This window comes from Adiantum capillus-veneris, unplaced genomic scaffold (assembly GCF_014529385.1).
Source record: "Adiantum capillus-veneris isolate H3 unplaced genomic scaffold, ASM1452938v2 Hic_scaffold_325, whole genome shotgun sequence".
In the NCBI taxonomy this organism is placed as follows: Eukaryota; Viridiplantae; Streptophyta; class Polypodiopsida; order Polypodiales; family Pteridaceae; genus Adiantum; species Adiantum capillus-veneris.
The window spans coordinates 4580040-4652128 of NW_028221436.1; positions in this window are offsets into that span (position 1 = coordinate 4580040).

Genomic DNA, 72089 nt, shown 5'->3' on the forward strand with positions numbered 1-72089 from the left:
TTATGTATTGTGGAACCTTTGGCTTCCATATGTTCTCCATTACATGCTCCCACCTTTCCTCCGGCCATTGCTTTTTCCATAGCTTATTAAGGGGGCTAGACTAATTCTTCTTTTGCATCATTATCTCATAAACGATTTTAGTATGGGGTTTCCACAAGAGACTGCTTCCGGGCCATTTCCAGGCTTTCCAGTCCAACTCCAAGTCACACATTGGCATCACTAGATTGTCAAGTTCTTTCATCACTTTGTGGACAAGCAAGACCTCCAAGCTATTGAGTTGGTATTGGGCCATCATATGGTCAATGGTTTTCCAACTCTTGTTGACATTGTCCCAAAAGTGCTCAAGTCGGATCAGACCCTTATTATTCAGCTTCCTTGCTGTCTCAATCCAATAGGGAGTTTGTGGCGGGTCTACAACTTTGGAGAGCCAGGGGGCCAATGTAGGATGGAGTTCTTGAAGTATCTGGCTTCTTCCCCCCACTTTAAGACTCTTGCTACTCTATTGCATTTTCTTACCAATTCTCCTGAGCTGCCCCCCAGTCTTAAGGTAGACCACGCCGGGGCAAGCAGCTTGTCATGAACCTCCACCCCTCTCCACTTTCCTCCCTACGAGCCAAGTTTAGCAGCTTCTATCATATCTCTGATCATAGCTGCCCAAACTTAATCCTGTCTAGCCAAGGAAACAACAAATTTGGCGCAACAAGCTTCTGCATGGGTCACAGGGTTAAGAATCCCGAGGCCTCCTTGATTCCCCGTTCGAGCAACCGATTCCCAACTGGCCCATTGCCATAGCCTGGAAGATTTCGTGTTATTTTTCCATAAAAATGTTTTTACTAGTTTTAAGAACTCTTTCCAGTGACACTTTGCCATCTTGAGAAGCGGGCTAGTGAAGGCAATATAAGGAATCATGAAGGCCTTCATCACTTTTATCCGACTTGGGAATGGGAGAAGAGCATACTCCCACCTACTCATTTTTGTTTTGATTTTCTCAAGCACCCACTCGAATCTTTGCTTGTGAGTTACATCCACCCCCAAGGGGGTTCCCAGATGTCTAAAGATCTTTCCTTTTGTGACAATCTCCCCTGACCATACAGAAGGATCAAATGAGTCATTTTCACATAGGGAAATCATCCTTGACTTCTCTATATTACACTGGGACCCTGAAGCTACCGAGAACATTTGTACAATCTCCATATCTTTCATGATGACCTAGGCGCACGCCTTCAGGAAGAGGAGAGAATCATCAGCAAAAAATTTTGCCAGGAGTTGTCTATTTCGTGGTAAAACAAGGCCTTGCACCTCCCCACGTTCAGCACTATCTTCGAGCGTCGTGATTAGAGGATGTGATCCTATGGCGAAAAGTAGGGGGGCAAGAGGGCATCCCTGTTTAATAGACCTTTTAACCTCAAAAGAGCCCACAATTCTACCGTTAAATAGGATCTCTGACTGGCTTCCAGCCTCCATCACATGAACCATCTGACAGAGGCGCGGCCCAAAGCCTAGAGCTTCCATGATGTCTTCTAGATATGTCCATGTTATTATGTCATAGGCCTTGTCCAGGTCCACAACTACAGCAAAATGCACTCCTGCTTTGTGACAATTGGGTATTCTATGACCACCATTGCTGCCAAGATGTTATCGTATATGGACCTTCCTTTAATGAAACCATGTTGATGGGGGGAGATGATCTTGGTTAGTAAGGGAGCTAGTATGAGGGCCACTGCTTTAGCTATAATTTTGTAGGCCACCGGCATCATCGTTATAGGGTGCCAATGTTGTAGTTTAGAGCAGTAGATCTGTTTTGGAATGGGCTTGATAAGCCCTCTCTTCACACTTGTCTCCAACGCCCCTTCGACCATGGATTTATTGGCCAAACTTTGTGATTGGGGCCTTGAGGTCTTCCCAAAATTCTGCATAGAATTCCACCGTCATCCCATCCCAACCAGGGGACTTTTCCTTGCCAAGGGCTTGCAATGCTAGTTAACACTCGTCTTCGGAAAATGCCCGTTCCAAGTTATTAGCTTCTGAGTGGGGAATTTCCTTTTTAACACTCTGTAGCAAGGTCCCTCTGGCTTCCTCCACCTCTTGGGACTGGGTCTCCGGTCGTCCAATGATTTGACTGAGATAGCTCAACATCATACAAGCCATTTCATCCTGGTTATGAACTGATGTCCCTTTCTCATCATCAAGCGAGCGGACGTGGCCTCGGCTCTTCTTGATTTTTAGAGCCCTAAAAAATTGAGCTTGATTGGAGGCCTCCGGTTGCAAATAAATCTCCCTAGAGAGAAGTCTAACCTTTTTTATATCTTCTACCTGCTCATTAACGAGGTTCGATTTGGCTTCAAGCCATCGTTTGTGTTCGCCCTCAATAGCATGCCCATTGGCTTTTATAGCGGTAAGCAATTGTACCTCCGCTGAAAGATGCAACAGGTGATCCTCCCTAGCTTTCTTGATTCGGGGGCCCGAGGTTTTGATTGCTTTCTAGATGGTCCGAGCAAAGAGGTCCCACGCATTGTGCTTGTTGAGGTCGGCATCTTTTTTTATCTTACCCAGTGCTTTCTTGGCTAGATTCCTGAAAAGGGGGTCTTTGAATAGGTGTGCCCCTGTTACCAACAGTTTTTTTTTAAATTTCTTGGGGTCTGCTCCTCCTCTTTATTCTTCTTAAATTGAATGTGCAGAGGAATGTGATCCAAGGCGATTTTTGTTGGGACTACCTTCATTTCCATGAGCGTCGATATCCAGTCATCTTAGCGCGAGCAATAGCATCTGTCCAGTCTGGAGGCAGTGCGGGCGTACTGAAGGCTTGTGTAGGTGAACCCAAGCGTGCTATTCCATGGGCCAATATACTCTTACCCCAATGTGGTTGGTGTAAAGTATAAATTGTATGCCACCACCATTGGTCTAGCCTCAAAATCCAGCTCATGGATTTTATGACGAAGAGAACTTACAGTGCTAGAAAAAAAACGTAGGTTTAGTGTAATTCCACCTTCAAAATTTGAAACTTACCTTTGAAAATAAAATTTGAAGGTGCAAAACCTTACAAATTTTAGAAACTTTTAGTGTATTTTTATAAAAATACATACAAATTTCACCAAAAAACCATTAATCTTTTCTAGTTGAAAGTTTTCAAAGCTTTTGAAAATAATCGAGCCCCGAAGAGAGGGCAAAGCAATGGAGGAATGAAAAATGTGACGAGGATAGGAGGTAAGTCAACATCAATCATGTAGGTAGCAGCCATCTAGGATGACCCACGGCACTAAGTGACACAGGAATGCATGTGGGGGCAGATAAGGGGATCGGCGAGAGAGGACTGACGGGCATCTCGAGGTGCATGCGCCCACCCAAAAAATGGGGGCGTCGTTGAAGAGCACGGATTGAAACCCATGACCTCATGCCCCAATGCCTTTTGAGGCTTGAGCTAACTGCGTCGCCCATCCGCATGCATGTGAAAGTAATGCCATTTTACATGGTGTTATAAACGATAAACTTAGACTGACTTAGAACTAAACCCGAACAGACCCCATGTCTGGGTTCAGTTCTTGGCCGGGTTTGATTTTAACAAGCAATCTACGATACAAATCACCTCGATGATTGCGCGTGGAGTTCTCATCCATTGATCCCTTCAACACACACACACCCCCCCTCCCCCCAAAATCCTCTCATGTCACTTAGTTGTGAGGTAAGACGAAGCTCCCTCGCTTCTTCTAGGTTTTCATTACTTTTAAAAATGTAAGGTAGGTGGCCAAAACGTTCCTTTTAGGCACCATGCTCTTCTAGGTGTGTTTGTGGGCAGAAAAAACTAAGATGGGAGAAAGCTCTAAATAGTTGGACACCGACATATATATGGAGTCATGCATATACTACATAGCTTAGAACGGAGAATACAAGGGTGCTCCAAATACTGTAAAATCAAAAGTCAAAGACCTCGATCATTGAAATCTGGTGCATATGGAGGACCCATATAATTATATGTGCTCAAAGTTTCCTATTGTTGGTTGTTGGTAAAGAATTTTGTATCACCTTACCCTTTAATATAGCTCGCATGGAATTGCAACATGCGCCTTCCACAATATGAGGAAGAGCTCCCATCCAGGGCTAGAAAAATACATTTTTCCTAACCGAACAAAATAAGGGAAAACTTGAAATTCTCCCAGTTTTTAGGCCAAAATTTCAAGATTCTCCGGTAATTACACTAAAACTTGTGTAAATTTGCCAGTTTTCTTAAAGGCAAGCTCAAAATCTAACCGGGATTTTAAAATTTCAGCCGGCTACAATACACTAGACCCCGGTTGTTTTCTAACACTGCTCCCATCCACGTATCAAAGGCGCCTAGGATATGCACTGGAACTACAAGTGAGCTAGCATAAGCAAAAAGGGTCATGAAATGACAGGGGGTCTCACGACAGGACTTTTGATGGCTTGTGGGGAGAAAGGGAGTGGTCAGTGGTGGGGGATGAATGGCAAAAAGGGCAAGTATGGGCTCTTTTCTTTCTCATTTTTTTGAGTTTGCACAAGGTACCTAACCTCAAAAAAGAAAAAAAACGGGGTCCGTTTAGGTGCAAGTCAAAACATAAGGCTAGAAAGTCACATGTGTGAAAGGGGGGGGGGGGGGGGGGGGGGGTGGTTTGGGGTTTTACATACAATATGGAATGCAAACGGGAAGGTTGTTTTGTACTTACCTTTCCGGAAAGGCAATTGATCAAGGGTACCTAAAAGCACAAGAGCGCGCCACTTGATCTTGGTCATCGCATGTAGAGCTCTACGCTCGCCTTTTTTCCTCATCTTTGAAGACTCTCCCATCACCTTACCACAACACCGCTAGATTTGACATCATCAACGCTACCTCACCCTTTCCATTCGACGTCATCGATTGGCTCAATTTTCATAATCCATTCCAAGCTCTCTCTCTCTCTCTCTCTCTCTCTCTCTCTCTCTCTCAGTCGACTGCCTTGCATGTCTTTTCCTAAGAATTGTAGCAACGTGGATAGTCATACACACGATCGTTCCCTCTGCCTCTCTCTGTCTCTCTCTCTCTCTCTCTCTCTCTCTCTCAGTCGATTGCCTTGCATGTCTTTTCCTAAGAATTGTAGCAACGTGGATGGTCATACACACGATCGTTCCCTCTGCCTCTCTCTGTCTCTGTCTCTCTCTCTCTCTCTCTCTCTCTCTCTCTCTCTCTCTCTCTCTCTCTCTCATAGTCGACTGCCTTGCATGTATTTTTCTAAGAATTGTAGCAACGTGGATGGTCATACAACACCCCTACCTTACCAGATTCCACAAGAAGGTAGGCCAGAAGGGGGAAGAGAGAGCAAGAGGTAGAGAGGTCTCGCAGGCATTGGGCAAGACTCCATTCTGTCGAGAAAGAAACACAAAAATTTAAACATTGACTTTCCTTCTCATGCCATAAATTTTAAAAATTAAAATACACTAAATAAAGTGTAGAGCTTTCTTTCTTAAGAGTAAATATCCAAGTCGCCTGACTTGCTCAAACCGAGCCAAGCCACCAACCGGTACAGACCATACCGTTTATTAATCTAATCTTTCCACCCACCTATTGTGGGTTTTGCTATTAAAAAAAAAAAGAGTAAATATCCAATTCACCGACAAATCCCCCAACACATCCTTAATACTATGAATTCGCCACACCTTACCCTAGACCCACATCTCCATTCGTTTTTTGTTAAAAGAAAGTCCAAGGGATTAGACGCCCCCATTTCTCTTTCATGTGCAAAAAAAGGTGTAAGAGATTAGAGTCCGTTCTCTATCAAATGAAGGATAACGAGTAGCCTAATAGCCTAATTAACCCACACACCCTAGATCTTTACATCTATATCTATACTATATATTATGCAGCTTAAAATTTTCAAGGAAGGAGAGAACCTCCAGGTGTAACTCACTGCTTCAATTCAAATGAAACCTCACAAAATGTCCCATTTCTTTAAAGCATGGAATCTAGGAACTTGTGAAACTTCTAAGAGGCCTTTAATTTTTAACATTTCAAAGTATAACAAAAAGGTTTGACTCTACTTTTCCAACTTTACTTTTCCTTAATTGAAGGTTGGCTAAATGGCCATAAAATTTTAGTATTTAAGAAATTGTTCGTATGTACATTAGCAAAATTTTACCGATTTATTTCAAGGTGAACTTAGAATCTAACTTTGATTTTTTGATTAATACACTAAATCTCAATTAATAGACTAACTATGATCTCAAATAGCCTCAAAATGGAAGGGTGTATGTAAGTGTGTGCGTGTGTGTGTGTGAGCGAGAGAGAGAGAGAGAGAGAGAGAGAGAGAGAGAGAGAGAGAGAGGTCTCAAAGAGTGTTAATTTTTTTTCTTGATCGAAATAATTTTAAAATAGATCTATACATATATAATAAAGCTTAAATTTTTCAAGCAAGGAGAGGCCTTCCACATGTCATCCATTGCAGCTTGCACAAATATCCATGTTTTGAACTCTACGGTATAACGTGTAGCCTGACGATCTCAATGCTTGAAGGTCTCGAATAGCCCCAAAATGGAAGGGTGTGTGTGTGTGTGTGTGTGTGTGAGAGAGAGAGAGAGAGAGAGAGAGAGAGTTCTCAAAGAGAGTGCCAAAAGAATTTTCTTGATCAAAATAATATTAAAGTAAATCTATACATACATAATGGAGCTTAAATTTTCCAAGCAAGGAGAGGCCTTCCACGTGTCATCCATTGGAGCTTGCACAAATGTCCACGTTGGAAACTCCATGAAATAACTTGCAGCCTGACGACCTCAGTGCTTGAAGTTATTAATCCAATCTCCACCTGCAAACAGCCGCATTCGTGTCCATGATGTGTGTATGTGGTGTTCATGTGTTACTGTGTGTGTGTGTGTGTGTGAGAGAGAGAGAGAGAGAGAGAGAGAGAGAGAGAGAGAGAGAGAGAGAGAAGGAGGAGAAGAAGAAGAAGCAGAACAAGAAGAAGAAACGCAATTAGCCGTTGGCTATGTGTGCGTATAAGACTGGAATCTCAACCTACAGTGGGATTGGGCATTCTTGGTGGTGTGTGTGAGAGAGAGTCCAATCTAGCTGAGCGAGCCTATGCGCACACCCAAGTTTGTTTGTGCGTGTGTGTGTGTGTATGTGTGTGTGTGTGTGTGTGTGTGTGTGTGAGAGAGAGAGAGAGAGAGAGAGAGAGAGAGAGAGAGAGAGAGAGTAGCTAGAGTGCTCACTCTTTGTGTGTGTGTGTGTGTGTGTGTGTGAATGTGTGTCTGAGAGAGAACACGATATCACAGTTGCCCGTTGTCTACGCACGTGTGTGTGTGTGTGTGTGTGTGTGTGTGTGAGAGAGAGAGAGAGAGAGAGAGAGAGAGAGAGAGAGAGAGAGAGAGAGAGAATGTGAGATCACAATTGTCCGTAGACTCTATGTGTGTGTGTGTGTGTGGGGGGGGGGGGACATAGAGAGAGAGAGAGAGAGAGAGAGAGAGAGAGAGAGAGAGAGAGAGAGAATGTGAGATCACAATTGTCTGCATCCTCTATGTGTGTGTGTGTGTGTGTGTGTGTGTGAGAGAGAGAGAGAGAGAGAGAGAGAGAGAGAGAGAGAGAGAGAGAGAGAGAGAGTCTTACTCAGTGGTGAGAGAGAATGACAGAATATGTGGGGATTTAATGGCAAGAGAGAAAATAGTGAGTACTTTGGAAGAGAGAGAGAGAGAGAGAGAGAGAGAGAGAGAGAGAGAGAGAGAGAGAGGGGATGCAATTGGTCCCATAGCCAATGACGAACAAAATCGAGTAAGCCCAAGATAACAAATCTAGGACATGAAAAAAATGTAGGATGGGTGGCGAGCAATTGCAAGTTGACGACACAAGGCACAGTAAACTGTTGACTATGTTAAAAAGAAAATTTGTGCTAAATTTTTCTGAACTTTGTAGGTGTTCTCAATTTCAAATTAGAATTTTAAGGTAAATCTCAAAATTTGTGGGTGGGATTACACTAAACCTTTGTTAAGCATTCTAACCTTGAAATTAGAATTTAGAGATAAATCCAGATCTATAGGTGGAATTACACCAAACCTAAGTTTTTTTAGCACTTCAATACATAGTGCTTTTTCCCAAAAGCTTAGAAAATCTATAGATGAGTCTTGAGATTTTGTCTATTTGAGTGTTTTTACACTAAGCTTCAATAAACTTCATGGGTTTCCTCACCTTCAAATCTATAATTTAAAAGTTGTAGGTGGGATTACACTAGACCTAGCCTTTTTTCGAGTACTCATATACATATTGCTCTGTTTCAGAAACTTGAAAAACTTACATGTGAGAAAATTATATTTGAAGGTCTTTACATGATTTTCCTAAAATTTGTCTATGAAATCTGGGGATTTGCCTTTAAATTTAAAGGTTCTTACTAAATTTGGAGGTTGCGATCGAGGGCTCTTAGAGAATTCCACAAAAAATTGAAATTTAAAACACCTACATATGATAGAATTGTAAAGACAAATTTACTATATTTGAAAGTTTTTATATTTGAATTTCTCAAATTGCATGTATGATGATTGTATGCCTCTCCTTTGATATGTAATTCATCCCTACTAGTTTCTTTAAGCTTTGTGTGTTTTTTCAACTACAAATCTTGAATTTAGAAGTAAACCTCAAAATTTGTAGGTGGGATTACACTTAATCTAGGTTTTTTTTTTAGCAGTTGGATATAGAGTGCTTTTCTCCATGTATCAATATTTGTAGTATGTTTGTAGTTTAGGATGCCACATATGTATGGAAGGAGAATAGTGAGGGCAAGGAAGCTCTAAGTAGTTTTCACATGAGGCAAGGTGAGGGCTTGTGTATGGATACAATGGTGTATCCTTATAATGGCATCATGTAAGTATTTGACATGAGAAAACTAAAATGGTTATTCAAGGGCTCTTTAAAAAAAACCTTTTTGTTTGAAAAATGTTTTGGTTAACATGTACACCATATTTAAATGTAGCCTCTTGGAATGCACTTATGTGGCCCTTGGCACCCCCATTCTTAGGGGTTCTTGCTCTTGGGGTCACTTTCCAAGGAGGCAAATTTACTATATTTACATTAAACTTAGATTTTCTTCGAGCACTCAATTACACAATGCTTTTTTCAAAATTCTGGAAAAACTACCATGAGAATTTTTAGAGGCAAATTTATTGTATTTGATGGTTTTAACACTAAATTTTTCTAAACTTTGTAGGAGTTCTTACCTTCAAATCTATTATTTAGAGGTAAATCTCAAAATTTGTAGGTTAGATTAGACTGAATGTAGGTTTTTTTTAGCATTGAGATACACAATACTTTCTCCCAAAAACTTGGAAAACCTATATATGAGAATTTTTAGAGGCAAATTTACTATATTTGTAGGTTAGATTACACTGAATGTAGGCTTTTTTTCAGCACTGAGATACACAATACTTTCTCCCAAAAACTTGGAAAACCTACGTATAAGAAATTTTAGAGTCAAATTTACTATATTTAAAGGCTTTTTTTTGTAGGTTGGATCACATTAAGTAGGTTTCTTTTTAGCACTTAAATACACAATATTTTTTCCAAAAAACTTGGAAAACCTACATATGATTACAGTAAGCGTACACTCAAATACATTTCTAGGTGGGATTGCACTAAACCTAGCCCTTTTTAGATTTTTAGTAGGGAGAGGAAGGTGTTTTAGTGTCTTATGCATTATTTGTTGAAGGTGTCATTGATCCAACATCTAATGATGATGGTGAAGAGGGAGAGGGAGATTATCCCTCATCTAGACCTTGCAAAATGTCTAACACATTAATGCTTTCTTGAAGTGTTGGTTTGCGTGAATGTGGGATGTGTATGGAGATGATCCATTGAAGGCTAGCGGCCCAGCAACATGCTTTGATGTCCATAAACCATTCTTCATCTCTTTCTACATCAAGTTAGGGGCCAATCCCATGGACTCGAGAATGTCGAGTCTAATGTATAAGTCGTCCAATGAGCAAACATGAGCTATGCTTCTTTTCACCTCTTCTAAAGGCTTGGAAGTATCCATCTTTAGCATACCAGCTCGATGTGAGTGCAACCAAGTGGTGATGGTACTCCTCACAAGATGGGCTCATTGGGTGGTAATGACACTACATATCTTCTTCACTTCCATGGCCAGCTGCATCTCTCAGACGTGGTACACATAGGTATGATCATCTTCCATCTTGACCAAAAATGTGCAGCAGCTCCTTTGAGATAATTAAGGTTAAATTCTCCGTCATCATGGAGATAGCAGGCACTATGTAGCTCTCTTTTTTCTTAGATAATTATACTCTCTCTCTCTCTCTCTCTCTCTGTTTCTCTCTCTCTCTCTCTCTTTGTGTGTGTGTGTGTGTGTGTAGCATGTTGCTTAACCAGAAGCGACTTCTATTGTATGACGAACACCAAAAGTTGGAGACGTCATGAATTGGGAGAAAAGCTCAAGAAAAAAGTGTAATGGCACCTACAAATTTTGAAACATTACCTCTAAATTTTAAATTAGAAAGTAAGAAAACCTTCAAAATATGAAGGAATTTAGTATTTAAAGTTTTTTTGGGCACTGGGGAGGGAGAGAAAATTAAGCAACTACCACCAACCCAGAGAACTATCCAATTAAACAAAGAGAAGGGAGGAAGAGGAGGAGAATAGAAATATTAATATTTGTGTATGTGTGTGTGTGTGTGTATGTGTGTGTGTGTGTGTGTGTGTGTGTGTGTGTGTGTGTTTTCTCTTCAATAGCAACAAAGAACTTAAATCCATTGAATAAGGGCTAGAAAATCCTATGTAATGTGTGAGAACCTACCAAGCTTGGTATTAAAGGAATATTTGTTGCCTCTTGCATGTATATTTTTATTTGAGAATCCATAGAGAGATGTTGTGAATCATTTTTTTTAAAATTAAAGAGAGTGTATACATGTAGAATAATGGAATTTATATAATTTTTCACCTTTGTAGTTGTAAGAATAGAAGATATGCATTTTCTAGCCGCAGCAACGCGCAGGTCACATACTACACTGGGTCTACACTCCCTATTAAGGCGAATCTAGACAGATGCTGCTACGTCCACGTAGGCTTCTGCTTGCAAAAAAAAAAACAAAGCAACACAGTCTCGATCTGTTCCTGCACTGTAGATTTCCATCGCAGGGCCATGGCCTCCTCTGCATTCGCGATGGCAAAGGGTACACCCCCACCCTCGTCCTCGCTTCCTCCTGCGACCAAGTCATCGCACTTTGGCCTTGCGTCCTCAATGCAATCAGGCCCCTCGTGAGTTAAAAGAACATACAATGAGCTCTCCTTTAAGCTCCATCTCGGATTTTTACTCCATGCTCACACCTCACCTCCCTTCCTTACTGCCCTCTGTGTTGGGATTAAAGCCCAAGTGGCCTCTTATGCAGATATGGCTGGCCGCCCGCCTAACTCACTTCCCTCTAACTCTTTGTATATACTAACTTATACTTTGTGAATACTAAGGTATTGGGAGATAACCCTTCTAACACTTCTCTGCGTACTGTACTGTGTAAGCTCACTGTGTGTGTGTGTGAGAGAGTCGACCCACGCTCCGCTCCGCGACTTCAATTGGTATCAGAGCCTTAGTTCAGTGCGGTTTTGCGCAATCGCGCGCGCGCGCACTTTTTCGGAAGATTCTGGATCCGGAGTTCAAAAATTCACACTCGGCGTTCCGGGAGCGTTTCCAACAGGTGACCTGCGGTTTTACCCCCCTTTCGAAGCCGTTTATGCCCTCAAAATTTCGTTCTAAGCACTACAACAGAAGATAGATTTCAGCCGCAAAGAAATCCGTCTTGTGTAGATTGGCAAGCAGGAGGTGGCCGACATCAATATCGGCATCGACATACATCACTCATTAGTCTTCAGAGCAACATCTATAGACCAGGTACACATATATATCATCAGATATATATATTGCAGTCTGCATTGTTACTTCTTGTGCTTGCCAGGTTCCAAGGGAGGTGTGGCCATACGACGGCTTGATGTACTGTGATTGTGGGTCTGCTAGTTGTGAGTCACGCTAGCAGACAGACCGCCGCAGCGGTCATAGGACAGTGATTGGTCTATTATAGGATGTATGCTAGTTCTGGGCAGTTTGCTGAGCCATCTGAGAGGGTCGTGTGTGAGGTTTTTTGAAGCCAAGCACTGGGGGCTGGGTTACCCAGTGTGAGTTGGATTAGGTTGCTGGAGTTCCCCTCTACACGCATCCTCTTCGGCGACTTTTATCCCTTAGGATGTATGACTTTGTGTAGACATTGGATTGCATCTTGTGCGTCAGGCCGTTGAGGCATTGTTCAGGGTTCAGTCTTGAGACAGATACAGGTTCTGTCATCGCCCAGAGAGGAGACAGTGTATGCTTACAGGACAACATATTACAGAGATTTTTTAGATTTGTCACTAGTCAGCTAATTATGATTGTTTTTTGAGCTATCTTTTGGTTCCCAGAGCTCAGTTTACAGGGGAGACTCTGTCAAAAATTTTCAAAATACTGACAGTTCCTGAGGAGAGGTGTTCAGCTTGTTGATTACAGCTTGTTTACTGTGTACAGAGGCCAATTTACAGGGGAAACTCTGCCAGATTTTTCTCAGGAGTAAACAGTTTGGCAGATATGGCATCTTCTCAAAGTGAGACTCTTTACAACATAAAGAAGCTGGATGGCACAAACTTTCCATTCTGGAAGAAGCAGATTTGGCAGGTTTTGGTGCAGGAAAAACAAGTGAAGCCACTGAAGCTCAAAGGGGAGAGACCAGAAGGTATGGCTGAAGATGAGTGGGAAGAGCTTGAAGAGTTAGCTTGTTCCACAATCATGCTGACACTGGCAGAAAATGTTTACTTCAACGTAGCAGAAGAGACTACAGCGTATGGCGTATGGCAAAAGCTATGTGGTATGTACGAGAAACAAAGTGCTGCTTCTCAGATTTACTGGCTCAAGAAATTGGTGGATTTGAAGATGAAGGAAGGGACAGCCATGTCAAATCATCTGAATGAATTTCACACAATTTTCAGCTAGTTAACAGCACAGGAGATAGTCTTTCCAGATTCAGTGAAGGCTATGTTTCTCTTAATCACTTTGCCAGACAGTTGGGATACTTTTCGTACAACGTTAAGTAATTCTGTCGCGCCAGAAGGTCTTACAAGTGCCAATGTAGAAGGCAGCTTGCTCACAGAGGAAGTGAACAGGAAGAACATTGACAAAGGCAAAGGCAATAGTGCTTTGGTCGTTCGAGGGAGACAACAGTTTAAAGAGAAGAAGGGTAAGAAGGCACAAAACCAAAGTAAGTCTCGTGATTTGAAGTCAAAGGATGACATAGAATGCTACCATTGTGGCAAGAAGGGTCACATGAAGCGAGACTGTACGAAGTGGAAACAAGAAAAAGGAAAAACAAAGAGTTCTGAGCAAGATCAAAAGAAGAGTTCAGTGAAGATTGAAGAGGTGAATGTCACAGGATCTGGTTCAGACAGTGATTCTGGTATAGCAGCTGGTGACATCCTCCTTAAAAGCAATCTTGATTCTGTTTTCTTGACTGCAGAGGATGGACATGCTATGAGTGATTGGATTATCGACTCAGGGGCATCTTTACATGTTTCTCCGCACAAAGAGTGGTTTACATCATATGTGGCTACTAAAGATTATGTCAGACTTGGCAATGAGCAGGTTTGTGACATACTTGGAGTGGGAGATGTGCAGTTGAAGTTTCAGAATGGATCTTCTTTATGGCTCAAGAATGTCAGACATGTTCTAGCAATCCGAAAGAGCTTGATTAGTACAGGGAAGTTGGATGATGCGGGTTATGTGACAGTTTTTGGGAACATCGCTTGGAAGATCTCCAAAGGTTCGATGACTGTAGCACATGGCAGCAAGTCAGGAACTCTGTACACTTTACATGTTTCAGAGGTTAAAAACCATGTAATTAATGTGATTGAGCAGCCAAGTGTGTCACTGTGGCATCGTAGGTTGGGACATATGTCAAACAGAGGAATGGAAATACTTTCTCATTATGGTTATTTGCCTGGCTTTTCATTTCAAGATTTCAAGTTTTGTGAGCATTGTGTTTATGGTAAGCAAACACAGGAACCGCACAGATCAAAGAGGAATCGTAGGGACGAACGGTTAGCTCTTGTACACAGTGATCTATGCGGACCAATGCCTAGTTTGTCACTAGGGGGAGCAGCGTACTTTTGTACATTCATAGATGACTATTCTCGCAAAGTATGGGTTTACTTCTTGAAGCACAAGGATGAGGTGCTCAAGGTCTTTAAGACATTCTTGCAGCTGGTGGAGAATCAGAGTGGTCAGAAGCTGAAGTGCTTGAGAACTGACAATGGTGGAGAGTACGTTTTCAAAGCTTTTCAAGACTTTTGTGAAACAAAAGGGATTAAGTGGGAACTTACTGCACCATATAATCCTTCACAGAATGGGGTTGCAGAACGTATGAATAGGACCATACAAGAGAAGGTCAGAAGCATGTTGTCAAATGCTGAGTTGCCTGATGGATTTTGGGCGGAAGCAGTGGCTACAACAGTCCATTTGATCAACAGGTCTCCTAGTAGGGTTCTGGATAAGAGTGCAGTGGCCGAGATGCTATGGACAGGCAAGGCACCTTCGTATAAGCATCTCAGAGTCTTTGGTTGTGAAGCTTATAGCCATATTCCTAAGGAGTTCAGAAATAAGTTAGAACCAAAGAGCAAGAAGTGTATATTTCTTGGCTACGGAGAATCGGGCGAGATGGGTTACCGGCTTTGGGATCCTGAGTCCAGAAAGCTTATTCGTAGCAATGATGTGCATTTCAATGAAGCCAAGTTTCACGCTAAGCCAGAGAAGACAGAGGAGATCAGAAGAGTTGTCTTCAGGGAAGATGGACCTAGTGCTAGCACATCAAGACAGCATGGTCAGGCTCAGGAACAACCTATAGTGGCTAGAGAGGAAGAATCAGTTGTGGTGAGACGTTCTGAGCGTGTCTCCAAACCACCTGATTATTATGTGCCATCTCTAAATTATGTCATGCTCACAGATTGCGGAGAACCATCTTGTTACAAGGAAGCATTACAAGTGGTTGACTCGAAAAAATGGCAGTTGGCCATGCAGTCAGAGATGACAGATCTGCATAAAAACCAGACATGGAAGTTGGCTAAATTACCACAGGGCAAAAAGGCTCTACCTTGTAAATGGGTTTACAGGTATAAGATCACCGCTCATGATAGTCAGCCAAAGTACAAAGCAAGGCTTGTTGCCAAGGGCTTTAAGCAAGAACAAGGCATTGACTTTGATGAAGTCTTCTCTCCAGTGGTCAAGATGACTACATTGAGATGCTTTCTTGCATTGGTTGCTATATTGGATTTGGTGTTGCACCAAATGGATGTCAAGACAGCGTTCTTGCATGGTGATTTAGATGTGGAAATTTACATGCAGCAGCCAGAAGGGTTTGTTGAGAAGGGCATGGAACATTTGGTATGCCAGTTGTTAAAGAGTCTTTATGGCTTAAAACAATCACCGAGGGCATGGTACCATAAGTTCCACCAGTTTATGCTTTCTCAAGGCTACAAACGTAGTGAGTTCGATCACTGTCTATATACAAAGAAGGCTAAGGATGGCAGTTGGCTGATCCTTATTTTGTATGTGGATGACATGTTGATTGCTGGCAAACACTTGGAAGAAATTTCAGCTTTGAAGTCAAAGATGGCAAAATCGTTTGACATGAAAGACATGGGTGAGGCAAGTCATATACTTGGTATGCGCATTGAGAGAGACAGATCAAAGAAGTTGATTTGGTTATCTCAAACAGAGTATATTGACAAGGTTTTGCAACGTTTCAATATGGAGAAGGGAAAGGCATTGAGTGTTCCATTGCCACCATATGTGAAACTTAGCAAACAAGATTGTCCTGTGTCTGAGGAAGAAAAGGCTGAAATGGATAAGATTCCATATGCATCTGTAGTGGGTAGTTTGATGTATGCAATGATTGCTACACGTCCGGATATTGCATTTGCAGTGGGAGTGGTTAGCAGATATATGTCAAATCCTGGCAAGAAACATTGGGAGGCAGTGAAAGGTATCATGAAATACTTAAAACATACAAAGAGTATGCGCATATGCTATGGTAGTCAGGATTTGAGTGTCAGAGGATACACTGACTCAGATTATGCAGGAGACTTGGATAAGAGGAGATCTACATCAGGCTATGTCTTTACATTGGCTGGAGGTGCCATATCATGGCGATCTCGATTACAAGATTGTGTTACGCAGTCTACTACAGAAGCTGAGTATGTTGCAGCAAATGAGGCATGCAAAGAAGCTATTTGGCTTGGTAGATTGGTTGCAGACTTGGGAATCAAAGTAGATATGACAGAGTTATATAGTCAAAGTGCTATACAATTGGCAAAGAATCCAGTGTTCCATTCGAAGACTAAGCATATTGATGTCAAATATCACTTCATTAGGGAAGTACTTGAAGACAAGCAGATACAACTACTGAAGATCCACACCAAGGACAATCCTACTGATCTACTCACAAAGGGACTTCCAGGAGAGGGCTTTGTGCATTGTCGTGAGTTATTGGGCATTGGATAGATGGCAGCCATGTAAATCTTTGTACATTTATGTTCATAGATTTACAGTTACTTAAAGTGCCACATTGGACTTTAAGTGGGAGGTTGTTGGGATTAAAGCCCAAGTGGCCTCTTATGCAGATATGGCTGGCCACCCGCCTAACTCACTTCCCTCTAACTCTTTGTATATACTAACTTATACTTTGTGAATACTAAGGTATTGGGAGATAACCCTTCTAACACTTCTCTGCGTACTGTACTGTGTAAGCTCACTGTGTGTGTGTGTGTGTGTGTGAGAGAGTCGACCCACGCTCCGCTCCGCGACTTCACTCTGTACCTTTGCTCTACACCTCATACCCCCCTGCAACCCATCCGCTCACTGCATCTCTCTCTGTTTGCTTGTTTCTCTATCGCCCCCTTCGCCCTGGTACTTGGATATTGTGTAACCAAGCCCATTCATTATGTCTCATGATGATTTTTTCACTTCTCTTGAGACTGTCTCTAATGAAAATATTGTCATGTGTGTGGGACGGGTGTCTAACCTCACTCCTATCTCATTGCAGATTTAGCGGGAACCATGATTAGATTGTCAATCCATGGGATGAAGCTGACTCGACTAGTGCACAGAGGCTACAAGAGGTTGTCAATCTCTCAAAAAAAAACAAACAACTCGCATCTAACTCAAGCTACACTCAAGTGACTTAAATCACCAAAAGCCAATCGCTCATCGACAAACAAATCACATCCATTACAGCATCAAATGACATCCAAATGTAATGAAACTTCTATGACAAGTTTATAAGACCTAAGCACACATGCTTATGGTCTCAAATCCCACTTTAGGTCAAATGCAAAAATCACGATTATTAACATCAGTGGATTTTTGACCTAGTCGTTTTCAATCTAGAATGTACCTAAATGCTTAGCAATGATGCCCCAATACCCTGCCTATGCTTAGTTTTTTAGTTTGAAGTGTAAATTACTACTTATGATGAAATTAGGCCGTGGGTTGGCGACACCAAAAGCTACGAAATACCGTGAAATGCTTACATCAATGAGTAGAGCTCTTACCTGCGGTTGCAACGCAACAGACGCGATTGCAATGTGACAACCACGGAGAGAGTAGGAAGCGCGAGAAGGAGAGAAGTGAGAGTCGTTAGCTCACACTGTGTATTTCATTATCTAAAACTCCCAAAATAACTTACAAAAATTGGATTTTATACCTTAGCCAAGGTTTTTGGTGGTCAAACTAATAATTTGGGAGCTCTAACTAAAGATGGGTAAAGACAGGTTGATACAATCTAGAAACTTATATCCCCGGCTCATCAATTACAAAGTTTATCCGAAAAATAGGAGTTACAATATTCCCGATTTATCAAAATAATAGGTGTTTTTACAATGATAGCTCCAAAAAATGGTATCCGACTTAGCTTGCTGCTAACATTCCCCCCCTCCTCGCCTATGTCATCCCTTGACACAGCTTTATGGGTTGAAATGATCTTCAGGTTGACGGCTGGCAAGGTGGTCTTTAAGTGCATGTAGAGCCTTTTCGTATCTGATCTTTCTCTCTTTGTCTGGCACCTGCAAAAATTGCATAGTGGCTCTCTTTTTTAGCTCAATTGCGGAGTAGCCTACGAATCTGGAAGTCAGGTTGTTGATCATTGGCCCAAAAATCTTCGTTCGACAATTGAAAAATCTTGTGTAGAACGCTTCCTCAAACGCCAACATATTATGAGATGGCAAGAACATGCAGCGGGCGTAGAAGCCATAAAGGACTTCTTCGAAAGGTTGGCCATTAAGATCGTAGCATAAACCCTTATTGCCCTCTAGGAAGGACATCCACGGGGCTCCTGCTTGCTCAGGCTCATGAAAGACTTCAATCCATGTGAGCAGCATTCGGCAAATTTTGTAGAGCATAGCACATGAGAGATCAGGGACGCTTTTGAAGAATGACATGGCGTTCGTTAGGGTTTTCACCATGTATTCCTCTGTCGGCATTCCCTTTTCTGGAGCTGGCAATCTCAGATAATTCAGCCATGTCGGCCGCTTCTTTGTCATTGCCTCATGTGCTTGCCACGTTCTTACTCTTGGTACATGACAAAAAGTTGGATCCTTTTGAAGTGTCGCAGGTGCTCTTGTGAACAGAATCAAGTATCTTGGATTCTTGTTCAGCCAGCTCTTTCTCCACTTGGGGTGGACTTCATCTGTGCCTTCTACTTGCATGTCTTTATAAAGTCTTTCCTTGACCTGTAGCAACTCTACCTTGATCAAGGGATATGGTAGTGATTGTTGATGCCAGTGTGCATTGATTTGGTTGGAAGTGAGTTGAGTAACATTGACAGAGTGAAGAACTCTCAACTCCCAATCCATCGTTGTTTTCCATTGTTCATCTGCTTCCTGGGTAACCTTTTCTTTAAGTGCATCTTCCTCAGCTTTTGACAATTGGACCATTGGCACCTCATCAGCTTCTGTGAATGGTACTTGAAATTCTTCTTCGCCACCTAGCCCTTATTTTGGTTGTGTTTCCATCTCAGTGAAAGAGACTGGGGGAATATCAATGTGTGGCTGCTCTAACGTACCTGATTTTTCCTACGTCTCTTGTTGTCCATCTCGCGGTAGCTGGTTGACTCTCTTTAGCTTGGCTATTTCCTTGAGAAATTCTTCTTCTCTTTGTACCCGCATTAATGCAAGGTCTCTAATTTGTGACTGCTCCAACTTTAGTTCTAGCTCAAGATCTTTATTCTTTTTCTCCAATGCTTTGTACACTTCGTCTGTACCTTTGATTGAGGTGACTGCGGATTCTCTCTTATCTGTCGCAAAAGGTTGCCTGATCGTTGATCCTCTGCTCTGAATATTGCAATGAGCGTTTGCTATGTCTAGTTGTACTTGGATCTTTTGAACTGACAGAGTTGTAGTTAAGAGTTCGTTGGTAACCTCTGTCAGTTGTTCGTCCTTGGTCTTGCAGGCATTTGTCAACTTCATGAGAAGTTCGCCTAGGTCTTCCATTTCCTTTTGCTATTTTTTCTCTAGCTAGCTAGTATTGTTCAGCTTCAGCTTTCAATTCTTGGACTTGTTTCTGCAGATCGGTGATGACATTTAAGATGTCCTCTAGCTCTCCTTGAAGAGCGTCTATCACCATTTCCAATTCTTTAGCCTTAGCACTGTGGCTAAGTGCTGCTGATCGTAATTTTTATGTCATCTCTTGCATCTACTTTGCATATTCATTAACTTTGAGAATTACCTCATCATTTGTCTGCCATTCTTCAGTTTCTATGGGCTACCTAGATGTTTTGCCAATATCTTGTGATTCCTTTGGTGTGGCTATGGCGGCTATTTATGGTAGCGGCCGTGTTTGTTCTTCCCCTTGAGACTGGCTTTTGTCTCTACTGCTTTGTCTTCTTGAGGCTTCGTGGATGCCTCGGTCGTTTCTTGCTGAGTGGTGGTAGATGGGGTTGCCTCAGTCTCTTGTACCTTTGGTTGTTTAGAACTTGTTGCGCCCCTTGGTTCAGGACTTGCTTCTCTTTGCGGTTCTAGTTTGTTTGCTTTGGCGTGCTCCGGAGTAGTTGCTGCCTGTTGTGCAGATTCTGCTGCTTCTTTCTGTTTAGGCTCTTTTTCTTTAGTTTACTCACCCTCGTGGACCTAGCTGTTGGTGATGGTGGAGGGCTTGGCATGGGTTGGTCATGCTATTTCGTAGCAGGTGAAGATGGTCGGGGATACATATCGCTTTGTTCATGTTGGGTCTCTCCTTGTGCGGTTGCTTTTTCTGCTTGTTTTTCTTGCTCGGATGCATCTTCTCTAGATTTTCTTTCTGCTTCTTGAGCTTCTTTTAGCTTTAATGCCTCCACTTCCTGGTACATTCTTTCCAAAAAATCCTTTGGATCTTCTGCTTCTCTCCCTGCAAGGTGCTTTGTTCTTGGTCCTTTTACTTCTATAGGTACCCACTTTGCATGGTCCTTGCCTTGAGCTTGGCGGCTTCGTTCAAAAGAGTGCTTCTCTCTCTCAAACCTTGCCTTCTTCTGTTGAGGCTCCTCTTGATGTGCTACCACTGCCGTTCTTTTCATCTCTACAATGTGGGCTCTTCTTTCCTCATTGTCTGAGCTTTTGCTGCTATGCCCTTCTGGAGAGCTCTCGACAGATTCTTCATCGGATTTGTAAGTTCTTTTGGTGGACCTTGTGGCTTGAGGGGATGCCTAGGAAGACACGATCCATGTGTTCTGATCTGATGCAAGTGGAAAATTGTATGCCATGCCGATAGCATGGTAGGGTATTCTTGTGAGTACCTCAGGTGATCCCAGATATGTTATCTTACCCTCTTTCTTTGTACCCTTCAGTGTGGACATAACATATTGTGCGTGGTCGATGGGTTGCCTGGTTGTCAACTTTAACACTTATATAAATGTAGTCGCAACTGCATGATTGGGTGTTGTGTATCTTGGCGGTCTCTTTGTGAGAAAGTGAAAGTGTTGATGATATAATCTTGTTGGTTCTTCCACTTGCTTCTGGATAAGATCAGCAAAGGTTGCATCAACGATTTCCTTGGTGAAGGTACGTGCTGTCTTTCTATCTCTAGCCCTCATGGTCATCCCTTCTGTCGGAAACTTGAGAGCTTCAGCTACTATTTCTTTGGTAATTACCACTTCTACCTTGTGCCCATGTTGGTCAGTAATCTGGGATGTTCCATCTTCCTTGATTGTGGATAGGAGCTCATAAGCTTTCTGAAAATCTACACCACATGGCTCTTGGTCGTAGAACTCTCTGAGCCCAAGCCTTCTGTTAGCTTCTTTTGTCTCGAGCTTTGCTACGACATTATAGACCTCTTTTGGTAGAAGTTGTAGTTCTACCTGATGTCCTTCTTCACTTTTGAATCTACCTGTGAAAATCGTTGTGTTATTCTCCTCAAGCTGTTCTTTAGACAGATAGGTTGCTTTGGTTATCTTTACTGAAGTGGGTCAAGTTGGTATGGTGGTAGCTCTTGCAGCTTCTCCTTTTGAGTGACCTCTTCTTGGCCTTCTCTGCAGCTTGCATGGCTCTGTTAAGTGAATAGAGTGTCAAAGTTAGAAATTTGGCAGATTCCACCCTGAATTGTCCTTCAATCTGAACTATTGACAAGTTGAGTCCAATTTGCTTCAAATCAATTTTTGAACATGCATAGATGCATAAAAACATGTAAAGATTAAATCATGAAGTGCAAGAAAAAATTTGCAACAAAAGTGAATAATCGTGATTATTTATAGCTAAGAGATTTTTTCAACTTCTTGCAATTTTGGCATTATTATAGGCTTGAAGTATGTATCAATTAGATACTCTGAGTGAAGTGTGCACAGGGTGAAAATGGTGCCAGATTTAGACTTCAGCTTTTTGAAACAGTAGATGTAAAGGAATTTTGAGATTTTGAGCTCCAAATTTGTTCAAACTTGGTTAGTGGACTTCGGACATCATGTACTTTGGTTCCATGATGGCAAAGTTGCGATTTTTCCCATCTTGGCAAAAAAGTAAATAATCGCGATTATTAACTTTTTCATCAAAATGAACATTTTTTTGTGCAACTTGGTTCTAAGCATGGTGTAGACCCTGTGTATGTGATATGAGGTGATTTGGATCAAAAAATATGCCTCATAACTCATAAATTGGTTTGAAAGGACTTCCTTGTGTTTTTTGGCAATTTTCCAAGTTATAATTGCTCATTTTGGCTCATACTTGAAATGGGGCATGTAATAGGTGTGTACAAGTTATAGGTGAGGTGATGATATCATTTTCAAGCCAAAATATTGCAAAAGTAAATAATAGCGATTATTTACAGCAATCAACTTTTTCTTGTAAAACTTGAGAATTTTGACCTAAACATATTCTATACACCTAAAACAAGTTTTAAATTGAATTTGGTAAAATTTCATCTTACCGGCACACTTCGTGCTTTGTCGACTCTGAAATCATCGATTTTTGTGACTATATGGCCTGTGGAGGTGGTTAGTCATATTTGAGGCTATGGACTTGTCCGCTACATAGTCCTAAAGAAACTCATCCAATGTTGGCCTATTTGGAGTCAGTTTGACCTCGTATGTCAAATTTGACGCTTTGTAGCCTTCGAGTTGTTTTTTCTTTTTGAGGGCTTGGCTTGATTGATTTTATGAAACCAACCATATACATTGTATATATACCTCCTATATAAGTTGTCTGTGGAGTCAAAATCCAATTCTGGCATCTACCAAAAACCTAGCTTTTCTACTTGGGACCCCCTCGACCCTTGCTGAATGGTCAACTGTTAATATTAGAAGTGTTCTATTATGTTGGGGCATGCTACAGTTCATGTCTCATCTGATTTGGTTGAGCTGACAGGCCGCTATGGTCAATTTTTGGTCGTAGGTCTTCGTGCACTGCTCGGATTCTAGGGTTTTTTCAAGGGGTTTAGACTAGCTACCGGCCGTCCAAATGGATCATTGATAAGTATAGAACTTACCCCTCATGTTTCGTGTGAGACAACGCTAAAAACAGGCAACTGTGGACTCCAAAAAGTGCGCGCGAAGAAGCTCGAAAAGCTCTCTCTCCAAAGCCGACAAGTGAAAATGAGGTGATTTTAGCCTACCTTGCATATCTATACTCGGACTTCCCGAACCATTTTTCCCCAAACTACCCGTTAGTCCTATTAGGCCGTGAAATTTATGTTAGGCTCAAAATTTTCCCCAATCGGATTCCTGTAGCTCATTCTGCAAGAATTCTGCAAAAGTAGTTCTGGCCGCCTAATTTAGGCTTTCCCCTTTCATCTGCCGATTTGATTGAAATTTTTTGTGACTATACACCTTGTCTTTTTTTCATCGACGTATCTTCAGTTTTTCCATCTGAGCTTCTTTGATATTTATTATTAATTTTTGACCTGTTTATTAAAAATCAAAGAAAATAACAAAATAATAAAAAATCAAAGTAAAAATATAATATTTAAGAAAATCCATTGAAAAACACACCTTGATTGTTTTTTGTTGGATTTCTAATCTCAACATCACAAAAAATGATGAAAAATAACCAAAAAGGACTATTTTTTGATGATTTTTTTTATAATATATACACTATTTACACTCATCGGGGAGATATTATCAATTAAATTTTCCCTGTTGATGATTTATAAGGACATTATTATGTAATTTTACAAAAAATCACATGTTAACATCAAACTTTTTTCTCTCTCTTCAAACATTGCCCTTAATTACTTAGTGCCCTTCCACCCCTCCTAGATGACGTACTTCGCGATGATTGTGTACATGGGTTGAATAATCGTGTCTATGCATAGCCTTGGTTGACTCTACCGTGCTTTGAAGATCAATGCAGTTCAAACCATTATGATGTGCATGAGTTGGGTCTTGAGTAATTAACTCAAGGGTTGCTGATGTCGAGGCTAATTGATGCTTTTTTCCAAAGAGCAATACTTGTAGCTTGTGTGCTTTTTGTTGATTGTACCATCAGGATGCTTTAGCACGCTAATTGCCTGAGCTGTTGGTATCAATAATGGTTGTTGCCGATATTTTTCCGGTCATTGATATCTTGGTTTGCTTTGTGCAGAATGGTATGGTTGAGTCTTCTAAGACTTAACTCTCCATTGCTTGATCAGTTTAATGGTTTGAGGAGAAGATAAGTGCTCCTTTTTCTTCCAAATCTATTTCGTGTTAGGTTCCTTGCTCAAGGATGCTCGTCTCTGTGTTGTGATCCTTGGATCTGTCTTTGGTATTTTCGATGATGTTTTGGGCACCTCGATTTGAATCGGCTTGTCCTTAAGCTCTGCTTTTGGTACCAAATTTGTCTGACTCCTTGCATACTACTTGGAGCATTTACTTGTCGATAGGATGGGGGAGATTGATTGCTTTGTGGTTTTCTCTATTGGTAACTTCTTTTCCATTCCTCTTTGCTTGGTGCAACTAGAACAACGAGTTGTCCGCCTTTAGGTGATAGCTTGAGATGATTTGTATCCCAATCTAGTACTGCCTTGTACATCCGCATCCATGAGATTCCAAGAATCATTGTCTCATTCATGTGTTCATCTAGTAAGCATGAGGACATGAACATCCATCTACTATCACATTTAAGTTGACTACTCCCAATGTTGGTGTTGGGTTCTTGTTGCATCCTTTGATAGTCGATATTCCTGTTGTCAAAGACTGATTGGTTTCTTTCTTGTATGTGGAATAATTGAGTGCATTTACTCGAGATCATAAATCAACCAATGCATTTGTGCTATGATTATTGAGCTGTACTTTGATGTGAAGGTCCATTCCATCTAACCATTCATCATCGGTTGACACAGCATCTTTCAGCAATTTCCATTGTCGGTCATCTATTTTGAGAGTGTTGATGGAAATAGGTATTTGTTGATTCTTGAGAGCAGCTTTCCTTTTGAGTACTCAAAGCCGAGCTTCTTCTTGGGCTTCATCAATAACCTGCTGTCGTTTTATCTTCCTTTTCTTAGCTGCATATATTCTTTCTAGCAATTCACTGGTTAGTGGAAAATTGTACTTCTTTAAACAACATCCGCTAATCCAATTAACCATTGCATCTAGGGTGGACAATTTAACTGCTAAACTTGGAGATATATCTTCAATGATAAACGGTCCGTTTGCTTAAGGGAATATACTAAAACTAAGTCCCCTTTTTTGAAGATTTTTGTAATTAGATGGGAATCAAAAAACTGTTTTTTGTTTTCACTTTTGTGCATAGATGTGAGCTACAGCAGTTATCCTTTGCTCATCTAGATTTTCTAAATCTTCAAGTCTCTCTGAAAATTCATGTCCAGTCCACTTAAGATCCTTAGCTACGCATAGTGTCGGCAATAGAAACTCTATTGGCAGTATGGCATCAAGACTATAAACAAGGTTAAAGGGTGTAGCATTTAAAGCTGTTTTGAATGAAACTCGATAAGCCCATAATGCTGCATGGAGATTCATTTCCCAGTCTGTCCTTCCTGAACTAACCACTTTAGTCAATACCGAGCTAAGAATTTTATTCGTATGCTCAGTTTGTCCGTTTGCTTGTGGGTGATAGGGAGCTGATACTCGATTACCTCATTGAAGAAATGAGTTTCCCTATCACTGACAATTTCTATTGGTAGTCCATATCTTGTGAATACATACTCATATAAGAATGTGGAGGTGGTTCTGGCATCATTCTTTTGAGTTGCTTTAGCCTCGGTCCACTTGGTCAAATAGTCCGTAGCTATAATGATATATTGAGCTTGGTTTCTATAAGCAGGTGGTTGTATTGGCCCAACAAAATCTATACCCCATTTTTTGAAAGCTCTAGCCCCCATCATTGGTCTTAAGGGCATGCTATCTACATGTGTTGGCATTTTTGCTCGTTAACAAGCATCACACCTTCGAACATATTCTTTGGCATCTGCAAAAAGTATTGGGCACCGTATGCCATTAAGATTTCTTTTGAAGTGGTCTCACTAGAAAAGTGACGTCCAGCTAATCCAGCATGTGCTTGTTCTATAATTGGAATATACTCGTCTTCATTTGCACAAAGATGCAAATGTTGATTACCTTTCAATACAATTGGTTTTCAATAAGAGCATAATCTCCTGCTTCAGTTTCAATTTCTCTTTGACGGCGTTTACTCATATCCTCAGGAAATGTTCAGCTTGATAAGTAAGTAACTAGATAGTTACTCCACTTAGGAATAGGCGACATTTGGAACAATGCTACATGAGGTATAGGTGTTTGTTTTTGTCATTGGGGACAATTTCTCACAAAAGAATGAACACTCCTCATATTATGCCAAAATACTCCAAGTCTCAAGATTTGTCGCACAGTTTGATCTTCTGCAAAGTGAAGTCCTACTACGGTAATATGTGCTTGACTTAGGTATTGGGTTTTCTCCTCAAGATTGATGCATAAGAGCAATATTCATCCCGGTTTCTTTTGTACAACCTTCCAGCTAGCAATTGATACATAGCCGATTGCTCAATTAATCCGATTGTAATAGGAAGTGATATTTGTGAATCCACTTGAGCTATGGTCATCAATGTGATCATGTTTTCGGACCATCTAGGTATCATTTCCACGAAGAACAGATATGCATCTGGTAGATCATCGTCTACTCCTTTAGATGGTTCTCCGCGACAATCCTTGACAAATGATCTACTCTTTGATGTGTAGTGCCCTTTTTTACAACTACAGTGAAATCAAATTCTAGAAGAATGATGATCCATCTCACCATTTTTCATTTGCTGCATTGCTTGTTGACCAAGTACAATAAGGCTTGGTGGTCCACAATGAACACAAATTTGTTGGCTAATAGGTAATGTCTATACTTTTTAACGGCATAGATCATTCCTAGTCCTTCCCTTTCGATGGTGGTATAATTTTTTCTGCCATATTCAATTGTCGGCTAGCATAAGAGATAGGAAAATCAATTTTTCCGTCTCCCGGTTGAGCTAGTATACACCCGATGGCAAAATTGGAAGCATCTACATGTATGTGGAATATCTTATTTCAATCTGGTGCTTTCAATATTGGAGCTAAAGTGAGAGCTTTCTTAAGTTTCATGAACGATTCTTCACACGCCTCAATCCATTCAAAGTGTGTAATCAAGCTATACATGGGTTTTGCAATTATAGCGTACATGTAAATGAAACTTCTGTAATATCCACAATGCCCCATGAAGGCTTGAAACCCCTTGACTGTTGTCAGTCTAGGCAAATCAGCAATAATGTGAATTTTGTCCATATCAGTAGCTATGCCATTTTTAGACACTATATGTCCAAGAATTTTTTCTTGTCTACCCATGAATGTGCACTTCTCAGGATTTAAGCAAATCCTATAAAGTCTTCATTTTTTTAATATCTTTTTGAGTTGTTCACAATGATCAGCTTGGATTGATGAATGTACGCATAGATTATCCATATAGACTTCCAAGAATTTCCTAAGATATTCTTGAAAGGAATGGTTCATCAATCTTTGAAAGGTGGCAGGGGCATTAGTTAACAAAAAAGGCATAACCCGATAGGCAAAAATACCCCATTCCGTCGCAAAGGCAATTTTATGTTGATCTTTTGGGTCAACCAAAAGTTGATTCTATCCCGAAAAGCCATCCAAAAAGTTGTAAGCTTCTTTTCGTGCAACTCATTCTAAAACATGCTCAGTGATTGGAAGAGGAAAGTTGTCTCTAATGGTAGCTGCATGCATTCACTTTCTTGAGGTTGATACACACTCGTAATTTTCCATTTTTCTTGGGCACTACAACAAATTGGAGACACCCAATCTGTGTGTTCTATTTCATAGATGAAATCAACCTCCTTTAGTTTTTCAATTCTTCTTTGATCTTCCTGACAAATATTTCATTGTATGTGTATGACCTTTGTCTACTTGGTTTCGCATTATCTATCATGGTATGGTATGTTGATAGAACCCCTTGAGATCCTTGTAAGACCACGCAAAGATATCTCGGTATTCTTTCAGTAAGCTTAACAAAAGCTCTTCTTCTTCTTCCGTAAGGTCATTTTCAATGTAGGCTGGTCTAGGCTCTTCTCCTGGTTCGGCCAAATCTATCTTTTTTTGCATTTTCAGGCCCTTCGTAGGACTCGTCGTGTTTTTCAAAGTTCTCTAATAGGTTGTTCAACTATAATTTTTCGATCTTAGAGAGTATATTTCTTGTAATGGGATGGAACACTCATTACATCTTTACCATCTTCTTCAGTGGTTTCCATTTTAGTTGTGCATGTCTCCTTTAAAGCTTTTTTCAACTCTTGATATTTCTTTTTTCGTTCGACTCGTGTCATAGTTGAATCCTTGTCCTGGTTTTTAGGTTTTCCTTGAGTTTCTTTTCTCGTTTTTCTCGACGTTTTTGTAGACATGTAGTAGTGCTAGTGTGTATACGCGCTTCACCAGGGGCACTTTTCTCCCACTGGGTTTTTTCCCCTGGACATTTGGTGTGAAAGGACACCTTATCTCTTAGGGTTTCATATAAGCTTTGTAGCTCTGAGTTTGTATATACTCTATTATTCTAATACAGAGAGAGAGAGAGACTACAGAGATCTCGTACACAAGCTCTGTGTCTTCTCCTTCTCCATCTTCTTCCTACTCTGAGTTGCTGTCTTCCTTCTGTTTCCTGTTTCATCATCTTCAACAATTGGTATCAGAGCGAGGTGATTTCCAGAGCCTCTACTTGCGTTTTCTCGTCCGCGCGCGCAATCGCAGTTTTCAGGCAGTTTTCGGAAAATTTGTTCGTGGGAGCATCCTCGATGTTCCGGGAGTATTCTGAATAGGTGACCTGGGTTTTACCCCCCTTTTGAAGCCGTTCGAGCCCTCATAATTTTGTTCTGAGCAGCGTAGCAGAAGTTACTTTTCAGAGGCGTTTAGATCAAGAGGGTGTGCTTTTTGACAGATTTTCTTCAGGTAAACAGTTCTTTTGGGAAGCAGCTTGTCTTAGCTTTGTGCTGAGATTTTGTGTAGAGTTTTGCTTTCATTGGAGAGGAGATTTGTGAATCTCTTGGAGGTTCTTTTTCTCTCTTGTGTGCATCCACAGTATGGCTCAATCTACGGAGAAAGAGATTTTTGGTGCGTTTACATCCGAAGACAAATTGGATGGTACCAACTATTCTCTTTGGTCTTTTATGGCCAAAAATGTTTTGGTTGGTAAAGGATTGTGGGATTATGTATCTGGAGATGAAGTTCGTCCAGGTAGCATTGCATCTACCACGCCTGGTCGTGGTGCAGCTATTCGTGCAGGCCCCTCACAAGTCACTCCAGAGCAAAAGAGATGGGATACTAAAGATGCACAAGCTATGGCTATGATTGCCTTAACCATAAAGAGGACAATCACACTACATATCAGATCTTACAGAACTTCTGAGGATGCTTGGAACACTCCGCAAGCTATGTTTGGAGGAAGAAACGCTGCAAGAATAGAGTTTTTGAAGAAACAACTTGACAAAATACAGATGGACGAAGGTGACGATATCGTCGAGCATCTTACAAAAATCAGGGATCTTAAAGAGCAATTGCTTAGCATTGATGAAGTGATTCCAGAGAAGGACTTGGTTTCCAAAACACTCAATTCACTACCACCATCTTATCTGACTTTTCAAACTTCTTTGGCTCTGTCTTTGCGAGCTAATCCTGAGCCTCTTCATTTTGAAGAGTTAGTGGCTTTGCTATTGCAGGAGGATCAATCACGTAAGAACAAGTCTTTACAGGTGGATGGTATGGATCATGCTCTTGTTGTACAGAACAAAAACAAGGGTAAAGAGAGTGCTCATTACTCCAAGTCTGGTGCAGGACAATCTTCAGAGAAGTCTAAAGGTGATTCCGACAAGTCCAAGAAGAAAGGTAAATGTCACTACTGCAAGAAACCTGGTCACTACATTAGTGAGTGTAAAAAGAGAATTGCTAAAGAAAAGAAGAAAGAGTCAAGTTTGATTGTTTCAGCTTCTGGTGATTCTTCTACAGCTAAAGAAGAGTCTGCAAACTTTGTGCAGGATTCTTATGCTTTTGTAGTATGTTCAGATTTTTCTGCTTACAGTGTTGACGAGACACAAATGATTTGGTACTTTGATAGTGGTGCATCCAGGCATATTACTTCAAGGAAGGATTTGTTTTGTTCATTGGATGCAGCTCCAGCAGGAAAGAAGGTGACATGTGCAAATAATGCTTCTTATCCAATCAAAGGCGTTGGTAAGATTTTGATTACCATTTCAGATGGTTCAGATTTATGCTTGCCAGATGTCTTATATGTTCCAGGGATCAAGAAGAATTTGTTGTCTGTATCCTCTCTTGCAAAAAATGTTCTTCGGGTCATTTTTGAGGATGACAGATGTGTTGTACGAGATCGAGAGAATGGTTATTCTCTTATCACTACAGGTACGCTAGAAAATGGACTATTTGTGCTAGATCGTTATGATCAGCAGATCCAGGTATGTATTGTAGAAATAAAGACTCAGGCCATGCAGGATGCTGAGTTGTGGCATGCTAGATTTGGGCATGTTAGTTATGGCAGTTTGATGACTTTACAACGTCATAATATGGTGCATGATTTGTCTTTATTGGAGATGCCACCAAGACATGTATGTGAAGGTTGCGTTCTTGGAAAGATGCACAGATTTGCATTTTCACAGGATGGTTCAGTTAGAGGGACACGAAAGTTGCAACTTGTACACAGTGATGTATGTGGTCCTATGAGGACGCCATCTATAGGAAACAGCCTTTATTTTGTGACCTTCATTGATGACTTTTCCAGGTTTTGTTGGGTGTATCCACTCAAAGCAAAGTCAGATGTGTTTGCAGTTTTTCAACATTATGTCACCATGGTTGAAAATGAAACAGATTGCAAAGTACAGACTCTTCGTACCGATCGAGGAGGTGAATACATGTCAGGTGCATTTAAGGATTTCTTGGGAAAGAAAGGCATTAAACACCAATGCACTATGCCATACACACCACAATAGAATGGTGTTGCAGAAAGGAAGAACAGGTCTTTAATGGAGACGGCTAGATGTATGCTCAAGGCTAAGAGTTTGCCTCATAAGCTATGGATGGAGGCAGTTACTTGTGCAGCACATGTTTTGAACAGGTGTCCTACTCGTGCCTTGAAGACCATTACTCCATATGAAGCTTGGTATGGCAGAAAACCTTCAGTCAGTTATCTTCGTGTTTTTGGTTGTCTTGATTATGCTCACATCCCTCAGCAGTTACGTGGGAAACTTGATGATAAGGCAATCAAATGTATATTTGTGGGGTACAGTAGTGGAAGTAAAGGTTATAGACTTTACAATCCTGCTACAAGCAAGATTTTTGAAAGTCGTGATGTAATTTTTGCAGAAACTACTTCTCAACCTATGGTTGCTTTTGATGTACCTCATATGCAGACACATGATGTATTTGAAGGTTTGCTTCCTTCTTTTGTGGAGAATCAAGAATCACAACAGGTTGATAATCTTTTGATCAGCATGTGACACCTCATGATGTAGAGAAAATTGTGTGTGAAGAGCAAGAAGTTCTTAGGGAAGAAAGAACCTTGCCTAAATGGGTTCATAAAACTTTTCAGGATAGCAAGTTGGATGCACCGTTGCCACGAAAAACACGTGCTGGTACTACTTTTGGCAGAGAGCAAGTAGATTTGGCTTGCTTTAGCACTCTTTGTGATGCAGATGAGCCTGATTCATTTGAACAAGCTTTAGAGTGTGTTCAGTGGAAAGATGCTATGCAGCAAGAAATTGATTCTATTCATAAGAATCATACATGGGATCTAGTGGACTTGCCTACAGGTAAAAAGCCTATTGGTACAAAGTGGGTTTTTAAGGTAAAAAGGAAACAAGATGGTACTGTTGACAGGTACAAAGCAAGGCTTGTAGCAAAAGGCTATGCGCAACAGAAAGGCATAGATTATGATGAAACCTTTGCTCCTACTTCTCGTACGTCCACTGTTAGATCACTAGTTGCAATTGCTGCTCATCATGGTTGGAAAGTGCATCAGTTGGATATCAAAACTGCTTTTTTGAATGGTGATTTGCAGGAAGAAGTTTATGTAAGTCAACCAATTTTGTTGTAAAAGGTCAAGAGCAAAAGGTATGTAGATTGCGTAAAGCTTTGTATGGTCTCAAACAGGCTCCAAGAGCATGGTATGAGAAGATACATACTTATTTGATTGGCCAGGGATTTCAGAATAGTCCAACAGAAAGTGCTTTGTATGTCAAAAAGAGAGATGGAGTTCTCATTATGCTAACTCTTTATGTGGATGATATGCTTCTTACAGGCAATAATGCAAATGAAATTGAAGCGTTTAAAGATGCTTTGAGAAAAACCTTTGAGATGTCTGATCTTGGTTTGCTACATTATTACTTGGGTACTCAATTTGTGTAATTAGAGGATGTCATATACATGTTGCAGGCAAAATATTTGCATAAAATTTTGGACAAGTTTGGTATGCAAAATTGTAAACCAATCTCTACACCCGTAGAAACTGGATCAAAGTTGAGCATGCATGATGCTGGAGAACCTTTTGATGTACATACTTATGCAGCAGCGGTTGGTTGCTTGATATATTTGGCAGGCAACACTCGTCCAGACATTCAATTTGGGGTTTCACAAGCAAGCAGATTTATGCACAGCCCAGGTATGCATCATTGCAAGGCTATGAAGCGCATACTTCGTTACCTTTCAGGTACCCCTAATCTTGCCATGTTCTTGCCAAGGGGGGATATGTATGGAAAGCACAGTTCTATGCAGCTTCTTGGTTAATACGATTCAGATTGGGCTGGTGATTTTGACACACGACATTCCACAAGTGGCAATTGTTTTTTCTTGGGAAATGCATGTATATCTTGGCTAAGAAAGAAGCAACCCACAGTGGCTACATCAACTTGTGAAGCTGAGTACAGGGCAGCTTTCACGGCAACAGTTGATTGTGTATGGATACACAGGTTATTGGCAGATCTTTGTGAGTGTCAACAGGCACCCACTACCATTTTCACTGACAGTCAGAGTGCTATGGTAGTTCCAAGGAATCCAGTATTTCATGCAAGAACAAAGCACATAGAGGTTCACTACCACTATGTCAGGGAAAAGGCTACATGCAGGGGAGATCACACTAACTTACTGTCCTACACAGGATAACATTGCAGATCTATTTACGAAGGCGTTATCACGAGAAAAGTTTGAAGCTTTCCGAAAATCTTTGGGCTTAATCTCATACACATGATGATCTGCTACCTTGTACGGATTCACACTATCACTACAGGGGGGATTTGTAGACATGTAGTAGTGTCAGTGTGTGTATACGCGCTTCACCAGGGGTACTTTTCTCCCACTAGGTTTTTCCCCCTGGACATCTGGTGTGAAAGGACACCTTATCTTTTAGGGTTTCATATAAGCTTTGTAGCTCTGAGTTTGTATGTACTCTATTATTCTAATACAGAGAGAGAGACTACAGAGATCTCGTACACAAGCTCTGTGTCTTCTCCTTCTCCATCTTCTTCCTACTCTGAGTTGCTGTCTTCCTTCTGTTTCCTGTTTCATCATCTTCAACAGTTTTCAACATTTCTTGATTTTTGTTTGAAGGATATTTGCCAGTGATTTTGTCCTTGACACAATCATATGCATTTATCTGCATTAGGAACCGTGTTCTACTAGAGACTGATGGCATAGTTCTAGCTTTCAAATTTCTAGTGTCTCTTTTTTGTCTATACCATTTTTGTCTTCTCGGTTTCTGGTTAGGAAAGTCAAAAAAGTTTTCCTTCCCTCCTTTCATGAGTAGCTTAGCTCTCACATGTTCTTTTTCCGACCCCGAATCATCTGAGGTAGTTGAATGTTCTTCTAACTCATCTGTTGCATCATAGTAGAGGTCTGAAAATACTTGTTGGGCTTTTATCAAGTCCTTGGATTCCGGATTTTTATCTTCAATGTGGAGGGTTGAGATCATTTGTATAGGAACTATGTCATAGCCGTCCTCATTGCAAAATTGAGTAGGCATAGACGTATTTACACATACATCCATTATCGCTAAAATTTGAGTTCACTCAAATGGCTCAAACAAATGCTCTGGAAAGGATTCAGGTACATAAGCTTCATCCGTTCAATCTCTTTCTAAGATAAATTCTTCTCTTTTTAAGCTCTCATTTTTTGAAGCTCCGCACGTCCAAATAGGAGTGTCTTTGTTTAACCAAGATGGAAGCTTATAGTTTTAGCTGAAGAGACTAAATTGAATTCTTGTATGGTCATTTTCATGACATCTCTATAAGTGTGATCTTTTGGATGAACCCTAGTAATTGATCCCACTTGCTTCAAGTACATATAATTGTTTCCCCAATCTTGAATGAGTTGTACTTGTCGCATGAAAGGTCTTCCCAATATGATTTCGTAATTGAGTTTCTTTCCAACATCTACTATGGCAAAAGTGTGTTGATATTCAATCCCACAAGAATTAACTATCACTTTTTCAAGGAGTCCTAATGGTCTTTCAATGTGTCCATCAACCAATTGCAATTTCATTCAAGTTTGTCTAATGGCTGGTTGTCCCCAGGATTCCAATACTGCTTTTGTGGCTATGGCTATGCCTGCCCACTATCCAGTATTGCCATGGTTTCTATGTCATTATATTTCACTGGAAGGGTTGTGTTTCCTTCTTCCCCTTCATAGTATTCTCCAAATTTGTTCATTGGAACAGATCGAATCTCTTTGTTGTCCATTTTGTGTTTCAATTTTTCCAAATTTTTTGCAATTAGCCCCATTATTCCCACCTTCTCTAGAGTTTTTGTAGATCGTTCCATAGATATGGCCTAATTTTCAATAGTTCTCCCAAGGTAAGAGTGCATTGGATAGGTGTAGACATGATTGAATGGATGTTGTCTATTTCCAGGGTCTATTCCGCTCTTTTTACTTGAGTGGTTTTACACACTATGGATTCATCTTCGCTATCTCCAAAGTAAGAGTAAAGTGTTTTCAAGGTCAACAATGATTTAGACATCCTTGAAGCTTTTGATCCGCAATCCCCATACAAGGATTGTACATCCCTATCCATATTAGGAGGTAGATTTTCTAACCAAACTTCCTCTATAGGAGCTGACTTCATAGTTAGGCTCCCATCATTGATCTCTCTAAGTTTTTCCCATAAGTGTCCTGGCCAGTCTTCTTCTACGAGTGGAATTCCATCTAAGGCATCTTCGTTGTCCAGCACTAAAAGTTGTGGCTCTTTTGTTTCGAGGTGGGGTTCTACCACCATTTTGGATTTTTCTTTATTGGCTCTTACCACAAGCTCCTCAGGTTTTGCCATATTCTCAAGCTTGGGTTTTTGTTTTTCCATCATCTCTTGCATGATTCTTACCAAATTTTGATAAGCTTCAAGCTTAGCTGCTTCCATGTCTGGAGAAGGATAGTTTTTCCATTTGTTTTTCATGTTTTGGACTGCTTTAAGTCCCACTTGATAAGCCTCCAAGTCTGCATTAATAGGCTCAAAAATTTTGTCACCCAAAATTGATCCTCCAGATTTTACGGTGGTTTCCTTGATTTTGCTTCCAGTTTCTTTCACCTTTTCCTAGAATAGCTTCTTTGCTTTCTCCTCGATGTCAACCCTTTGTTTCTGTTTTCTCATCTCATACCTTTTGTTTCTGCTTCTTTTGGTCTTTTGAGAGGAAATTTTTATATTTTTTGAATCATCAAAGAAGTTATGTTTCTTTTTCTTAGCCTGGGCTCTGGTGATTACCTTGATTGGAACAATCGGTTCACTCTCAAATGAGCTACTAGGTATCACTTGGACTACGTTCACTACTGTTTTACCCTTGTTTAAAGGATTTTTTGGACAATCTTTCGGAAAGTGTCCTCCCTTTTTGCAACATTGTATGCAATAAGCTTCAACTGGCTTGAGTTTCTTGTCAGGCTCTGGGCATTCATTTTTCCAATGATCTTGGCTTAATCATGGGTCTTACTATAGGAGGTCTGGCACCTTGATTAGCTACACAGTACATTGGTGGAAGCTCTGGTGTAGCATAAGTCACAGGTTCTGCCATTGGTGGTGGATGTGAATTATACCATTCTCCTTCTACCATTACTGTAGATGGACTAGGCTCAGCATAGGGTGTAACAGGTACTAGTGCTTGTTCATCTATGACTCCCTCTGGATGCATGTACTTTACAGGCACTGCATTATGTCCCGTATATGGAGGTTGTTGACCCACCACGGATTGAGGTCTTTCCATACCCATCGGTGATCTTTGAGCTGGGGCCATGAATTGATATATGTACATGGGTTGTCCTTGTGGCCTCATAGGCACATATTGAACATTCTCGTCATACTTTGGTCGGTAATAGCACTCATTGGTCTCATGGTTGGTCCATTTAGCAGGTATCTCTAGCTATGGGCATCTGGCAATGTATTGTTTCATTCGAGTTGCACAATCCCTAATAGACTCACCTTGTTTCTGTTTAAAGCTGCAGATTTGAGCTACCGTATTGTGTTTGATCCCCGTTTTGGAACAAGCAGCTACAAATCCTTGAGCTAAGGTATTCAAGTCCATGATTGACCTTGGTGGAATGTTTTGGAACCATGTCAATACTTTTCCTTCTAATTTCATTCCAAACCCCTCAAATTGAGTATGGAAATCAAATATGCGTTCTGCTCTTAGCACTTGCTAAAAGCTTGCTAAGTGGTCATAGGGATCCCCAGATCCACTGTATTTTCTAACCCATTTTTGAAAATCAACTGGTCTGACACGTCTATTTGGTTCAACTCCTAATATCCTGGCAGTTAGTCGTGTTCCGAGTCCTTCAAACCAGTCTGTTCGAAACAGTGACTCATGTATCCCTGGATTGGCTTTAGTATCACCTGGTTTTCTTCGTGATGAGGTGATTTTTGGTTTCTTAACATTACTCTCGGAAGATCTCTCACGGTGTTCTTCTCTTGGAATAGTTTCTGGTCCTTGGCCCAATATCCAATCCCTTATGAAATACCCTTGGTATTTGGTTTGTTCCACCTCCTCAGGAGTCATCATAACAAAGTTGTTGTTAACAATCCCTAAACAGGTAGGTTGGTAGATTTTTTGAACCTTTATCTTTGATCTTGAAGATATAGATGATCTTCATGGTTGCTAGTTGTCCTAATTTGGCATGCGAAGTCCATAGAAGATCTTTGACGTTTCTATCCTCCAAACAATAGACTTCGATCCTAGGATTGTCTGTACTAAGCCGTTTCAAAGGCTTCAAATCAACTTGATCGTATCCCTTGAATTCTAAAGTTAGTGGTGTCCTTTCTTTGCTGCCATATCTGGAATTATGGTGTTTACTTCTAGCCCCCATTTTTCTATCACATCAGGGTTTTCAACTTGTAAATATTGAGTTCCATTTCTATCCATGTACATTTTTCCTTGTTTGTTTGTCCTGATCTCCTCTTCAAACTCAATACCATGGTCATCAATGCGAATAGCATACTCTTCGTTGGGGTCCAGGTAAACCTGAGCTCCATGGCGATTAGTCTTATAAAATGAGAGAATATGTTTGTAGCGCACTGTCATTCCGGTTTCTGAGTGAGTCAAATAGGAAGACATTTCAGATGTTGAATCTAAAAAAGTGTCTGAGACTTCTTCAACGATAGTGTGCAAGGGATTGCCTTGATTCACACTTTCTTCGATGGATACTCTACTAGAGGTTTCTCCAAGTATGCCTTGGTTTCCTAGTACACGACCAGATCTAAGGTTCATAAAGACTTACGAATCCCTGGATAGAGTATTTACCGTCGGATTGACTTCTTGTCAATTTCTTCCACTTGACTTGATTGCAACTTCTGTCAAGCTGTGAATTCCTTGTCTGCAACCTGATTCCTGTATCAATTTTGATCAAGTTGGCTATTATTTCACAAAGACTGTATAGTTTTTACTAACTATTGTAATTGGTCAATGTGTATCACTTCAAATCAAGCTAATTGAGCTAGCAGTTGAGACTTTCATACCCTAATTTTGCAAAAAGTCAAAGGACTAATCTGCAACCTAAAAACTGAGTGAACATGTACCAATTTGGATCCAATTGAACCCAAAATTGTCCGGGAACCATGTATTAGGATGGTCTAACACTATACAAGTTCAAAAGTCAAAATTGGTATCCCTATATAGCAGTAGTAAATAATCATGATTATTTACTTTTCTCAATTTTTTGCACTTTTTGGCTTGATTTGCCAAGTGTACAACCTGTTAAGGCCCTTGGACAAGTTTCACTAAGTTTGGATAAAATTTGTTCAAGTATAGCAATTGTTTCATGTTTGCAGACTCTGATTTCAAGAGTCTGGCTTAAGTCTCACTTTTGTGATCCAAATTTCACCAAAATTGATTTGTGTAGTCTACTTGATATGCTTGACCTTGTGGTATACTCAAATGTGCAAGATTATCAATGTTTGAAGCAGATGTAGATAATCGTGATTATTTACTTCAGCTACGTTTTTGTAAGTTTTTGTCCCAATCTTGACACAGATCTGTTAAGTATCTCAACTTAAGCACCCTAGACAAGTTTCATCAAGTTTGGACAATTTTTGGTTCAAATGGTCATCAGTTTTGTATCTGCAAACTCAATTTGCAAATTTGGTCACAATTTTCAATCCAATGATCCAAACCTTACCAAATTTGGTTTGTGGGCTTATTATAACATGGTAAAGGTAGTGGTATGCTAACTTGGTGAAAAAAATTGAAAAATGGGACAGATGTAAATATCACGATTATTTACTTCTGACAAATTTTTGCATCTTTTTGGTCAACTGAGCATATATATATGTCTATCACATCAATATAAGCCTATGAATCAAGTTTCATTGAGTTTGAACAAAAATTTTCCCAATTTAAACTCAAGTTCCTGAAAGTCACCACAGACTTTAGTTTTTACCCAGTTTTTGATCAATTTGGAGATCCAAATTCTATGTGCCTTTACAAAAGTTGTTTGCACATATGCAATGAGTCACTCGTATCAACCTTGTTCAGTTTTGATTTGAAAGTAAATAATCGCGATTAATTACTTTATGCTTAAAATGAACACTTTTTGCACTTTTTCAATGGAGAGTCTTTTTATGAGCTATTTAAGCTTATGAATCAAGTCAAAAGTTAATTTGGCCTAAAACATCAAGAAAAAGTAAATAATTTGAGTTTTTGCAAACTCTTGAAATTTTTACCTCAATGTGTCCTTGAGCTTACCCACTGGTTCATACAACTTTTTAGCATACTCTCCAATCGGATTGAGTGGTTGGTAGTCTTTTCATGCTATTTTTGGCCATAGACTTGAAATTTTGCAACTTCAAATAACAACTCACAATTGATTCTTTCAGAGAGAGAAATCTTTTGAAATCCACCTCGGATTCTAGTTACCCTACTCCTAGGTTCTATTGCAATGGGGTTGTGGAAAGTGTCCACAAACACTCGTTTTCTTGTTTTTTATGGTTTTTTGAGCCTTGATCTTAAGACTTGTCTCGTCCATCAATCATTTTCAAAATCCTAATCTACTTCTACAATCCTACAATCCTAAAGGCACTCAGCAAGTACGATTACTTCCAAGCTACCTCTACACAGCAAAAGACGACAATCCTAAGGTATGTGGTTTCTCATTTCTTACATTTTTTCTATAAGAATCTAGAGTTAAAGAATAACTTCACAAGGCGCTTATGTTTTTTCCTAGTTTAGGTCTTTCGATCGCCGGCAGCGGCGCCAAATGTGGGACGGGTGTCTAACCTCACTCCTATCTTATTGCAGATTTAGCAAGAACCACGATTAAATTGTCAATCCATGGAACGAAGCTGACTCAACTAGTGCATAGAGGCTACAAGAGGTTGTCAATATCTCAAAAAACAACAAACAACTTGCATCTAACTCAAGCTACACTCAAGTGATTGAAATCACCAAAAGCCAATCGCTCATCACCAAACAAATCCTATCCGTTATAGCATAAAATGACATCCAAATGTAACAAAACTTCTATGACAAGTTTATAAGACCTAAGCACACATGCTTATGGTCTCAAATCCCACTTTAGGTCAAGTGCAAAAATCACGATTATTAATAGCAATGGATTTTTGACCTAGTCGTTTTCGACCCAGAATGCATCTAAATACTTAACAATGATGTCCCAATACCCTGCCTATGCTTAGTTTCTAATTTTGAAGTGTAAATTCCTACTTATGATGAAATTAGGCTGCGGGTTGGCAATGCCAAAAGCTATAAAATACCGTGAAATGCTTACGTCAATGCATAGAGCTCTTACCTGCGGTTGCAATGTAACAGATGTGACTGCAATGTGACAACCAAGGAGGAAGTAGGAAGCACAACAACAAGAGAAGTGAGTGCCGTTAGCTTACACTGTGTATTTCATTTCCAAAACTCCCAAAATAACTTACAAAAGGCTAAATTGGTATTTACTTGGTAGCCATGTGGTCAAAATTTAATAATCAAAAACTGGGAGCTAACTAATGTAAATAAAAGAAAAATACATTGTAAAAAAAACACAACAACAAAAAAATATCAATTTATCAAAATAAGTTTCCAAAAATGAAAATTATCTAACAATGCTGCTAACAATAATCAATTAATTCAAGAAATTGGAAAGATTGCACTTCTTGTTAAAAGTGGCAACTCTTTCACACTTTTGGGTTCTTTATGTGCTTGCAAAACTTGGTCTTGTAGTTTGATTTGTAGATGGCAGATGTATTGTGTGTGGTCTCAATTTTGGTGATACTATTGTGGCATTTGGTACTTTTTTCTATGGACTATATAAGATCACTGGTTACAAGAAATATGTGGAAGATTCATAATCGTAACTTTTGATTCGAAGACTATTTCAGATGCAAAACTTTGCATGCTCATTTTGGTCCTTTGAATTTTGCCAATTTGCTTTATTTGCAAAAATATAATATGGTTGCTTTATTACCACCTCTTGAAGCATCATCAAAACATGTATATGAAGGGTGTAAGTTTGAAAAAATGCAACGTTCCAGGTTTTGGGCTATTCAAATTTGCAACTTGTACACAATGATGTTAGTGGCTAGTTGTGTTGCACAACCCTTCTTTTGGGAATCGGGTGTACTTTGTACTTTGTGATTTTTATGGGTGATTAATCCATGCATACATGGGTATATAAGCACAAAGTACAAAGTAATATAAGCTTCAAGAAATTTATACTTATGGTTGAAAATATATATGGTGGTAGTGTGGACACCCTCCATTCTGATTGAGAGGGGTGTATATGGAAAAAGAGTTCAATGCATTTAACTAGCCATAGGATAAAACAACGAGGAAACACTAATATATATTGTTGTATAATGCACAACAAAATATTATTGCAAGAACAAATCATTAATGGATATGGCACAATGTAAAAGCAAAGCTTTGCCACATGGATTTTGGCTTGAGGCTATCAATTGTGTTGCATATGTATTAAATAAATGTCCGATTGAAGCGTTGCAATCTATTAGTTCTTATGAGGCTGGCATGGTCAGAATCCACCAACATTGATCACTCGTGTGTGTTTACTTACTTAGCTTATGATTTCATGCATGGACAACAATGCATAAAGTTAGATGTAAGGCTGTAAAATGCATGTTGTCACTCATAGTTAAAAAATCAAAAGCTACAATGTGTTTCATCCACAAATGAATCATATCTTGATTAATTGAGATTTTGTCTTTATGGAAGAGATGAAATTTAGACCTTGTTAGCATGTACTAAAGAGTTAGCCAAGAAGGCACAAGGGCAAAAACAATGCAAAAGCTTGGAAAAATCTATCAAAATGTGGCCTTTGATATAGCAGAATGGTTCGTATTGTGATAAAGAGAAATTATATTTGACTCTTCGTCTAGAACACAATAAATATGTTGTCTAAGGAAAGTCAATGAATATGAGCTCAAGACAGCCAATTGGTGATTGTGATCTCATGGTAATACCATTCCTTATTTTGGTCAAGCAAACCAAGATGTTTGAAAGACAAGTTCACTTAGTTGTGTGAATTACTTTACAGTGTCGTATGTGACACACCCGTCAAGTATCTATTTAGATAAACAAGAAATTAAGCTTTAAGATGTCCTTGAGGACATGATGAATTTTTAAGGGGTGGAGAATGGGTAGCAAAAGTTCCACTGCATAGAAGGTCATAGACTAACAACTAGTTCAAGATATCAAGAACATTAGGATCATTCAATGTCTTTGCATTGAACAAATTTATGATCTCTGATGGGGTTGTTTGATTGACTATGACTTCATTAGTCTCCCCGATATAGCTATATAGTTTGTAGATACTACAAGGGGCATTATGAGGTCCAGTTTGGACAAGAAATCAAGTTAGAAATGGTAAGATAAGTACAACTAATTTTTACTTACTTTGGCACACAAAACACGCCAAAAGATTTTCTTTTCTAACTAAACCCTTCAATATGATAATTGAGGACAATGATCTAAGTTAAGGCGGTGAGAATGTTAGATATCAAGAAAAATTTAGTGTATTTACAAAGTGGCAAGCAGTCAAAAGTAAGTAAATCTACAAGATCCAAGAATAGCTTAAGCCTTTGGACAAGGTATAGGCCGTAAAGATAAACCATGAACAAGTGTGTAAGTAGGTTGAATGGCTAGACTTGTCAAGTGTGACCACAGCACACACAAAGATGAAAAGTGCCAAAATGAGTCATGGATTGTGGCAAGTAGCTAGGATTTTGACTTACACTCGGGGAAGCTTATAGGAAGGAAAATTTGCAAATGTGGGGTAGGAATGCCAAGGGGGAATGGAGGATGCTCCGGTGGAACCTCAAGGGGAAGGTCTCATGGATTGTTTTTTAGAAGGGCGAGTGATTTTCCTATAGAAACTAAGGTTGGGTGCAGAATTAAACACACTATGCTCATTTTTCACCTTATCTCTCTCATTATTTCTATTAGCAAAATAAGTCCACCATCTTCATGAGACAATTGCTTCGTAGCCACCACTGGATATCAAAATCAACTTGGTAGTAGCCTTAGTTGAGAAATGGTATGCTCTTATACCCCCATGGGCATTTGCTAAGACCTATAGAGAACACTTTTGGGGGACACACAACCTAAGGTTGGAGTTAGGGCCAATGTGGTAGAGTGGGTCCCTTGGTAAGATAGTTAGTTGCATGTCAAGAAGATAGTTAGCTCCATCCCAACGCCATGAAGAAACCAAGCCAAAAGAAGGCTTTCTCATGATAGCCGATTTTCAAAAATCAAAGAAAAAAAAAAGAAAAAAAAACTCCCCCCCCCCCCCCCCCCCCCATGGGCATGGATAAATAACTCCTCTCTCTCTCTCTCCCTCATTTTCCCTACATACCCCTCCCTAATATCCTCTTCCCCAATCTACCCACACTCTCATTGCCCCCCCCCCGGCCACGCGAAAGCTTTGAGCACCCTCGACCCCTCTCTCGTGCTTCCTCTGTGTGTGTGAGCCGCATGGAAACCCCCCCCTCCGCTCTCCCGTATTCTTACACGCACCCTTTACACCCCCCCCCCCCCCCCCCTTGCCCGCTAATATTCTTTCCCGAGCCCCTCCCCCCTCTTCCCCACCCACTCGCCTCACCCTCCCCTCGGCTCATTCCCTCCCCCTTTGCCTGCTGATATATTCCCTCACTCCCACCCATTGACTTGCTTCCCTCCTCTCGTCTCAAGCTCCATGCAAGATAGTAGAACCCCCCCCCCCCTCTCTCTCACCCTCCCATCTCCCCTACCCCATCCATCCCCCCCCCCCCCCCCCTTCCTTCACTCTCTTGTCCGGCGGCCCACAAGGCGCAGCCCTCCTCCCTCTATTCCCTCACACTCTCCCTCTCTCCCATGAGCCTGTGAAGGCGCCCAAAAGTCTCCCTCTCTCTCCCTTATCCGCACACACTCCCTCCCTTGCACACCCTCTCTACCCACATACCCTATCCCTCCCTCTCCCTCACAATCTCTCTCTCAGCCCAGCGCGGACCACCCTCTCTCTCTCCATCTCGGGCGCTCAGGCTGCGCAAAAAATCTCTCTCTCTCTCTCCTTCTCACGGACAGCGGTAGTAGAACCTCTCTCTCTCTCTCTCTCTCTCTCTCTCTCTCACTCTCTCTCTCTCTCTCTCTCTCTCTCTCTCTCCCACACACACACACACATCACCATCCTCCCCCCCCCCCCCTTGGCGCTGTGCACGAGCCCACAACAGGACCACCCTATCTCTCCCACCGGGCGCTCACGCACCGCAGCAAACCGTCATCCATACACACACACACAATACACACACACACCATACCTACACACACACACACCGCACACACACTCACGCTCTCTCTCTAGCCTATCTCCCCCCATCCGCCCCCTGCGTAATTTGGCAAGCAGCCGGCCGTCACCCACATCAACGAAAGGAAAAAAAAACACAAAGACAGATATATATATATATATATATATATATATATATATATTGTATATATATAAAGCCCTTCCCACGCACGTTTTCGTGCACCCACATACATATACATATCCATACACCCGCCCTCATGCACGAATACATACACACACACGCATATACGCACCGCACCACAAATACAAAGGAAAAATGACTACGACATCGATGAATAAAGAAGAAGGATCCAAAGCACGCGCCGCCAACAACAAAAAGAGAAAATGCGCTGAAGGCATGCCCGGCCGACTCTGAAAAGAAGTACGCTCGACATCGATTCACCGACAGTACACCATTCGCCGGTAAGGCGCAACCACGACGCCATTCCAGTAATTGATAGGTTATTTTCATCATTATCTTCAGTTTTCACCCAAGCCATTGTAAACTTCCATTTTTTGTAAATATCCTCTCTCTAGGTGATGGTCACAAAGGCCCACCTAGAGATTCCCATCTTTTAAAACCTCCCAAAACAAAGCAAGGGTCAACCACACCGGCCCACCACTTGCTTTGTCTCCCGATTAAGCTTACCCTAACCGCACTGGGATTACCATAATCCAAGCAGCCAACACCTATAAATTGGCATTGAGAGGTCACTATCGGGGGGGGGGGCAATTCATGAGGAGCCAAGCATTTGGTAGAGTGTAGTGGGAAGGATTGACACTATCACCATCACGAGGAGGGGGCTTGTGTGTTGGGTTTGCCTTGGGAATTGCACTATGCGAAGGGAACCACATCCATCTCTCGACTCCAATGGTCGATGCACACATGTATGCACGCTCTTGGTAGTAAGTATTCACAATCATTGAGTCGTCTTAGAGAACGCACCAAGTAGGTTGCACCACCTCCTCTCCCTACCTCTCTACCACCACGGCGTGCCATTTTGTAAATATTGCAGAAATAATTCACCCTCACACCCCCGAGGGTTTTCATCATTTGTAAATCTCTCTTCTCTCTCTCTCTTCTGTTCTCTCTCTCTCTGTGTGTGTGTGTGTGTGTGTGTGTGTGTGTGTGTGTGTTGTCTGTGTGTGTGTGTGTGTGTGTGTGTAAGTTTGCGATGTTCATATCATCGTGGTTTTGTCCTAGCCGCTCAAAGCTAGATGGTTCCCCTGTTCACTTTACCATGGCAGGCTCGAGGCACGCCATTCGGCCCCCGTCGTTTTAGAGGCGGTCGTCGTTCGGGGTCCGCTTTGCGTCCGTCATTTACTGCCCCCACTGAGGAGGTCTTTCTAAGACCCTTCAGTTTACAATGCTGAAAGTGACGCCACTATCAATCATGGACGAATGGCTAAAGGAATTTTCTAACTGGAGGACAGAAGAAGAGGAGACGAAGGAGGCACTAGCCGCCTTCATTGAGGTGCTACTGCCAGGCTGCAGTGTCGTCAGCATTCAAGAGGTAAATTCTCCATCTCGTGTCGCTCGTTCTAACTATAAATCGAAAGCATCAGGTGGGAGGTTGGTGAAGTGCCATCACTGTTGTCAACCAAGGCACACTGTCAATGAGTGCCAGCAACGAAGGCAGCGAAAGGGCTGAAGTCATCTACATCGACATTCATCGCGAAGAAATCATTCACGTCAAGGAAGGGAAGCAAACGGTGAGACCTCTTTTCCCTAAAGAAACTGCAGTCAATAACTCCAAAGTGGCCTAAAGGGGCTGCTCGAGCCAAAGGCAAGGAGAAGATAAGCCAGTATGGAAACACGTGACCCCGAAGGGAGAAGCATCTGGCCAAGCAAGTGCTTCAAGCTCAGAAAGCCGGGTTGTACCCACTTTGTCAAGGAAGAAGTCATCCGAAGCTAAGTGGCGGAAGGTCGCCTACCGATTTACACGACGCATGCGAGTGCTACCAATCCACTTCGACAATCTGGAAGAGGAAGTGGTAAGAAGATTCCCATGTTCTAGAGAAGAGTGGTTCGGCTACTGCTCTCGCTGTTTTGGGAAGCGAGTGGAGGACCTTCCTCCTCTCCCTGTACAACTTATCCTGAAAAAGCTCTCTACCACGGGAGAAACCCAGTGGGCTGGAGACGAGTTGCAACTGAATGGAGTAGAATTCATGCAACACGCCGACTACGGAAATTACCTGCAATTGCTGTTAGCCAAGAGGGTGGGAGTGGTCAGACGCGTCACCATCAACCCGGACATACTGAGCAACGAAGGAAAGGTAGAGCCCATGAAAGGCGACGACCTCTTGTGGATGTGCCGACTCATCAACGTTGGTACGGTAAGAGTATAAGTAAGTATTCCACCCTCTGTGCATGATGGAAAACGGGCCGACGGCATTCCCATTCAGATTCCTGTAGTATATGCATGTGAATATCTATGTAGATAGGAAATTCTTCTACCAACAGAAGATCGTATACCTATTCGGTGCGGCAGTACTAGGAGAAATCCTCAATTCCCCGAACCCTATCATTCTCCCCATATTAGATTACCATCATTCCTTTAATGTCTCTATTTTTATCCTATTTTAACCTATCCACCCACCCCTGTAAAAAGCCGTTATGAGCCACTACTGTTAATGTAATGTAAAAAAAAAAAGATTTTGTAATTTCCTGAGTCACCACCATGGCAAGTGTTTCTTTCTCCACGTTCAGTGGAAAGAAGGGAGAGGATCTCACCGCCGACTTTTTGGATGATTTCGACATTGGTTGTGTCGTCTCCAACAAAGATGACAGTGTTTCACGACTTGGAATTTTTCCTCTACTACTGATGAAAGTAGAGGCCAAGTCCTGGTATAATGCATTGCCCCAGGCTACCAAGAATGCATGGGATGTGTTAAGGGATGCTTTTGTAAAGAGGTTTGGTGGAGGCACAACCTCAGAGAAGCTATGGCAGCTATTGACAGAATTAAAGCAGGGAGGCCTGTTGGAGTATGCGACCTACGAGTCAAAGTTTATGGACTTATGGGAGAGATGGGTTGCCTCACTGGAGAAAGGCAAAGGAGCGCCTAATTTCCTAAAGAAGGACCGTTTCATTGTTGGTCTATGGTCGCCGCTTAGAGAGAAGGTGAAGGGAAGGTTTCCTGCAACATATGATTTGGCAGTCGAAGTAGCCCGCCTTAAAGACAAGAAGCTGCACATGCAAGCAAGAGTAAACGGGTCAGAGGAAACAAGCTCGGCCCGACCAACCCCAGTGGCTTCAACAGCCAATCATAGAGTCCAACCGCAAGAGGCATCAGAAGAATAGCAGGACCTGCTGAGTTGCATCACCACCCAACTAGAGAGTTTATCTGTGCATCTGGTGCAGCAAGGGCATGCATCTGGCAGAAACCCAGAACAAGGAAGGGGACAACGAAGGCAGAACCCAGAGGACCACTGTTACAACTGCGGGGAAGATGGCCATGGAATGTACTACTGCCCACACCGGAGGAGGCAGAATTTCAATAGAGGGGGGAGACAGAATCAGATCTCTCCGCCAAGAGCAAGACCACCACCACCTAGGCATCCAGGACCAATCCCACCGGTCCAAATCCTTCGACCACCTGTACAACAACAACCACCACCCCAACCTCTCATCCCGCCACTACCCCCACCACCTGCTGTGAACCAAGCGGTGAGTGTTATTAGCTTAGAAGCTAAAGGGAAGGCGAAGGTAGAAGAATCATCTCGAGAGAAGCACAAAGGAAAAGCGAAGGTAGAAGAAGTGGATGCTATGGGAGTGAAACGTGCGAGGCATGAGGAGGCATCTCAAAGAGAAGATAAGATGAAAGGGAAGATCGAGTCTAGCAAGCAAGCAGCTAAACCGCGGTGGAAGATAGACATCATGGACTTCTCACTAGGTGATTATGCAAAACCCTATGACTTAGTTCAGGATGTGTTAATGCAGGGCCCGAAGATAACTTGGCCCCAATTACTCCACCTTGTACCCATAATGAGGAGGCAATGGACGAAAATGGTAAGTACCAGGAAAACAAGACCCAGGATAGCTGGGGCTATCTCTGGGAGGGATCTCGACGGCATCCTGCCAACCATGGACGCTCACATCAAGGAGCAACGGATTTCAAACGTCTACATAGATGGTGGCGTGCAAATATGCGTCATGAGTGAGAAGATGATGCACCATCTAGGTCTAGAGGTAAGTAGGCCGGCACCCTGCCGAGCCAAGATGGCAAACAATGTCAGAGTGAAATGTGTAGGCATTGTAAATGCGGTCAAAGTTAAGGCATTCAATACAGAAGTGGAGGTAGACATCTTTGTCATGCCACACAAAGGGGAGGGCTACCCCATCATTCTTGGGAGGCCTTGGCTTATGGCTATGGAAGCTAAACAAGACTGGAGCACCGGGATGATCCAGATGAAGGATGCTAAAGGGAAGTCCATATTCTATGACATGAGGACTGGAAAGCAGTGCAACATGATCTTGGAGTCTTTAGAAGACGAGTCCACCAGCGACTACTCATCTACCTCGGGAGAAGAGATGACCACCACCGACGGAAGTGACAGTAGCATCGAAGTAATGGGAGTCATTCTTAAAGACCCAAACAGATTAACACAATCTGAAACAACCTCGACAAACCAAGAGGGATCATCAGGTATGCAGTCATTGGAGGATGCAGGTAAGCTACAAAAAATGCTCTCAAATGAGTTAACCAATGAAGAAAGAAAGGAGTATGTCTCCATGCTAGGTAACTTCACTACTTTGTTCATTGATGGCTATGATAAGATCACAGGAATTACAGTAGTACAACACCACATAAAGCTCAAGGAAGGCAGTAAACCCGTAGTACAAAATCTCAGAAGACTTGGAGTAATCCAACAAGAGGCATTGCTTAAAGAAGTGAGAAGTTTGCTACAAGCAGGTTTCATCTATCCTATCGAAGACTCAGAATGGGCCTTCCCAGTAGTAGTCACACCAAAAAAAATGGTAAGTGGAGAGTCTGTGTGGATTATAAACCTCTCAATGTAGCCACGAAGAGGGACCACTTTCCCCTCCCATTCTAGGATGAAATACTCAATGAAGTGGCAGGTCACGAGCGATACACAGTATGCGATGGCTACTCAGGATACTTCCAGATTAGCATTGCGGAGGAGGATCAGAAGAAGACAACCTTCATCACACCTTGGGGATGTTTTGCCTACAGAGTGATGCCTTTTGGCCTCACTAACGCCCCGGCCACGTTTCAACGCTATGTGACTTTTGTTTTCCAACCCTACTTTGGAACATCAATACGGGTTTTCATAGATGATTTTTGCATTTATAGCTCACGAGCCCTTCATTTAAGCAAATTTTATGATGGCTTAACCAGGCTGCAAACCTTGGGTGGCCAACTCAACATGGAAAAGTGTCACATTGGTGAGAGCAAAGTCACTCCCCTTGGTCATGTAATTTCAGCAAAAGGAATCGAGGCTGACCCTAGCAAGATTCAGGCTCTGGTATCTTTATCATCACCCACCACCGCCAAGCAGCTGGTTTCTTTTCTTCAGAAGGGAAGGTACTTAAGCAGGTTCATTCACCTGCTATCTCAAGTGGTCCTTCCCCTACAACAACTCACCCAGAGGGATGTCTTCTCGTGGAGTGAAGAGAACGAGCAGCAGTTTACTGAGGTAAAGCAAATCCTAGCTAAGCTTCCCACTATTTCACCTCCTAAGTGGGACGAGCCATTTTATGTGAACCCTAGTGTGGGAAGTGATATACTCGGAGCAGTGCTAATGCAAAAGGACCCCAAAACTTCTTTCATGTGCCCTATTTACTTCTCTAGTCGGGTCATGACCCCATCAGAAAAAGGATTTACCGAAGTAGAACACATGGTTCTGGCACTAATGTTTGCTACCACAAAGTTCCGCTCCTATCTCCTGCCTAGACCCTTTGTAATCCTGAGAATGGAGGAGGTTTTCCCATATGTAATGCGACACATGGATGTCTCATCTAGGATCTCAAAGTGGTTAATTAGACTACAAGAGTTTGACTACACTATGCAAGTAGAAAACTCCACCAGGGCTAGTTTAGCAGGAATTCTCACTCATCGCCATGAGAAGAAGCTGAAGGTCAACACGGAAGCAAAGGAAGAAACACCAACGATAGAAAGTCCTAGGCTAGAGAGAGCTCACTCTCTTTTCTTTGACGGAGCATACAAGAGAACAATGGATCAGTCTGCAGAGCAGGCATGGTCATTTTCAATGAACAGCAAGAAGGTATTCTCCATGGGGCAGTTATTACACTCCCACTCCAACAATGAAGCAGAATATGCAGCCCTAATTCTTGGGTTGGAAACAATGTATTTCACAAAGAATTTAGTGCCTAAATGTGTTCGGCGATGCTTTGCTTTTGATAAGGCAAATAAATGGCACCTGGGATTGCAAAATTCAGGTTTTACTTGGTCAACTTCACCAAGTTAAGGACCTCCTAAAGAGGTTTGAAGCAGTGAAACTATTCCATGTCCCCAGCAAAGAAAATCAAGAGGCAGATGCACTAGCTAAAGAAAGAATACAAGACGTTCCCGTAGGGGGAATCAAATTAAAACTACCCCTCTTCCAAGGTAGTGATGCTATGCCTGATATCATCAGTTTTCTAGATACAGGAGAATGTCCAGCAGGACACACCAAAGGCCAAAAATAGTGGCTGGTAAGGAAGGCTACTAGGTACCGCCTTATAGACGACCACTTGTATTGTAAGGGCAAAGATCAAATTCTCAGGCGGGTGCCAACCTCCAGTGAAATCACAGAGGTAATTTCAAGTTGCCATGACGGCGTCTGCGGCGGTCATTTTGCTCTAGATATCACCAATAGGAAGATTCTACAGGCAGGATACTTTTGGCCTAGTTTGAACAGGGATGTACACCATTGGTGTAAAACATGTAAGGCTTGTCAAGTGGCCAGTGATCGCACGTTAACCTACGAGCCACAAACCCCTATCATTTCATATGGTCCTTTTGAGAAATGGGGAATAGATGCAATCTGTCCTTTACCAAGGGCCCAATCAGGTAAACTGTACATCATAGTGCGTGTAGACTACATGACTTGATGGGCAGAAGCAACGTTGGAGAGGGGGAATGGGGAACACACCCGACACACACGCAATTGCCCCTATATAGCTCAGGGTATTCACAGCACCCCTGTCCTCTCGAAAACACCTTCAAAAAAGACGATTCACACTAGAAAGCCTCGCCTGCGCTTCGACCAACGCACACACACTCTGCACAATCCTCAGACAGCTACCACACCGATCTTGCCCGCTTCTAGCACTTCCGCAGTTCAAGACCTCTCTCTCTTTCTCTCTCACACACACAGGGGGCCCGGGGGGGCGCACACGCTCACACACACCGGCACCACACACCCTGGAGACGAGCAAAGAAGAAAGGGGGGAAGGGGGGAGAGACGACGACAAAAAAATGGCAATGACATCTTTCCTTCAATGAAAAACACCCTGTACAAGATCCGCACTGTTTGCTCTAGGCCACACCAGCAATCCGTACTGAGGGGCATACACATCCCTCGGAGCTCGATCCTGTCGGCACACAACTCCACATAAAACCCACTATTCGCTTCACTTCGATAGAAGTTTCTTCTCTCGGCATCCTCCACTGGCCTCTTCTCTTTCAAAAACACTCCCCCTTATGAGTTGCTTCAAGAATCATGCATCCGATCTTCGACCACCGAGCGCGAGCGCACCAAAAAAAAAACTCCTCTTCTTCGAAAACCCACTGGTTTCTTCTCCTCCAGAGCACGTGCTTTTCCAAGCCATTTCATGGACGATGCTTCATCATGGGGTGTCGGCTTCGATCGTCGAACGCGCACAAGAAAACCCCTTCTCTTCTTCTTCTCCTCTTCTTTTTCCTTTTCTCTGTTCCAGCCCCAAACTCCAGCCTAAAAGAAAAACTCCTCTCTTTCTTCTTCGAAAATGGCTCCTCTTCCTTTCTCTTTCTCTTCCCTTTTCTTTTGGGAGTTTTTTTCTTTTTGGCTTTTGAGCAAACTCCACCCAAAACCAAGGCCAACCTTCTTTTTCCTTTTTTGAACTTATAGCCAAGGGGGTTTTAGGCCTAGTTTCCCCACACGGTCGGTGCTCGTATGTGCACAAGTTTGTTGAATCCCTTTCTCTCCAAGCCACACCTCTCGAGAAATTTTTCCGTATTCCGAACATTCCACATCCTTCCACCGCAAGTCGCCCAATTGGAAAAAAATCAAGCTTGCCCCCTTCTTCTGCCGTGATTGTCTGTCCACTTGAAGTGGGCGCATCTTGATGCCGCTGATTCCGATCGGCCATCCGCCAATTTTGGCTAACCCCCCACGGTGCATGCGATTTTCCAGAATCTTGGCGAGGCCGCAAAACTGCCAGACAGCACATCCTCCAATGCGGTCATGTGGGCTCAGACCCGGTCCCCGAAAAATCTTCAAACGGCCATAACTTTCTATCCATAGCTCCGATTCGCAATCCGAGAAGACATGCATGCTCCGTAACTCGAGCTTTACACATATATGCACTGACATCAGTCGGGCCACCTGTCCCCAGCTACCTTGTCCGTCGGGAATCTGCTACACACTCGAGCTTTAAATCGCAATATCTTGCACACTGGGTCTCCGTTTGACGAGCCATCTGGACGAGCTTCTAGAGCATCTCAAATACCACACTTCGGGGCACATTCCACGCATCTTGAACACTTTGACATGCCGTCCCAATTAGCCCACTTCGGAGTCCCCCTGGTCTCAAAAAAACACTTTAAGCCTGCATTTTTGTTGCCACTGTCCTGCTGAGGTCTCCCACACTGGCTTCATCCCTCTACCATGCAAATGTTGACACCCTTTGTACTGCACAACACACTTTATAGCGCGGACCAACTTTGGTTGCACCAACGTCCACCACCCGCATTATAGCCCAAGAGGTGGCAAAGTTCATTTTTGAGCATATCGTTTGCCGTTTTGGCACTCCTCTTGAGATAATGTCAGATAGAAGACTAGGATTCAAAGGTGATTTGGTGGGAGAACTGATGAAGAAGTTAGGCATCACACGTCGGCATTCCACACCATACTATCCACAATGCAATGGTCTGGTAGAGAAGATAAATGGAATGATTTGCAAAATCATCACAAAACAGGTGAACAACCACACAGGGACTGGGATAAACATCTCATGGAAGCTCTTTGGGCCTACAAAACAATGTTCCGAACATCACTAGGTTTCACTCCTTTCCATCTAGTTTATGGGAAGGAGGAAATTCTACCCATTGAGGTACAAATAGCCAGCTTACGAGTCTTGGCTAGCCAGACACATCGTCCAATTGTAAACCTCCGAAACCACATCTTGGATCTGGAGAGACTCCAACTGGATAGGGAAGAAGCAATCAATCACTATGCAGCACATGTAGAACGACGTCGGCTCACTTTCAACCAAGGGCTTAAAGCAAAGGGACTGAAAAAAGGCATGTTAGTACTGCGATACGACAACAGATTTGATACTAGGAAGGATAAGAAATTTCAAAGATGGGAAGAGCCATTCATCATTAAGAAATGCTATGACAACGGCAGCTATAAGCTGATGGAAGTAGATGGGAGAATTCACAAGACTAGGGTCAATGGATGGAGACTGAAAAGGTATTTTCTTAGGTTTGACCCAGAATTCCTGCTAGACATTCCAGAAGAGGGAGAACCCTCTAACTCTACAGCTGAAGAAGTAGAAGAAGGGCTAGAAGCATGAATGCCTCTAGCCAAAGGGAGAGGGCTAATGATAGCCGACTTTCGAAAATCAAAGAAAAAAAAACTTATTTCCCCCCCCCCCGCCCGACGGACATTGGATAAATAACACCCTCTCTCTCTCTCTCTCTCTCTCTCTCTCTCTCTCTCTCTCTCTCTCTCTCTCTCTCTCTCTCTCTCTCCCCCTCATTTTCCCTACATACCCCTCCCTAATATCCTCTTCCCCAATCTACCCCCACTCTCATTAACCCCCCGACCCCTCTCTCGTGCTCCCTTTGTGTGAGCCGCATGGAAACCCCCCCCCTTCCGCTCTCCCATATTTTTACACTCACCCTTTACACCCCCCCCCCCCCCCCCCACTCTCATTACCCCCCCCTTGGCCCGCTAATATTCTTTCCCAAACCCCTCCCCCTCTTCCCTACCCGCTCGCCTCACCCTCCCCTCGGTTCATTCCCTCCCCTTGGCCCGCTGATATATTCCCTCACTCCCACCCATTGACTTGCTTCCCTCCTCTCGTCCTCAAGCTCCCACGCAAGAAAGTAGAACCTCCCCCCCCCCCCCCCCTCTCTCTCACCCACACATCTCCCCTACCCCACTCCATTGCCAAACCCCCCCCCCCCCCCCTTCCTTCACTCTCTTGTCCGGCGGCCCACAAGGCGGCCCTCCTCCCTCTATTCCCTCACTCTCTCTCTTCTCTCTCTCTCTCTCTCTCTCTCTCTCTCTCTCTCTCTCTCCTATGAGCCTGTGAAGGCGTCGAAAAGTCTCCCTCTCTCTCCCTTATCCGCACACACTCCCTCCCTTACACACCCTCTCTACCCACATACCCTATCCCTCCCTCTCTCTCACAATCTCTCTCTCAGCCCAGCGCGGACCACCCTCTCTCTCTCCATCTCGGGCGCTCAGGCCGCGCAGAAAATATCTCTCTCTCTCTCTCTCCTTCTCACGGACAGCGGCAGTAGAACTCTCTCTCTCTCTCTCTCTCTCTCTCTCTCTCTCTCTCTCTCTCTCCATACACACACACACACCATCACTCTCCCCCCCCCCTTGGCGCTGTGCACGAGCCCACCACCCTCTCTCTCCCACCCGAGCACTCACGCACCGCAGCAGACCGTCATCCACACACACACACACACCATACCTACACACACACACGCGCACACACTCACGCTCTCTCTCTACCCATCTCCCCCCCCATTCGCCCTGCGTAATTTGGCAGGCAGCGGCCGTCAGCCATCAACGAAAAGAAAAAAACAATATATATATATATATATATATTATATATATATATATATATATATATTATAAAGCCCCTTCCACGCACATTTTCGCGCACCCACATACATATACATATCCATACACCCCTCCTCATGCACGAATACATACACACACACGCATATATGCACCACACCACAAATACAAAGGAAAAACGACTACGACATCAATGAATAAAAAAGAAGGATCCAAAGCATGCGCCGCCAACAACAAAAAGAGAAAATGCACCGAAGGCATGCCCCGGACGACTTCGAAAAGAAGGACGCTCGACATCGATTCACCCGCAACACATTATTCGCCGGTAACGCGCAACCATGACGCCATTCCAGTAATTTATAGGTTATTTTCATCATTATCTTCAATTTTCACCCGAGCCATTGTAAACTTCCATTTTTTGTAAATATCCTCTCTCTAGGTGATGGTCACAAAAGCCCACCTAGAGATTCCCATCTTTTAATAACCTCCCAAAACAAAGCAAGGGTCAACCACATCGGGCCCACCACTTGCTTTGTCTCCCCGATTAAGCTTACCCTAACCACACTGGGATTACCATAATCCAAGCAGCCAACACCTATAAATTGGCATTGAGAGGTCGCTATCGGGGGGGAGCAATTCATGAGGAGCCAAGCATTTGGTAGAGTGTAGTGGGAAGGATTGACACTATCACCATCACGGGGAGGGGGCTTGTGTGTTGGGTTTGCCTTGGGAATTGCACCATGCGAAGGGAACCACATCCATCTATCGACTCCAATGGTCGATGCACACACGTATGCATAGGAACTATGTTCTTCAATAGATGTATAATGAATGCTAGAAATAGTGTAAGAATATCTCAAAGTGTCAAGGGTAGTGTGTATGTGTGTATGTGTGTGTGTGTGTGCATAGAGGGAAGGAAAGAGAAGAGAGGACATTAGATGGGGGAAGATCACACAAAATGAAGAGTGCATGTGTTACCTTTATTTGTATATGAAGAATGGTAATGTTAGTGAGAGGAGTGAGGTAGGGTTGGTCATGGGTGGGCAGCCAACTAACCTTTTTCCAAAAATCTTCCACTTAAAGGCTAATGTGGCCATCAATGGCTATGACTAAAGCTAGTATGTACAACTGTGAAGCGTGAGAGCTTCACCCTTGTCAACTATGTCCACCCTACACCCATTACCTTGATGCAATATGAAAATTGCTTTCTTTCCATGCTCTTTGTAAGATCATCCACTAGGTTGTCATTAGTGTGGACCTTGATAAGCTCCAAGAGCTTATCCATCAATGAGATGATACCTCACCTCAATGTGTTTCGACTTGGAGTGAGACACAGGATTTCTTGCCAAAGCAATGACACTCTGACTATCACAATGCAAAATTGGAACTTGCCAAATGTCTAAATCTCCCATGAAACATGCTAACCATTTAGTTTCCTTGTTGGCATCTGATGCTACAACATACTCAGCCTCCCATAGTGGAAGAAGACATACAGTTTTGGAGAGATGATCTCCAATAAATGGCTCAACCTGCAAATATGAATATGTAGACAGACATAGGTCATCTACAGTCTTTACAACCCATGTAATCCGCATTCATGTAATCAACAATAGATGCATCAATGTTATTGAAGCATAAGCACTTGCTCCATTGTACCCTTCACGTACTTGTGTCAATCAAGGCCTTGTTGCCATCTCAGCTAGTGGGAATTTGAGATCCTCCCAAACTCTGAAAAAATCTTCTCTTAGTCCATCCCGCCCAATCCCCATTGTCAACAAGGCAGGCCAACATTCATTCTTGATATAGGCCTTTGTAGGGATTTTGCTTCTCTTGTCAACATGGTGCTATTCACATTGCTAAGTAGCATTCCTCTCACCTCCTCGACCTCCTACAAGCAGATTTCTAGTTGACCTATAATTTTGCCTAGGTTGTCGAGCATAAGCCTAGTCATATTGTTCTTGTCTCGAACCACATTCCCTGTATCATCCATGACTACAATGTTGGGGTAAAGGCGATGTTCCTTTGACCAGGGTCAGATGCCGGTTTCCAGCTGCCCACTGTGTACATACCCTAACCTCATTCTTCATATACCAAAGAATAAGGAGCTCCCCACTACAAGGAGGCTTGCTCCACTCACACAAAAATGCACGCTCTCCTCTTCCCTCTCTCGCACTGCACCCCACACACACATCCATGCACCATGCACTCTTTCATGTAATTATCAGGTCCCTTCTTGTTTGAACCTCTAGAGTTGTGTATAAGTGATCTCGGTTGGCAGTCTCCAAAATGAGGTTAAGAGCTATGGCTAGTAACTTGTTCTTTTTAAGATCTCTTTGACTTGAAAAGTGGCAAGCTCGGACTTTGCTTCAAGATACTTCCTGTGTTTTTCCTCTAATGTGTTGCCTATTTGAAAAAAAAATTGGAGAGCTCTTCAGCTTCCACTTGAATTCTTTGGCTTTTGATAGCATGATTTCTCTTCACCTTGGGCCATGTACCTTTGATTTTTGTATGGATGTTACACACTAGAGTGTGTAAGGCTTGATGATCATCACTTTTATATCTTTCTTTTACCTTGTTTAATGTTATCTTAGCCAAGGACCTAAAAAGTGTATCCTTGAAGAGATTGTCCCTGAGACAAGTTTTTTATTCTTCCCTTCTAGATAGAAATCTTCCTCCTTAGCCCTTGCAATTCTTAGCTTGATGGGGAAATGATCAGACATACATTGGGCTAAATCTACACTTAGCTTGACTTAACTGGTAGCCAGTCTTCTTGGTATGAGATGAAGCGCCTATCAAGGCAAGATGCCATGTTGGCATACCTGTATGAGCTCAAGAATCTACCAATTACACAACCAAGGATCAATAGATTGTCAACCCCTACACCTCCAATGTTTGAGTCTCTTTCTCTTCGCATGCTTCTACATTAAAAATATCGTGTCTATCATTCATTATCGGGAAATCAATAGTGAGTAGAAGTGACCTTATGAACCATTTAATCAATCCGATGGTGTGGAAAAGTCTTTGGCAAGTTCATTTTCCACAAACACTGCTTCAAAATGGGATTTGCGGCAAGTAAATGTAGCTATTAATTTTTCGCTTCGACATGGAGTCCAGCATCAACACCTCTTCGGATAGAAGCAGCTATTCTCTTCTATCGCAAACCAATTTGAAGCATCCGATTTACCTACTGTAGCAAAATTTAGATGAAATGAAATAGCATTTGGAAGAATGTGGTAACAAAGTAGTCCATGAAGATGGCATCAAAGACAAGTGAATTGTCAAATTTTAAAGGCGGCTTTTGATGAATAGAGGTTGAAACAACATAAGATAAGTCAAAAATCTATTACATTTTCAAATTTGATGGTCATAAAATTTGCAAACGGGTGCTATCATGGCTAACACTATTCAATGATTATTTTTTTGGAGAATCATTTACAGCACCCAAGAACCTAGATAAAAATTTACTAATGGGTGAAAGATTCTTTTTTGAAACCCCATATGTGTACACCTTGAAGCCTATGGCATCGTCACTCGTATATGTTCAACGTTGGAAAATCTGCTTGCCTTAACAAATGCACTTGTCTTTAAAAAGCATCAATTCAAAATCTCTCTCTCTCTCTCTCTCTCTCTCTCTCTCTCTCTCTCTCTCTCTCTCTCTCCAAGTAATGTTGTGGGTGATTAAATGTAATGTAGTTGTGATTCAGTGTCACTCTTCATCAATGCTATGATTTGGATAGTCTCCTCTTGTAATTTAGGTAGTGTGTAAGCACTCTAAGCCCAATCCACTCTTAAGTACAACCATGATTGCCTCCAATTTACTCTTATTTCATGTCCGTTTGAAGAGGTCGTTTAATAGTTGGTTTAATTAAACACAGCTATAGGATTACTTAGAAATTAATAGGTAAACACGGGTATAGGACTACTTAGAGACTATTTATGCAAGCATCAGGAAACAAGCAAATAAAGTTGATATAGTTGCCCTTTTCCAAAAGTGGAGTGCCTGTGTTTGATGATTTTTAGGTAGGTAAGGGCCCTGATAAGAACATGAATGTGATAGAGACACTCTTTTTCAACGGTGTAGTACTTGTAATTGATGGTTTTCTACACACGTTGGCAAGGGTCCTTATAATGAGACAAGTCCTAGTAGAAGGACATACTTTAAGTAGACATAGCTGTATGACTGCTTATGCAAACCTATACTCAACCAAAGCTTGTTGATTAATCATCCATTTAAGTGAGCAATGAGTACGATCGGTGGGATGTGGAGTGGAATTGGAGCTGATCTCTTGAGATAGCTAATTCCAGTGTTAAAAGATTTCAGACTGGTGATGTATTAGTTCAGACAGTAGACTAGACAAAGGAACAGAAACTAAACTGAAATACATCTACTGGAATAAGAACCAGACTATGTACTGAGAAATATATTCAGAGTCAGATTCAAATTCAGATTCAGATTTAGAGTACTGAGTACAGAGTAAGTGTAACTGGAATATGCTGTTGTGATCGGAATTACAGATGAAAGATTACAATGAGTATGATGTGGCTTATGAACAAAGGGATAGACAGAGTATAGCCGACAACAACTGCCAATGATTGACAACTCAAGTACAATTGCCAACAAATGCCACCAAAACACTAACCCGATTACAATGTAATGGGCCCTATTTATATGCCCTGGGTTTACCATGGTAATTATCGTAGTAATTACTGACTGATTCGCTGCCCGTCTCACAAGAGAGCGTTCCCACCTAGTGAAACTATCTCAGCCATCTACATCCTTCCCTCCTTTCTTGAATTTTGGCAAGATTCCAAAATTTCTAAAAAATTCCCCTATATTATTTTGGTTTGAAGCTTAAAAATCCACTATCTGCTTCTGATTCTGGGGATTGGACTTAACCAATGATAGAGAACCAGCTGGAAGGGTCGGTGTAGAGCTCTCATCATCTACACAAACTGATATCAACCTTCCAACTGAGAAGGAAAAGACACCAACTGAATTCTGAGATGGAACTACCCAGTATCCTTCCACTGAACCAGCTTCTATTTACCCTTTGGCCTGGATGGCGTCTGAGAAGTCCCAGTGCCAGCATTCTCCCTCTGAATGAGTCTATAAATGGCCTCCTGCTCAAGCTGATCTCGCATTTCTGTGGTCATCTCCACTTCATAAGGCTTACGAATGATAGGTTTTGGTGTCAGGATCATAGAACGTGCGTCTGCCTTTGGTGATCTTAGTTCTCGCCAGCTTGTGACAATGCGAAGTAGTATGGATCCATCAATCTAGAAGAGGCTGATTGGTTTTGACCCGAGCTTCAAAAAGAATCTCAGCCATCTCTCTATACTGTGGTGTGAGGCCTGCCTTAGCTGCAATATCCTTTTCAGGCAGTTTAGAGGACTCAACAGTAAGTTGCAGGAACTGATTGGTGATCTTGGTAAGGCCTCTGATCTGAATCTTCCACTGACCCATACACAACCGGATCCTCTGCATCTCCTCTTTCAGCTTGTGAATATCATTGAGCTAGAGAGCATCATTGAACAGTGTTTGCCAAGTTTTCCATTCCACAGTCGATCACTCATACCAATCCTGGAGCTCATCAATAATCTTGAAATATGTAAGGCGATCGACTGGTTCTGGATGTTGAGGATAAAGTGCAGGAAAAAAATTTGGCAATTCTGTCTCTCTTGCTGGAAAGGGATACAAGAGAACTAGGGAATCAAGCACAAATTCTAAGAAATTGAGAACAGCCTGGTTCTCTTCCTGCATCATTTTTTTTGTTATTTTGATCAGCTGAAATAGTTTGCAGAGAGCAGTTGCCTGTTCTCCGACTGACATTCTAGTCTGAGGTCCTTTACTGGTGGCTGTCTGATCTTCAAGAATGGCCCGCACTCTTTGATCCAAGACTCCTTTAGCGATTTGCATCTGCACCAAAACCTCTTTCAACTGATCCCTAACATCCTTCATACATTTGTAAGTTGGCTTGTTTCCCAACAGAAGTTCTAATTCGAGAGCTAGAGAGCGACAATTTGCAGTAGACTTTCTTTGCAAATGTGGGTTGGTCACTCTCTCTTCAGTAGTGATTGTCGATTCGGGTACCCTTTCCAGCACCAGTTGGACTGTGCTGGGATGCGCAGGTAAACGGCAAGTCTCTTGATCATGAAAAGAAACTGATTCCCAGTGCTCCACCATTTCCCTGGCTCCGAACATACAGTCACTGAAACCGTTCAGATCAGATAGGGGATCATCATCCTCCAGATATTTCCTAGTTAGGAACATGTTGATGTCTCAATCGCCTGTTAAGGGTGATAAGCTATAAGAAATTCTATTGATCAGCTGCTGGTTCTTTAGCCCTAACTTTGCTTTTTCCTTTATCCTTCCTACTGAGCTGGAAATGGTTTGCTGGCTGGTTTCCCAGTATGACTAGGTCGTTGTTATTCTGGCTGCTGATTGCCTGACTTCTGTCCTTCATTCTGGTCTGGCTGTGACTGACTTCCTTCAGTTGGCCATGTGCCACCAGTACCAGGTCCTGGAGGTGGAGATGGAGGCGAGGCATCATCCTCATCATTATTATGCCCTTCATCTTGGTCATCCTCCCCTTATCACTTCTTCTTCTATCCTTTCTTCTTCCTTATCCTCTTCTTCTTCCTTATCTTCTTCTGCTTCTTCAAGGGAATTCGCTGCTCAATATAATCCAGATAGTTTGATTTGCCAGAGCATTATTATATTCAGCCACTTTGTCCTGCAAGTCACTCTGCATAGTCTCCATAAGAGACTTCAAGTCTCCAGGTCAAAGACAGCGTTGCTGCTCGATTTAAAATTTCAACCAAATTATTATAAATATATCTGTCAGGAGGGAATCCTTAGAAGCTGCATATGACAAAGAGTAGCAAGGAGTTTAGTCAACTTTATTCATTCTCAGAGCATCGTTTCACGCGCATCTTTCAGCTCTCTGCTGTCTTTCCTTCCCTGTCTTCCTTCACAATCTACTATATCAGATTCCTCCTTCAGTTAATCATTGCTCTCCAGTAGCTTAATAGACCTCTCTGAATGGGCTTCAAGTAGCTTACGGCGCAGATTTTGGTTGTCTCGTGCTTCCTTCAACTTCTGAATCTGTCCTTCAGCTCGCTTCAAGTCAGTTTTAACCTTATTCATTTCTTCTTCTGACCCTGCAACGTCCAACATCTGTCCCATACAATGGACAGTAGTGTTCCATGAAGACTGGATGAGGACTGAACATCCATCAGTGATTGTGGTTGGGTCAGAATCAGTGGGCTCATACACTATAATAGGAGCCATATAGGGTAAGGCTGCATAATCAGATTTCTGGAGGAAGAGACGCCCTTTCAGGGGATGGGTCTGCAGCTGCTTCAACCTGACCTTCTTCACCAGGTGCAGAGCTTCTTCATTGTTTGGGATGGAGACACCACGCAGTAAGGTTGGAGATGCTAGACCTTTTCCCTTGTCTAGTTGACCTTTATCCTTGTCCAGTTGTCCTTTGTCCTTATCCGACTGTTCTGCTGCCTTCTCAGAAGTCGCTGCTTTTGCCTGGTCTTTGCCAGTACCAGTAGTAGTGACTGTAATCTGTCCTACTGACTGGTTGAATTCAGTGGTCTGAGCAGGTTTTTTGTCAGCCTGGCTAACTAGAGCCTTTTCAGTAGTCATTGATTTGACTTGACTCTCTATCTATTTCAAAAAAGCACTGCTCTTCGTCAGTGTCGTCTTCGGTTTCTTCGAACTTCCAAACTTATCTTGGGTGGCCTTCCTTTTCAAACCAATCGGAGTGGTCTGACTGTCCGTGGCTTCTTCATCTAAAGACAAATCAATATTCTCTGATTCTGGAACTAGCTTCTCACTCCAAGCCATTCTGACCTGACCATGAGCATCTGGAGCAGTTGCCCAATATAAAAATTGCCAAACATACCAAGCTTTAAAAACACTCTGTGATTTCAACTTGGCAGTTTGTTGAAGCACGTTGTGTGACAAGATCTGACAAAGGTTAATAGAAACTTTGGAATCCAATGTCTTGGCCAGCAGCATAGCAAAACCTTCTCTGACACATATGTTGGATTGTTTTAAGATTGACCGCTTCAGCTACAAACCTGTAATCAGTAGAGGCCTCTAGTCCGCCTCTAGTCCGGCCACTGGAATCCCTTGTCCATTGGCTTTTCTTTTTCTTTTGGCAGCCTCATCCTCCTTCAGGACTATACTGATCTGCTGTGGGGTTGCCACAGACGGCTTGGGCTCATTTGGCATCCGAAATGCAAAAGCAATGGTGTCTGGTGCAGCATACACCTTTTTACCATACACCATAGCACTGCCATCTTCAGCATTGAAAGAGTCAAGAACCTGCTTTATGATGGTTGTGTCAAAAGATATTCTTGTGGCTTGCAAAACTACCCGTAGATCCCACAGTTGCAGCAAAGCCATAGCTTGGTCAGTGAAGACGTAACACTGAGTCTTGCTGCAAGGGATGATGGGAAGGCTTGCCTTTGCAGCAGTGACAATGGCTCGGGTTTCATCGAGAGATTCATGCATCTTGTCTGAATGCTTCTTCCTACCCATACACTGTGAAGATGACGAAACAGGTGAGGAAGAGGAAGACTTACTTGATGCTTCAAAGCCGTACCCAGGTGTTGCTAGCAAAGCTAGTCGACAGTCGACTGTCTCCTCAGAAGACGAAGTCTGCGATTGTAGCGAAGATACCTCAGAGCTTGGCGATGGCGAATGAACAACGGGAGGAAATCGTCGTGCAGGAGATTTGTGAGGGAAAATGCTGACTCTCCTTACTGTTATACGCGTTCGCGCCATAAAAGCTCCACCACTCGCCGCTCCTAGACTTGTGTGCGTCGATGCTGTCATGGAAGACATGCATTGGACAAGACTTCTACCCATCCTTAAAACGATTACTACTGGCGTGCCATCATACCATTTGGGCGCTTAAAAATTGAATACTGTGTTCCCACTAATACTGGGGTGGTTCCCAGTATGGCTTGATCACACTGGTACTAGTCCTGGGACCACTCTAGCTTGATCCTACTGGCACTGATTCTGAAACTGGAACTAGCTGCACATGAAAAACCCCAAAAATATCTGATTCTGGTATCTCTTGATCTTCAGTTCCCAGCTCCCTAGTACCTTGTTCCTGGCCAGGCTCTCTAGCTTCTGAATAGTAGAGCTTGATCTTCGCACCATTATACACTCCTGGCAGCAGCAATCCAGATAAATCTTTCAGTCTTACTGTGCCATTGGAGAAAACCCAGTCTACCTCAATGGTCCTGCCCAGGAAATCTTCAGGTTTGGCTTCTTAGGACCCAGTCTAGACTGATAGAGAAGCACCAAATCCCCTTTCTGAAATTCCCGGACCTTAATTCGGCAATCATGCCAGTGCTTCCTTCGCTGAATAGTTTCTTGTTTCAGCATAGCTCGTTGCCTGAGTTCATCTAACTGCATAAGTTCATCAAGGTGCTTTTTCATATTGTGGTTGAAGTCTAAGCCATACTTCACAACCATTCTCAGACTTGGGATAACAAACTCCATAGGAACCACAGCTTCAGTGCCATACACCATTCTGAATGGTGTCAACCCAGTAGTGACCTTGTAAGCTGTCCTATACATCCATAAAGCAGTCTAGAGTTTCAAATCCCATTGGTCTGGCTTCTTCTGCACAACCTTAGTGAGAATAGTCTTGATTGTCTTGTTACTACTTTCAGCATGTCCATTGCATCTGGGATAATAAGGAGTATATTTCCGATGCTTGACTGAAAGCATATCCAGTAGAATCTCCATGGTGTCATTGATAAAATGTGTTCCTTGGTCTGACACAATCTCTACCGGACATCCATATCAATAGACAATATTCTCAAATAGAAACCTTGCAGTTGACTTGGCTGTGTTGTCAGGAAGAGCCTTAGCTTCAACCCACTTAGTGACATAGCAAGTAGCCATTACTATGTACTTGTTCTTGCTGGGGGTAACCTTCTTAAAAGGTCCCATAAAATCTAAGCCCCATTTTATGAACACACCCAGTGGTTGTACTGGCATTAAAGGAGTCATATTTGCAGATTTAGGTCTACCCATTCTTTGGCATATGTCACAAGTTTTACAAAAACTTCTAACATCAGCAATTAATGTTTGCCACCATAGACCAGCTTGCAGAATCTTCTTGTAGGTAACTTCATTGGAAAGATGTCCACGAGATTCGCCATCATGTGCCTCTGAAATGACTTGCATTCTCCCTTCCATAGGCACACAACGCCAAAGAATACCATCAACACCTAATCGATAGAGTGAACCTCCGATGATAGTAAACTTCAAGCTCTTGATGACCAAAGCCTTCTTCTAGTTCTGCTTCCAGTCCTCTGGAAAAGCACTTTGAGAAAGAAACTGATAAACCTCATACCATTCAGGGTCAACTGATTCTCCTGCTTCCGGATAAAATAAGTCAGCATCCACTGGTTCGTCCCTCAAGGATGCTTCTGAATAACCCTCTATACTTCTAGATAGAAAATCAGCTCCACAGTGATTCTTGCCAGGCTTATGAAAAATTCTGAATTCAAACTCCATGAGGAACATCATCCACCGTATTAGCCTGCCTTGAATAATAACTTTATTAATCAAGAACAAAAGAGCTTGATGATCCACATAGAAATGAAATAGTTTTCCTAACAGGTAATGCCTAAACTTTGTAGCGCTGAAAACCATTCCAAGGGCTTCTCGCTCAGTGGTCGTATAACCTTGTTCAGCCTGACTGAATCTATACTGGCAAAATAAACAGGATACTCAGTCCTTCCATCTAGCTGAGCCAATATCGCCCCCATTGCGAGTCCCGAAGCGTCCACATGTACATGAAAAATAACATCCCAATTCGGTTGCCTGAGGACTGGTTTACTGATAATGGTCTTTTTTAGATTCTGAAAGCTTTCCTCACACTCAGCAGTCCAATCGAACTTACTGGTCTTTTTTGTGAGCTCATATAATGGTACTGCTTGAGAAGCAAACTTATGCACAAACCTTCTATAGAAGTTAACATAACCCAAGAAAGAGCTTAGCTCAGATGCATTTCTGGTGCTTTAGCTTGCTGAACACAATGGATTTTATCGTTGGCCATTTCTATTCCATTATGAGATGCCACATGTCCCAGTAGCTGTCCCTTCCAGACTAGAAAAACAGATTTAAATGGATTCAAACAAATCCGCTTCTCCTGACAGTGTTTGAAAACCATTTCCAAGAATGTAAGTGTTGTTCCTCATCTGAATATACAGTAAAGTCATCCATAAAGATGGCGAGGAACCGATGAAGGAACTCATTAAACATTTCCATCATACACCGCTGAAAAGTAGCCGGTGCATTGCACAGCCCGAAAAGCATCACCAGATACATGAAAGCTCCCCACTCGGTGATGAAAGTGGTCTTTGCTCTATCCTCAGGAGCGATCTGTAACTGGTTATAGCCACTGTAACCGTCCATAAAGCTATACATTTCGTATCCTGCAATCTCATCAAGCAACATGTCAGTAAAAGGCAATGGGAATGGATCTTTGATAGTTTGGGCATTGAGCTCCCTATAGTCAACACAGACTTTCAATTTCCCATTCTTCTTGGGAACTACGACTATGGGAAACAGCCAATCGCTACTGGTTACTTGTGTGATGAACCCAGCCTTGAGAAGATTTTCAATCTCCTCTTTGACCTTCTTAGCATAGTTGGGGTTCATTCGGTATCTTTGCAGTCATACTGGCCGAGCATCTAGCTTCAACGGTATTTTGTGCTGGCATACTTCGCGATCCACCCCTTTCAGGTCTGTGTGTTCCCAGGCAAATACATCTTTATAGTTCTAGAACATCTTGCGTTCCTTTTCCTTCATTATAGGATCGAGATGCTTATTAACCTTGATCATCTTAGGACTATCCTCCAAGCCTAGGTTCCATTCTTCAACTTCTTGGTCGTCTGGAAGCAACCAATTAGGCCCTCCTCCTTTTCTCTTAGTCGATTCCTCAGCATAATCCCAAGATGTCCCATTCAGTTTTGAATCAACATTCTGATTCAATGTGTGCTCCGCAAAATGCACTGGCCCCTCTGCCATGCCAGGTTCAGCTGATTCCTCCAGCCTCCCAGTTAACTGAACTCATCTTTCCCTGTGTTGATTTCAGTAAACTAATCTGGGAATTGCTTTTTCTGCTTGTCGGCCTGCTCTTTATTCAGTAAAACCGCATTCAAGTCAATCTCCGCTAGAGGAAATATGTTCATAGCTGCTAGCATTCGTTCAATCTTCTTTGCCTTGTACTTCTGACATAATTCCTTCGGCCTCAGCTCTTTTCTCCAAGTCCTTGTATTGTTCGTCTAGATCTGAATTCTGTCGCTGGCCCCTTCTATGGTTAAGGTTTGATTTACATAGTCATGAACAACATGAGATGTTCTCAACCATGGGCGCCCTAGCAGCATCCCATATGCCCATTGCACATCCAGAACTAAGAAGCTGGCTTTAAATTTTTCCCTACCTACTCTTATCTGCATATTTTCAATCATGCCCATAGCTTGTACTACTTTGTGATCTGCCATTCTCACTTTAAATGGTGCCGGATTTAGATTCGTGATGCCCATCCTCTGCTAGAGATGGACTCCCATTATATTGACTCCTGCTCCTCCATCCAAGATAACACTTGAAAGAGGTTCCCATTGCTTTCGAACCTTGTAGTCCACCTGAATGATCGGTACTTCATCATCTCGGACAGCCGTCAGATCAACTATTATGGCCTCCGCTTCAGCTTTTCTGTGTTGTCTGATGAAGTTTGCCACTTCAGGTAAGGTTTTTTTGATATCTTCCAGCTCCACAGTAAGCTTCTGAATTCTATCACAGATCTTAACATGGATTTCTTCTTTCTCCTGATCAGACTGGTTGTCAGAGCTTGAAGAACTGGTTGTATCTCCACGCTGCCATTCCTCCCTTGCAGTGTTTCCAGTTCTTCTATCAACTCCTAGTTCACTAATCATTCCTTGTATCGTAGCCAGCATGGTCTCAGGTATGACAGGCATCATTTGATCTTTCTCAGTAGATTGGGCTGGTATCTTCTGAATGACTCGGGCTTCAGAACTTTCTGGCTACTCCGGCAGCTTCTTGGCTAAATCCTCCCTGATTTTAGCCGCTAGTTCTCTCTACTCCTGCCATTCATCTACCACCTTCTGTTTACCCTTGGCCTTCCAGACCTCTCTTTGTTGAGCCCATTTGCTGCTATCAGTAGTGACTAGTTTCTCTGGAGTATCTGGAATTTCTTCAATTACCATTCCCTTGCTCCTTGTGACTGCCCGTACTAGGAATGCCTCCAGTGCCTTTGCCTCAGTCGCAGCAGGTGCAGGTGCATCTGGGCATTGAGCCGCGAAATGCCCGTACTTTCCACAAGTGTAGCAATTCAAACTTCGGCTCTGGAAGTTGCCATGCCCTCTACCTCGGCCAGTACCCGCTTGGAATCGGCCACGCTCTTGACCAGTACATTGGTACCTGGTCTCTCCTCCTGAGAGGCTTTGGCGGGTTCCACTTTCATTGGTTCAGTATAGGCTACCACTATAGCAGGTCTTTGCCCTTCTTAAAGTGATGAATCCTGATACCACAATTATTCCATAAATGGCCAAAGGCCTTACAATAAGTACACTATGGGCACTCATTGGAAATATGGTCCTTGGATTTGCATTTCGAACACCAAGTCTCCATTTTCCGAACTAGTTGTCTAGTGTGGCTAATCTCTGCAATCTGCCTAGCCATCTCTTCAATATTCTTAGTCCAGGATCCCTTCTTTGGCTTATCCTTGGACCTCTCATTAGAGCTACTTTCAGAGCTGTTGGACACTTCACTAGAATCAGAGTTCTCAGTAGAAGAGCTACTGCTATTGGATCTTCTCTTTTTATGGCTCTTTTCCTTCTTGGCCTGTTGTTCCAGCTTCAGTGCCCGTTGTACCAGATCATTGAATTTCTTGGTTGGAGCTGGTACCTCCTACTCCCTAAGCTTCTTGCTGCAAAAGCCATTCAGAAACCATGCACGCAGACGCTTCTCTGATGGCGGTTCCTGCAACTGCCTTGTCAGCTCCTTGATTTTCTCCACATAGCTTCGGACTGACAGATTCCGCTGCTTGATCTTATCCAGTTCACAAAGAATATCTTCATCACCTCTGTTGTCTGAATTCTCCAATCTGAAGGCTTTCAGTAGTTTGTCATAGGATCTAAGCTGACAAGCGGGGTAATGGTAGTACCACTTTCTTGCTGCCTCCTTCAAGGTTTGCGGAAAGTATTCCCCCCAATCATCCTCATCAATATTCTTCAGCTCTGCATACTGCTCAAAAGCTTTTATGTGAACATCTGGATCATCCTTCTTGCCCCCTTTGAATACTGGAAAAGAAATTTTCAGGGAAGACGTGTAATCATTCTGATTACCACTTGTTCTGTCGCTTCTCTTCTTAGATTGTGAACGGTGCTTGGGAGTCTTCTTACAGTTGTCAGTATCTGCATCCCAATCAATATTTGTTTCTATCTCTGTGTCAGTGTCCTCTCTGGCCTGTCTACTGGTAGTGTGACTGCCTTTACTACCTTTGGTACCCTCATCTCCTTGCCTGGACCGAGAACTTTTGGCCTTCCGTGCTTCCCTCTCCGCCCGTCGGCGTCTAGAGTGATTGGAATGTTGTGAGTCCTGCCTCTCATCAACCTAACTATGCTCCTCATGAGCCTCAATGTCAGTTACCCTCTCTTCTTAGGGTCAGATTCTCTTGCGACTCCTCAAGAATAGGATCAACACGAATGGTGGATTTCCGGCCACGACTGGTTTTAGGTGCCATTGTTGTAGCTGAGAACTTCCAACTGGGAGAAGAGTGTGTCAGTCAACGAGCTTCAGCTCTAGCCACCGTGATCGCCAAATGGAATTGGAGCCGATCTCTTGAGATAGCTAATTCCAGTGTTAGAAGATTTCAGCTACTGGTGATGTATTAGTTCAAACAGTAGACTGGAGAAAGGAACAGAAACTGAACTGGAATACATCTACTGGAATAAGAACCAGACTATGTACTGAGAATGATATTCAGAGTCAGATTCAGATTCAGAGTATTGAGTACAGAGTAAGTGTAACTGGAATATACTGCTGTGATTGGAATTACAGATGAAAGATTACAATCAGTATGATGTGGCTTATGAACAAAGGGATAGACAGAGTACAGCCGACAACAACTGCCAATGATTAACAACTCAAGTACAATTGCCAACAAATGCCACCAAAACACTAACCCGATTACAATGTAATGGGCCCTATTTATATGCCCTGGGTTTACCATGGTAATTACAATAGTAATTACTGACTGATTCGCTGCCCGTCTCACAAGAGAGCGTTCCCACCTAGTGAAACTGTCTCAATCGTCTACATGGAGTATAGTGCATCAAGTGTGCTCAAAGGCTCTTGCACTATCACTAGCATAGGTTGCATTGGTTGAGTGTATCCCCTTTTTAGACAAAGATACCCCTTCAAAAGGGGATGGGGGGGGCTACTCTTACAAGGTCAAGCTTAAGAAGCGAGATTTTGTGTGAGTCTTGGCATGGTAAGAGGACATGGGAAAAAAGGATTTCTTGGGTATCTCACTCCAAAGCTCATACACATCCTTGCATATAAATTGTACTCTATAGATCCAAAATCTATGACTATCTATGTACCTATAGCTGCAATGAGCATACATTCATTTCACTCCTACGAGAGTGGATACAAGAATACAAGACCATGTCCAAAGCTGAAAAAACCTATCAAAGTGAGAGTCAAAACTCAATCATTGTCAAAGTGGAGGTAACTCTCAATCACTATACCTTCAGAGAATAGACTACAAAGACATGCATTGTTTTGCAAGAATCTGGGGAAAATATGGCAGGTTTTCCCTATAATTTAAGCAAATAAAACTCGCCAAAATAATTGGCATACTGGTATATAAAGCCAGCTAGGCTATGTGCAAAAACAAAGACTTAGTCTCTCATGCACATGTGTCATATACCTAGTCAAAACCAACTAAAGACTCTTCAAATACCATCAAGGCATCTTGTGGGTCAATACAAAACACATAAAACCTATCTGAGATAAACCTTCTCGAGCATAAGTCCACATAAGGCCTATATAAATTGCCAAGACCTTGCAATGCAGCTCATTATAGAACAAGTGGCTCTTTGGACATTGTACTGTCCAAAAAATGTCAAATCCGAGCTAAAGAGATGAACCTATAACCACATGAGTCATACATGAACAAATTGCACAAAACCCTGTGCACGAATCTCTCCAAAAAGAAACCATAATCAAAACCTTTGTTGTGAGGATTCTATGTGCGAGAAAACTTATGAAACATACACAAGCTAAGATCTGATGTGTCTCAAAACCACAACGGCATACATAGGCCAAGAAAATGCATATGGATGCTACCAGGTAAAACCCTCTCTTAAAGTCATAGAGAGTAAAAAAATGCATGTATCTTGCAAGTCCGTAACCCCACCTATGGTGGCAATGGAGTCATTTACACCTAGACCAAAAAGATCTATTTTGGTCGGTGATCCAATGCTCTCCACCTGTAATGTCGATGTAGAATCTCAGCCTCCGAGCGATGTGCTCGGGATACCAGTCTCTCAAGAGATTCATACACGTGTGTCCAACCTTAGTTGTGGAACTAACCAAATGTGGTGTCATCGATGTTGATCCTTCGATGTTGGTAGGTCAATGTTGAAGAGAGATGTTGCTCAAGGCCGTAAATGTTAAGCCGATGCTAGAGACAAAATCAAAGCCGAGAGGTGTGCGTCGAAGGCCATCAATGCCGAAGATGAGATGAAGCTCTCTCTCTCTCTCTCTCTC